The following is a 72,089-nucleotide window of genomic DNA, read 5'->3' as shown; positions in this document are numbered from 1 at the left end:
CTACCATATAAAGAGTTTGCACTGTTATGATAGAACTGTTCGCACCTGTTTGTACCTCATTGTGATAAATTCTGCCATTTGTGATTTGTTAAATTTGCATTTAGCCCCATAACTTGAGGTAATGGCTACGGGTCCAAAAAGCTGTGTGTGTGTGTGTGTGTGTGTGTGTGTGTGTGTGTGTGTGTGTGTGTGTGTGTGTGTGTGTGTGTGTGTGTGTGTGTGTGTGTGTGTGTGTGTGTGTGTGTGTGTGTGTGTGTGTGTGTGTGTGTGTGTGTGTGTGTGTGTGTGTGTGTGTGTGTGTGTGTGTGTGTGTGTGTGTGTGTGTGTGTGTGTGTGTGTGTGTGTGTGTGTGTGTGTGTGTGTGTGTGTGTGTGTGTGTGTGTGTGTGTGTGTGTGTGTGTGTGTGTGTGTGTGTGTGTGTGTGTGTGTGTGTGTGTGTGTGTGTGTGTGTGTGCGCGCGCGCGCGCGCACGTAGCGTATTTATTAACGTTTAAGCATCGTGTAGATGTAAAATTGATAAATGTAATAAATGTATGAATGAAAGATTTGCGCTTATGTGTGTGATAATTTTAAAATAACGATAATATCTGTAATTTATATATATATATATATATATATATATATATATATATATATATATATATATATATATATATATATATATATATATATATATATATATATATATATATAAGGAAGCCAACAGTCACCGAAACCAAGGTGCATAGGGGAATGTTTTTCTTTAATTTTTTTTTTAATTTGTAGTGCCAATCAATCGGTTTAAAGAAAATTACTTATAAAGAAGCAGAAAAAACAACCATGCCGCCGGTGGGATACGAACCCACGACCTCCGAATATCGCGTCCGGTGCTCTTACCAACTGAGCTACGGCGACGGCTGTCCAATCTGCTGGATTCGTGGATATTTATGTTTACTAGGTATAAGCGAACCTTGAGAGTGTTCACCAGCGCCACCCTCGACCATAGCTTTACTTTAGGAGCATTTCCGGATGCTCAACATGTAAAATTTTGTGTTTTAATAATTACCTCTTCAGTTTTCAACAATTATTTCTGCATTTTATTGCTTGCTGGAACGCATGTCAGAATTGGTCGTAAAACCTCGAATAAAATCATTTCCTCCAAAGATTTCGCGTGCCAGAAAGTGAACGCCCCCTCTGCCCTGCTGAAGCATGTGAATCATTTGTCATATATGTTAAGGGACAGACATAAAAAAAAAAGACTGCCTTTAGGGTTGATGCCTTTTTAATGTTTCCCGATCAAGCCTGCTTTTTTTCTGTTTTGCGCAGATATTGAGCACAGATGCTTATATCTGAAAACATGTGAACTTCTGCTAAAATTTATAATGCCAATTCTTGCCTCTTTGGTGCATTAAATATATTTTTAAATGCATATTTTTCACGACTAAAACGCACTCTTTTCCGCGTAACAATCCGGCCTCTAGTGCTAATGCAGCATTCAAAATATATTCGCAGAAAATCCGTGCTGACGAATGCAACAGTATAAATATGAAACACAGTTTAAATAAACCAAGTTAAATGTTCATCGGTTCGATCTGCCAAGTGCAAGGAATTGTAAAACATGGAAATGCGTCAAAGCACACAATACGGAGAATTCCGGTCACATCGAAGAAATATGCCATTAAAAACAGTCTGAATTGATCAAGCCTGGTTAACCTGACCGATTGACCTCCAAAACTGAAGTTCCTGGTGAGTTCTCTTCAAAACCTGGCTACTTTCTTCAGAATTAAAACCCGCCAGTTGAGTGCCCTGCAATCGCTGTCAGCAAAAAGAAAAAGAATAAGCGGGTCAGTGCGAATAAGCACAGTGAGGAAAGTCGCCAATGCCAAGTCTTGATTCACGGCGCCCAAGTGCGTCAGATACTAAGGAACACACAAAAACACAAGAAGGGAAGGACGAAAAGAAGACGTCACATCGCTCACCCTAGTAACGCCCAAGGTAAGTGGCGGATGTCGGTGCCTCTCCAAAAGCAAAAGGGCGAAAAAGAACGAAAAGATTCAAGCTCGCGCCGCGGCGCCAACGACTGGAAGAGTAGCTGCGTTCCGCAGGCAACGAGAGGGAGCCAATTTATTCGAGAAAGCGGAAACGTGTCGTGAAAGGGCAGAGAAAAGTCTCGGATTCGCGCCCAAAGAGTCGCAGTGTATGGAAGCCGTGCGCTCTTGATAGCGCGCGAGCTACAACGGCGGGGCGAATAATAGACATGCGGAGTGACAGCCGTGGAATACCGGAAGACGTGGAGATGCCTGGCACTCGAGAACAGGTTCATGACGAGAGAGAAAGGAAAAACGCAACTTCGCCCGAGAAGAGCATGAGCATGCAGCCTCGCGAGTTACGTGCACCTAAACGTTTGGTGACTAAAACGAAACTTCGCCTGGGTGAGCGCACGCACAGAAGCAAGCATGGAAAGGACCTCTCTCTCCCATTCGTCTTGCGTGATCAGAAGGTTGTATGTTCGAACCACGTCCGGGTCACCAGTGTTAGGGAATAGCGTGGCTGCAGCGGAACGGCAAAACGGGAGGTGCGACAAAGCAGGCTTCTAGGAGCGAACTGCTCTTGCCGGGCGTTTCGCCCCGGGCACGTGCCTCTCTACTTTATTCTCATTTTCTGCTGCATTGCGTAGCTGGCACCAAGGTAGCGCAGCAAGGTAGCTAGTAGCGCAGAACTGAGCGTCACCGCGTTGCGGCGTCGAGGGGCGCCACAGTCTTAATGTTCGGGTTTCCAAAAAAAAAAAATTGCGGTCGTTTAGCTCTGGTTAAACCTGGCGTGACGCGATAGCTACAGCTGGCCGAGTGGAACTTGCTCAGCTGAATTGCAAACTCAGTCTTTCGCCGCTTCGTCTCTGGGCGTTCCTTCTTCATCTTCGTTCCACTTGACATGGCGCATGCGCACAGCTGTTGCAGCTCGGTTTCGCCAGCGCGCAGCTGCTCCGCGCCAAGTGACCAGCCACCTGACCAACCACGTGACCAACACGTGACCAGCCACGGCGCCGGCAGCTGCTCCGCACCATGTGACCAACCACTTGACAGCGTGAAGGCTAGAAATGCTACCATAATGTAGCTATCGCTACAAAAATACTTCACGCACTTCAAATGTCGCGCTGCGCCGATATTATCACCATCATCATCAGCCTAACAACGCCCACTGCAGGGCAAAGGCCTCCCCCGTGTCTCTCCAATTAACCCTGTCCTTTGCCAGTTGCGCCCACCGTATGCCTGCAAACTTCTTAATCTCATCCGCCCACCTAACTTCCTGCCGCCCCTGCTACGCTTGCCTTCTCTTGGAATCCACTCCGTTACCCTTATGGACCAGCGGTTATCTTGCCTTCGCATTGCATTCCCTGCCCAAGCCCACTTCTTCCTCTTGATTTCAGCTAAAGCGTGCCATTAATTGATCTTCCTCTGGTCGACGCAGCTTGGGATGAGGTCACGTGAGTGTGCGGATGAAGAGTGCCTCGTGCTTCCATACCACCAGTGAGTTCAACAGCGATTCCTGAAGACAGTAGAAACTGCCGGCGACTCAACTACAGGTACACAGTTCACGCGTCGTTCTCAGCGCACATCCTCAGAGCAATGAAGCGAACAATTAGAGTCTGTGTAGGCGCGTGAGCACCAACGAGCGCACCTCTCGAACAGGCTGCCTGTGAAGACGGCAACGAGCCTGGATCGCAACTAAGCGTCAATTTCGTGGCTCTCTAAAAACCTGGCGGAGGCTAGCCACCTGATAGTATAGCGGGGAGGCCCAGCCTGGAGCAAGCGCTCCTGCCATCCGCCGCAATTAGCGGTGAAGTTGGCCTTTTTTAAACAAACCGCACACGCAAGCGTGACGGCCAGGGTACACCAGGACAACCCGCAGGAAGGCCTTACTGCGGGTTTCACGCTAACAGGGGGATCGAAGTCAGAGCAGCGGCGTCGCGAGCCGGCACGCCATCGGGTCGTTTGTTATACAGCCGCCTCCCGCCTTCACTCGGGGGAGGGCTGCGCGGGCAGGTACGAACACTTTTTCGCGCCGACTCCGAACTGCGTCGTCCCCGTGAGACAGACGCGGCATTGGCTGCGCGCAGGGGTGGGAGGACGTGCGCGCGAGTTGAATAGACGGGCCGCACGACTCATCATTAATCAGCCAAATCAGCGGCAGAAAGCCAATTTAATTATCAAAATTAATGAAGCTTTAATTGCGACAGCAAACCAAAGAAAGAAGACGGAGAGCGCCCTCCTCCCGCCTGCGCTCGCACTAACCGCGCTTTTTTGCCCACGTTCAAGCGGGAGAGAAGCCATCTGAAGGAATCTGGAAGGCGGACGGGAGAGAGGCCGTTTGCGACGCAAGGCTTCTGGCATGGGTTGAGCCCGATGGCTTTTTGTCCGGTACTTTTCCCTCGCTGGGGGATTGCGAAAGTCGGCCCCTCTCTCCCAGAAGCGGTCGCTTTCTCGGCGAGTGGAGCACGCACCATTCATCAAACGCGGCCGTGAGCGATTCATTTTGGTCGCAGCGACAAGCAGGTTTACAACGGGAACATCTGCGCCCTTCGATCCGCCAGTCGGGGCCCTGCGCCGATAGTGGTGCTGCAGCGTTGCTCTCGCGCCCTCGTCCTCTGGCGCTGTTGCGACAGAAGTGAGAAAAGAAATTGACTCCATTGCTGAAAGCGAAGAGGGACTTCGGGATCATGCGGGATCATCGCAAATCTGCATATGTCTGCGTGACCACGCACCCTCAACGTTTGTATGCGCGGCGTGTACGACATTGGCAGGAAGGTAGTGAACCATTATTGCTCTACTTTGCAAATGAGTACTCGTAGGAAGACGTCGAAGACACGCGAGCCAGTTGACGCTCATTGAGTTTCCTTTTCCCACATGCCGCGCAACTTTCCTGCGCAGAACCATTAATATAATTCGTTTTCTTTAAATGATGCCAATAACCCCTCAAGAGAAAAGAACATGACCGCTGTATCTTACCGGTACTCGCCTATGAGGCAGAAATGTGGAGGAAAACGAAAAAGGTTTTCACTAAAAAACCCGCCGCGGTGGCTCAGTGGTTAGGGCGCTCGACTACTGATCCGGAGTTCCCGGGTTCGAACCCGACGCGGCGGCTGCGTTTTTATGGAGGAAAAATGCTAAGGCGCCCGTGTGCTGTGCGATGTCAGCCCACGTTAAAGATCCCCAGGTGGTCGAAATTATTCCGGAGCCCTCCACTACGGCACATCTTTATTCCTTTCTTCTTTCACTCCCTCTTTATCCCTTCCCTTACGGCGCGGTTCAGGTGTCCAACGATATATGAGACAGATACTGCGCCATTTCCTTTTCCCCAAAACCACTTATTATTATTATTTTTCACTAAAAAACTGAGGCCAATGCAGCCATGTTTATAAAGGAAAATGATAGATGTAACGTTAAGGGACAGGAAGAGGGCAAAATAGGTGACGGAACAAACGCGGGTTAAAGACATCCTAGTGGAAATCAAGAAGAAATGGGCTTGGGGAGAGATTGCAATGCGAACGGAAACGGGGCCCAAAGCGACGGCTACCTTGCGCGCTTTTACACTCCGGTGCGACAAGAAAAAGAGAAGGTGAGCTAGCGGAGGCTGCTTCTCTTACGATGCTGTCTTTTCGGTATTGTCTCCGCAACAGGTTTAACATTCTGTGCAGCCAGTCCTCAGAAAACTGTTTTAATGCCCGATACGTAGTCTGTTATGAAAATTTCTTTACGAGTACCGTCAAGAAAGGATTGTTAGGAAGGCGAATCACGAAAATTATTGTGAGTTAAGAAATTCTTTGACGAAAGTGAACCAAAATATCATTCGCTGTCATAGAAGCGCGCTTAGTGGGACGAAACATTGCATTCGACAGCGACGACTTGGCTTCATCGCCTTGGCATCGAGACGTAGAGCGCCCAAAACTAGCTCTGGATGCCCGCGCAGGAATCCCCATTCTTCCTTGACGGCATGTCAGAGCTGATGCGCTGTGCCAACGCAATGGCGCCGTGAGGAGAGCTCCTTCTTCGAGATTTCCCAGATGTTCTCGATGAGGCTGAGATGAGACCCGTTATGTGGCCACGGCAGCTGCGCGCGGCGTAGCTCTCCAGGAGGTCGCTCACAGCGCGCTCTTTGAGCACGGGGCTGCCGTCGCGCTGGAAGATGTATTCCAATCGAACTTCTTCGATTGGAAGCACAGGTGACATGATTGCCAGGTAGCGAAGCTAGTGCGACCGTTCTCGCTTTCATACGTCCCGTGGTTTCCCACTGTCCAATATCCAGACGGAATTATATCAAGACAGCAGCGTCCACATCCAAGTGCGTGGCCGATACCATTGATAAAAATAGCATACGAAGGTTAAATCCAGGTTCACCATTGGATACTGGGAGACCACGGAAAAAACGAGAACGGTCGCATTGGCAAGCATGCCACCTCTGCTTCTAATCGAGGAAAGAAGGCGTGTCGTATGGCTCCGCATAGAAGGTGCCCCTCAGAATGAAATCTGTCGCCACACCGGAAGGACGAGAACAGTGGTGAGCCGCAATATTAGAGCATATAGGGACAAAAGGGGCCGAATTTCCGATGCTGAGTGCAGTGGGCGGCCAAGAGGCACAACGCTTGAAGACAATGAATTAATTGGTGCTGCCGTGGTTGTACACCGCTTTCTGAATGCCAGGGAGGTTCGCGGCGCACTTGGTCTCAGTTGCTCCTGCGCAATCAGGGGCAAGTTGCAAGATGCAGGTGTAATGGACTGCGTTGCCGCTGAAAAGCCGCACCTACCAGCAAACCAGAGCGAAGAGCGACTCAAATTCGCCCGACCGTCCGAGAAGTGGTCTGCAGTGGGGTGGCGGGTGTTGATTTTCACGGATGAGTCCACATTCTACACACGCTGTGACCAACAGCAGCGTGTGCGGCATCCGCTGAAAAGCACGTATCCCTTGTGATTCTGACAGCTAACGAAAAACGCGGGTAAATTTCAGCTAATTTGTCAGTGCTAAAAACGAAGTATAGCTTGCAACACATTGTCATCTTAAGAATGTAGTGCAGCCTCGCTTCTCCCCTTGCTGTTTGACTTGAAATAGAGTATCGATTACAAAGTGGATTATTACCTTTTGCCGCACACAAACATGAGCGCAATGTTGGATTTGTTATGTTTTCAGCCTTCAGATTTTTTTTTCTGGAGCGGGACGAGCAAGTTCTACTGTGGTTAAGTTTGGGTGCCGACATACGTTAATGTTTTATAAAACATACCTGCTCTCTCTTATGGCCAGGTATCGCCCCGAGTACACGCACAGAGTGTTCAGCAGTGGCCGCTGCTCGGTCCGTGTCTGCGGCGCCATCAATAGGCACGGCCTCGACCCACTGGTGCGGATCCAGGGCTCGTTCACAGGGCTGAGGTACTGCAAAATCCTCACTAGACAGTTGATTCCCTACGAAATAGACGGGCAGTGCCCGGCTGGCTGCTACATCTTCCAGCGCGACGGCAGCTACGTGCTCAAAGAGCGCGCCGTGAGCGACCTCCTGGAGAGCTACGCATTGCGTCAGCTGCCGTGGCCACATAACGGGTCTGATCTGAACCTCATCGAGAACGTTTGGGAAGTCTTGAAGAAGAAGCTCTCCTCACGGCGCCATCGCGTTGGCACAGCGGATCAGCTCTGACATGCCGCCAAGGAAGAAAATTCTGGGAGCACTTTGTCGCCCTAAAGTGCGGTGAGGCGGAAGCCTTTAGCGCGGTGTTGCTGCTTGTGTCACTGATGTGTGGCTAAGATGTTAATTAAGGGCACAATTGTTTGTGAATCTTAAATGCTGGAGACACTGGAGGGCGTTCTCGAGGCATCTCTTTGATTCGACGCCTTTTCGTAAGCACTCTCCAGCGTCTTAGACAAGGAGAACTCAATATGCGTGGGCAGGAAGTCGCGTAGTCGTTAGCACGCTCGGCTCCGGAACGGAAGGATGGTGGTTGGAATCCAATCGTGCACAAAGATCTTTTTATTATCGAGTTGAAGAGCGTAACAGACGGCCATAAGGCGGCTGACGAGCATAAGCAGCGAAAAGCGGCCGCTCGCGGCCAAGGTTAGAAAAAATTGGCAGTGGCTTAGCCCGGCTATGCAAGGATATACGTAGCGAAAGCTAAGGCATAGCATGGTTAGGCTTGGTTAATCTTGATTGCAAGTCCAGGTTACTCTGGTTGTCTAGCTATGTTGCTGTCGCGTTAAAGACAACCAAAATGTGGTTGCGGCACACACGAGCTATCGTTTTCAATCCTCCGACGTGTTATCAGGCATGCGACGTAGCTGGGGACGCGAGCGGGGGCGAGCGCAACGACGAGGAACGCGGCGTGACGTCTTACCAAACGGAGGCGGCGGCGAGTCGCACGGTGTGACGTCATGCCAGATGACGCGGCGAGCGAGCAAAGCACAGTAACCGTCTCTCATGTCTCCATGGGCACTCGAACCGCGCCGTAAAGGAAGGGATAAAGGAGGGACTGAAAGAAGGAAGAGAAAACTGAACATTGAAAGTTGAAAATTGCGTTTTGAGGAAAAACGCGGCGCTGCGCAGCGGCGGAACACCTGCGGCTCGGTGCTACTTGTGGCGCATGCGCAGTTGTGACTAGGGAGCGAGAGGGAGAGAAATAACCTCGGCGAGGAGCGCGTTGTGACGTCATGTGCCTCCTCGGAGTGTGGCCACGGCGAAATCGCAAGTTCGCGGCCAGTAAAGCTTTCGCTTTGAAAGCAGTTTTTTTTTATTCGAGAAGTGTGTCATGATGCATAAGTTGAAAAAAGGAAGCGGGGGAAGGAATGCACGGGATTGAAAGTTAAAAGAAGGAGTGAAGAACTGTTGCACTGAGGTAGTCGCACAGGTTGCTAATGAAACGGTTGTCCATTGTCCACTTCACGAAGTCACTTTCGCGGTTCCACCGCAGGCCCACCTCTCTGAGGAGCCGTTTTCTGATAGCAGCCGTCGCTGGGCACGTCCACAACAAGTGCCGCACATCTGTTGCTCACGGAAACGTGCTATAAGACAGGCAAGCGGACAGATATAGGACGCGCACGCGCCTAGTCATCGGCCAGTGCAGACTCCACGCGGCCACTGTGCCGCCCAGTGGTGCAAAGGCACCTTCAAAACGCCGCTCCGGCATCTCGCAAAATTTTTGTCCACGACTGTACGCCTGCAGATTTCCCTCTGGCTTACACCTTCGATGTAAAGTCGCACGATGAATCTCCGTTCCTCAAGAGGCACTCAAGCCGGCATATCAGGTCAAGTCTAAATTCTTAGTTCTCATTTTCCTTTCTCGCAGGCCAACAGGCGGCTTGGAATGTAGTGCTCGCTGTATGTGAAAAGTATGTTATCATTCCTGCACGAAGTGCGGCCCAAAACTATGGTGGTTCCGACTACCGGCGAAAGACAAGTGATCGTTATGTACCGATGCCGTCACGCTCAGTTCCTATTAAGGATGCGACAAGTTTTCGCCGGCTCCGCTGCCGTCTGCTCTTCGCTGTGGACAGCAAGCCATCGCTCACTACGAAGCGTCCGGATTCAAGCACCTGGCCCCTGGCGTGCGGCACTGTCGGTTTTCTTCTTTTCTGTTTACTGCTGTAATCATTTCTTTCACCTCATTTATCCGCGAGCTGGCAGTGCTGCTGCTGACGCAACTTAGGCAGCAATCCTCAGCGCGAGAGCAGAGGGCGGAGAACGATCTGGGTGGCAAGCCAATCCGACAGCGCATCAGCAGCACCATCTCGTGCTAGTCGCTACGATGAAAGAGCGCACAAAGCGGAAGTGAGCGATTTGGATGGGCTGCGAGCTAAGAAGGCGCACACGGTTACGCAGACGTCTTGACACCACGCAGCGCTTCCACCAGATGGCGCCGACCCACTTTTTTTGAAGAAAATGAAGAATTTTTATTAACAACTTACCGCAGAGTTAAACAAAAATAAAGGAACAAAACTGAGCATGGTGGAAACTACCACTGCCCCGTTTCAAAGGGGACGCTCTTACCTTCCATCCATCCATCCGTAGAGAGTGACACTGGCCGACGTTCAGCAGTTTCTCGTGGCTCCTGGAGAGCCGTGCTGCGCACGCGCAAGGATAAGTGATGGCACACGGCGCGCAGTTGGCGCGCCTCGCCGGTATGCGTATTCCGGAGGAGTGACGTCATAGCCGCGGCAGACGAACTGGCGCCGGCGCGTGCCCAGCTGTGCGCCTCCGTTGCTCAGTAACCAAGTTTGACGCTGCGCCGGAGCCGCTTGATAGCGCCTCTCATTTTGTGCGCATGCGCAGAGATATCAGCGAGGGGGGGGGGGGGGTGTATACATATAGCGGGGCGTTTGCCAGCGTGGTATAGCCATGGAGAAGGAGAGCAAAATTGCTGCTCCGCGGCAATTGATGCTCAGCGGCTCAGCGTAGCTCACGCTAAGTATATCCTGGCATAGCCTAGCTAAGCCACTGCTCGGTTTTAAAGCCACAGCTTTACTGGCCGCGAACTTGCGATTTCGACGTGGCGGTACTGCGAGGAGGCACATGACGTCACAACGCGCGCCTCGCCGCGGAGCCGAACCGGTCTGGCCGGGCCGGCGGCGGCTGGCGCACTCGGCGCGAAATAGAGAATTGCTCTAAGTCTCCGCCAGCGCAGGCAGAGTGGGCCGAAGCCGCCGAACGCGTCGGCGGTCAAGCGCAGTTGGAGTATAGAGGGTCTCGCTTTGGCCGACGCGACGTCGCCGTGCAGCGCACGCGCGCGTTACGCCGGAGTATAAACGCACCTTAACAGAGCCCGCGCTTAACCGCTAACCAACGTATTCGGTTGCGGCATCTTTGAGAGCCACTGAAACCCCCCGCACACTCACTGAATAAAAAAGAAAAAAACCTGTGCCGAGGCTCGGAATCAAACCAGGGCTTTCGGCGTTTTATGCGGAGACGCTACTACTCCGCCACGACGTCTTGAGCTTGGACCATGAATAAAGGCGCATCTAGTGAATGCACTCTTCCGATGCAGAAGTCGCCATGCTTTGGCTACGTATATCCTGGCCTAACAGAGCTAGTCCATCAGCAAGTTATTAACCGGCGCCGTGGTCCATTTTATTCTGTCCACGACTGTACACAAGTTGCCTCATCGCGTCAGGAAATCTGCAGGACGGGTTGGTATTTGCGTTTTTTCTGAACCAAATAGGCTCAGCCCTCTGCGCCGGCGAGTGGATAGAGACGGTTCACGGCCTCCGCCTTGTGACATTGATCATGAACAACGCTTCACAGAGTTCCAATGCGACCAGTCGTGTGGACGAAATGTCGTTGTGCTGCGGAATAATATATGTTCGACGGCTGGTCAGTGTTTGAATACAAGAATGAGTGAACACTTTGGATCACTACAGTCCGGAACGGGCAGCAATTCAGCCCTTCATGGCAAGAATTGCGAATCGAAAAAATGTGCACCTTTGTTGAGCAGCACACCTTTCTTCTTTCACTCCCTCCTTTATCCCTTCCCTTACGGCGCGGTTCAGGTGTCCAACGATATATGAGACAGATACTGCGCCATTTCCTTTCCCCCAGAACCAATTATTATTATTATTATTATTATTATTATTATTATTATTATTATTATTATTATTATTATTATTATTATTATTATTATTATTATTATTATCATTATTATTATTATGTTGAGCAGCACACGCGTAATAAAAAAATAGAAGACTCAGAAAGCAAGGGAGGTGTTTGAGGCGATGGCTATCAGGCATAGGGGTATGAGCTGCGTCAGGAACCCATCTGTTAGATTGCTTGAAAAGGAAATTGATTATCTCCGTAACGGCGTGGAAGTGGTCGTTCACGGTTTCATTTACTTTCCGGGTCTCATTTTATCTTGTCTTTCATCTTCTACCGCTTCCTTCCTTATATATTCCGTGTAAAGCGGAAGACAACTGAGTTCAGATCAGCGCTCGTGGTGACAGTTCTATCTTCTCTTGTGTGTTGCGCTGTTAAATTTATATTGGTTGTCGGGGAAAGGAAATGGCGCGGTATCTGTCTCACATATCGCGACACGTGAACCGCGCCGTAAGGGAAGGGATGAAGGAGGGACTGACAGAAGAAAGGAAGAAAGAGGTGCCACAGTGGAGGGCTCCGCAATAATTTCGACCACCTGGTGATCTTTGACGCTCACTGACATTGTAAAGCACACGGGCGCCTTAGCGTTTCGCCTCCATCGAAATGCGGCTGCCGCGGTCGGGTTCGAACCTGGGTACCCCGGATCAGTAGCCGAGCGCTCTAATCACTGAGCCACCGCGGCGGGTTATTGCGCAGTGTAAAACCGCTTCTAATTATGTACCAACTTGCCCAGATCTCCGCCTTAACACCTTTAATTTGTCAACGCTAATGCATGCAGCCCACATCCTTCACTCACCAACGCCACGTACATCAAAGCGCGATTGAGGAGTCCACTGACCGGGTTCGAACCCGACCGCGGCGGCTGCGTTTTTATGGAGGCAAAACGCTAAGGCATCCGTGTACTGTTCGATGTCAGTGCACGCTAAAGACCCCCAGGTGGTGGAAATTATTCCGGAACCCTCCACTACGGCACATCTTTCTTCCTTTCTTCTTTCACTCCTTCCATTATCCTTTCTCTTACGGCGCAGTTCAGGTGTCTAACGATATATAAGGCAGATACTGCGCCATTTCCTTTCCCCCAAAATAAATTATTATTATTATTATTATTATTATTATTATTATTATTATTATTATTATTATTATTATTATTATTATTATTATTATATTATATTATTATTATTATTATTATTATTATTATTATTATTATTATTATTATTATTATTATTATTATTATTATTATTATTATTATTATCCACAGACCCATGAAGCCAGTTTTCTTTCTTCAAAATCGTCGGCGTCTAGAACGTTGTCAAGGCCAACGCCAATGAACACAATGAACGCCGACAGCTTTCGCTTTGTGTATTCTGAAGGAGGAGGAGGAGGAGGAGGAGGAGGAGGAGGAGGAGGAGGAGGAGGAGGAAACATTTATGGCTGCACGGTACTAAATAGGGAATGGGAGGTGGGGATAGTTGGTGCGCTGGGTGGCAGTCTCTTATCCAGGATGCCATTGGCCGCCGCTGCTGCCCGTGCTCTCTGGACCAGGGCCCGCTGTGTCTCCAGGTCAGAGCTGGACAGGGCCGCCTCCAAGCCCTCCTTACTTGGCTGACTTATAACGGCTATATGTGTATTGTACTGGCAGGCCCACATCACGTTGCATAGGTCAGTACACTGCCCGCAGAATTTTCCCCTGCCCGCGAATGTAGGGTCCGCATGCTTTAGTATGACGCGATTTAAGAAAGACCCGGTTTGGAAACCCGCCGCGGTGGCATCACTGGTTCGGGCGCTCGACTACTGATCCGGATTACCCGGGTCCTAACCCGACCGTAACTGCCGTGTTTCGATGGAGGCGAAACACAAAGGCGCTCGTCTGCTGTGCGATGTCAGTGCGCGTTAAAGATCCCCAGGTGGTCGAAATTATTCCGGAGCCCTCCATTACGGCACCTCTTTCTTCATTTCTTCTTTCACTCCCTCTTACACTTTCCCTTACGGCGCGTTCAAGCGTCCACCGATATTTGAGACAGATACTGCACCATTTCCTTTCCCCAAAAACAAAATTTCATTTCTTTTCCAATTTTCAAGCATGAGATTTTAGGCCACCGAACAGGTTTTGTAGATTTATTGGCGGTCTCAGTGCAGGACTGATAATAAGAAACATTCGAAGTTAGCAAGCTATTCAAGTGATACTTCGTCCTGCAACGCTTTCATTAGCGGAAATAATTTCATCGATAAAACTTGCGAGGAAACGTTGTGGCATTACGCGTGTCACATAGCACAACGTGAAGGTGAAGCACGTCGTTTCAGTTGTCTGTGTTACCTGTCTGAGGTTCTTTTCCTGTTCTTCATAACAGACTACATATTGTAGCAGCGAATAGAAACAGTTTTCAGAGGACTGGCTGAACAGAATGTTAAACCCATTGCGGAGACAACGCCGAAAAGACAGCATCGCTAGAGAATGCCTGGATCGACATCCGAATGGATATAACATTTCAGTATGAGATGCACAATAGTTTCTGCATATTTACCACACACCTCACATGTGTCATCTTCTTCGTTTAATTTTTTTTTTGTAGATGCGCGTTCTAAACACCCTGACCAAGCTTCAAAGAGTAGGGCACTGCCTCTTGAGTCACAAAACGGTTCCTTCCTGATCTGTCTTTTCCAGTATCGCAATAGTTCTACACTATGATTGTTTTCCATTGAATCTATCCAATTTTTACCTTCCGCGTTTTGAACTGTCGTTCAATGCATTTTCGTTCTCCGTGCTCGTCTCTGGTTGGTATACTTGCTGGTTAGCTTCCTAGTTCTTTTCCGCGATTGTGAGTCAACGCTCTTTCTGTATAGGTATTTAAATACCTTAGCCGCCCACCTGTAATCGTCGAATTTCCTCTGGCGTTGTTGATATAGAATTTTACTCTGAGCTTCCCGTGCTTCGAACGATGTCCAGCCCATATCCCACTGTCCTGTCTCGTTTGTGGCTTTCCTATGGGAATCTAGTGCTAATTTTCCAACAGCTCTCTGATTTACTCCTAATATAGACTGAACTTCCGCCCTTAAGCCCTGAACCGCATTCCCGATATATGAACCGCATTTCTGATATATGAGACAGATACTGCGCCATTTCCTTTCCCCCCAAAACCAATTATTATTAATATTATTCCCGAAAGTAAGCCGCTGCACCATTATTCTTTTCCAAATACCTGCCAGTGCTTCATATTGGTTGTACCCCTATAATGCCGTATGTTTCATTATGCCGGCATCTCTTTGCCGTTTTGCTAAAAGAGAGTGTTCGTGCGTTTCCGTGCACATCTGCCCTTCGTTTACCCATACTGCGAGTTATTTGTAATGGGTCGCAGTCATGTAGCGCCATCTGGCGAAGCGCCGAGAACTGCGAGGGGCTCTCTACTGTGTGTGGGGCGCTCGTTCACGCACCCCTCATATTCCACCGCGGCGCACATTAAAGAACCAAGGTGTTCAAAACCAATCGGGGCCAAAAAGGCAAAGAGGGGAGCTAGAATCAAAATATCGCTAAATATCACAACCATGTAATGTTTCTTTCCTATCTCCGTTGTTGCTTTATAAAATTTAGCATCAGTTCGATTCTGAAAAAATTGGCAGTGGCTTAGCTCGGATATGCCAGGGTATACGTAGCGAGAGGTACGTTGCCCTGGCTGAGCTTGTCTTTCGGAAACTCGAATGGTGTGATCAGTCGCACCATGGGCCTTAACATCCTCTTCTGCTGGTTCCCATTGACTGACGGCTTCCATAGGCTCCATGTCGGCGGCTATGCGCCGTCTATTACGCTCGGCAGTCTGGCATCTCCGTTTGTCAAGACGCTCCTCTCTCTGTTCGGGCGTCTCCGTTGCTCTCTTCGCCTTCTCACGCTAATTCTCTCTTTGTTGAGTAGCCAACTGCCAGGCGACAACCTCAGGATTGGAAGAGTTAATCTTCTCTTGTCGATACCGCCGTTTAGGAGTGGCTGGACTCTTCTTGTATGCATACATGTCAAACGTTGTGATGCTGACGCCCATTACATCTCCGCCTTTTATACGCAAAGCTGCACATGCGACGTGTGGTTCGGGTGATAGAGCGGAGTGCCGCGAGGCGGCGATGAAGAACGCGGCGCAGCTGTCGGGTCTGTCTGGTTACCATTGTATCTGCGCATGCGCACAACTGCTCATCCGTGTGACGTCACGCTCGGCTTCGAGGGGGGTGCGGCGCGGCCGCGGCGACGGCGAAGCGCACGCCGCACCTTGCTCCTCTCCGGTTGCCATGGTAACGGCGCATGCGCGCAACTGGCCTCTCTCATGTACCGCGAAATGCTCGACTGACGATTAACGTTCGCAGAACTCCTTTGGTAGCGGCCGGGGTAGAAAAGAACAGGCTGAGGGCTTTCTTCCAACCGCATTTTTTTTTCTTTTGTTTATAAAAGGGGGTCCCCTAGCTCATTAACAATATTTCTTGTTTTACAACAGCCTGCTTCCACTGAGCTAGTGAAGCTTAATTTATTTTTAATCCATTCGAGATTCATAGAATTTTTCAGTTTGCACGTTGTTTGTATGGAAAAAAGTTTGCTCGGGCTGAGGTGTAAAGCTTGGCCAGTTGAATTGTATTCATGACTGAAGTAGCCTGGTCCGGTTCTCGTCGCCCTTCGCGCCATTTCCATCGTGAAAGGGCTGATGTTTCCGCAGCCGTAGTTGTTCTTTCTCGATGGAAATGCAAGATACCGGCGCCAAGTCAACCTGCTTTGGACATCTGTTAGCCTTCATTGGTAGTCATTGCAATTTCGCGTCAGAGTCAGTGTAGCAGTGTACTGACCTGGCTCTCAGAACGCGCGAGGCGCAGAAATTTTCTGCACTTGTGCGGTTTCGCGTATTTTTTTTGTCTGTCTGTCTGTCTGTTGTTGCCAGGAAGAAAGAAAAGGAAAGTGCATAGGCCTGCCCACTGGCTCAAGCCGAGCCACAATCGCTACCACGTGCAGATAGTAGGAGAGTTGAAAGATGGGATAGAAAGACAGGAGAGTAAAGACGCGCTAAAGGCAAGGCCGATCCCGGAGGCAGTGCAATACCGGGCCAACCGGTGGCGGAAGTGAAGCGACCTTCAAACTCTCCGCCACATTTCCAAAAATAAGTCCAATTGGGACCTGTATCAGATATTCTACGGGGTCCAGACCATTTTTTTTTTTTTGAGAGCGCGGAACAAGCGTTCAGTGTGAAGGCATCATATGAGCAGGGGCGTTGTGAGGCACTTCTTGCACGAGCTGTAACAATCCAATTGAAACTTGAAAGGAAGACGCATACGGGCCGGACACCATCTTTCTGCGCCCGTAAATTTATTTACGCAGAGTTCATTACATTTAGAGCACAACTGGGTTTCCTTTTGTTTTACAGGGGGAAAATCAGAAAAACGAATGCCTTGACAGCACCTGGTGCGCACAGCAAGATTAAATATCCACTTGATTGACAAAGGTTAACAACACAAACCAGAAGTTTTACGTAGCGAAATCATTTCACTCGAATAAAACATCGAAAATTCCTTTGCATAGCATCCTTCAGCGATGTTTTATTCCGTAATTTACTTTTCTCAGCAGGTGGCGTAAGGCGCTCGTTTAGATGTTTTCAGGAGGTGTATACTGAAGCAGTTTTTTCGGAAAAGCGTCAGCGACATTGCTGAGAGCCCACTTGTGGTTACCTTGATTACCTACGACCACAGTTACCTATAAGCAGAGGGTACACTCTGACCATGTAGGCAGTTTTCAAAGTAGTATTTTAGGTGTGACTGTTTGTTGGGCTTCCAGAGACCGATTACCCGAAACGTTTCCCATTTTAGAACGGTTCACAGATGGTTAGTTAAGCGGGTGTGGTTAATTGCAGGCGCTGTTCCCTTCAGCACTCGACCTCTGATCTGCTCCCGCTACATGTGCGTTCAGCTTCTGCGCAGAGATGGAGCTAAGGAGATCTATTTCAGAGTTTCACTGCTTTCCAACATGAAGGGACAATAACCGGACCATTGCACATGATCTTAACGCATTATAACATTCGTTTTTACACGGCACAGAACCTTCTAAGGGAATGGTCGCAGTGTATGCTGCGCTAACAGCGCGTGAGGAGCACTCGGCCGTGCACACTGTCTCGCCCCACTTTGACGTGGATCAGTGGAGCGTGCGTGGTTAAGTCCCATTCATGTATTGGTCGAGCTGTGAGTATAATTGCTACCAACTTTCCCGCTTATTATTCCGGGAGCCGAAACGCCTCCGTGCCTTGCCCGTGATTATGCAAAAGCTATTCCCTCGGACCTGCAGTGACGATCCGTTCATGTAATCGCAGACGGCGGGAGATATGCAGGGCGTTTCATTGAAGATTTTACATATTTTTTAGAAACATGCTTTTTGAGTTAGAAGAGCGGGTTTTTTTTTCGCAATAGCATTGCCAGCGCTGATGTACACCAGAATGCATCTAATACGTGCTAACTACCAGGCTATTTATCTCATATTGAATAGTTAGCATTTTTAAAGATTACTGGTAGGCTCCTTGATTATTCAAAGGCGTGTAGCCCACCGTCAGTAATATCTCTATCAGTTTTAAAATTTCGAAAACGCGATTACCTTCGGCGCTGTGGCCCAACAAATTTTGGCTATTTCGACGAACTACGATCAGTTAGGAGCACTGGAGAGGTTGCTTTGCCTGCAAGCTTCTCGAAAGCGCATGTATTTTGGCGCGATGTAGGCAAAATTTGTTGGGCCACAGCGCCGAGGGTAACCGCGTTTTCGAAATTCTAAAATCTGATGTGGATATTACTTACGCTGCCCTGCACGTCTTTCAATAATTAAGGAGCCTAATAGTAATAGTTGAAAAGTTAACTATCCAATATTAGTTAACCAGCCTGCTAGTTAGCACGTCTTATCTTTATACTGATGTACTTTACCGCTGACAGTGGTACGCCGAAAAAATGGTCTCTTAACTCGAAAAGACTGTTTTAGAAAATTATGCAAAGTCTGAGGTGAAACAACGTGAAACACCCTGTATTCACCTCACTGCAAGGTAGTGCGTGTGAAATCAATGGAATTGCCCCTGAGTGGGTAAACATTAGATTACAGATTGGAATTTCAAGATTTTATTGACCTTAGTGCTGGCGGCGTGGTTGTCCGCAATTATTGGCGTTGACGCAAGCTTGCAGGCCTGCAAACCTGCCGCCACTGAACGGAAAAAGGTCCAGCGCTATTGTTAAATGCACTTGATTATTTACGCTGTGAAAAAAACAAATGCTACACTTGCAGCACTGGACAAATAGAGCTAAAATTGGTCTCCAGCCCTAAATGGTAAGCTGACATTTACTTATAGTCATTTCATGACAGTAAAATTTGATTACTGTCATGTCTGACGTCCCCCTGCAATATACCTCTCCTGGCCTATACGTCACGGATGACGTCTCAAAGGAGGGGCGAAGGTCGCGGCTTGGAGGGTTTGGCAAAGCATTCTGTTGCCGGCGGCGGGATGCATTAGATCGTGTATTGAAAATTGGCTGTTTTTGTTAATGCCGAACAGTTCATGCGTCACAGAATGCGCTAATCGATCGAGCAAGACCAGTCACAAATATTGTTTTCGCCTTCGGAACAGCGACAACGTGAGTTTTGCAACCGTGCTAAGAGCAAAGTTACCAACTTCAGTCAGGACCTGCTGCATGCACTTGGTTGTAAGCAGATTTACTAGGTTACCCGTGCCCCCATGTATTTTTCGATGAACAAGCAAGCACACAGTTTGCTTTATTATCCTCCCGAATGAATCTATACTTTCATAAATTCATGACCGATCGAGACCTCAAAGGCCCGGATAGCATGCGACGGCTGGAAGTTTAGTAACTTCTAGATAGGCATTCATAGTTTATTCGACTGGGGCAGATCGCGTTCAAAAACCTGGCTTCTTTCATAATCCAACCCGCCGGGGCATGACCTCGGCCGCTCAAGTAGAGCCGCATTCCAAAAAGGAATCGCAACATATCGCGCTCGATCAAGCGCTGTCGTGTCCGGGACTAAACCCGGTTTTGCTTTAGTCATTTTGGTGCGCTTCTAATTATCAGTGCACTCTGCATGATCATTATGGAATGTTGTACAAAACGCGCTTAATTACGCCGCTATATTGCGTACACTTGCTTCGACCAATGCACATCGCACTGAGTGCACTTACTCGTCTTAGCAATGATATCCTGTCAGGCAGAACGTAATCTAACCGAGACGAACTAGAAATGTCCATGGTTTAGAGAAAAATAGACGAGCCAAACGCGGTGCTCGTCCGTACGCTGCTGTCTTCGCACATGTGCACTTCGTATGGCACTCCAGTCGGAGCAGTAACTGGTGCCGGCGTCCGAAATAACCCCCTTGCCAACATGCCCTCCTAATGTGTCCTACACTTTTCCCTTGGCAGATACTATTTCTGTGCCTGCGCACTGCACGGGTCACGTTTGTTCTAACTACACGAAAATATTTCCGAAGTAGACGTTTTTGCCGGACACTTGAAAGCATTGTTGCAGTTGCCAGGCGCTAATGGGTACGGGCACTGGAGTGCCGCGTTCTGGGGCTATTCTAAAAATAGTGAATGCACAATTTCAGGCAAAAAGTACACTTCTTTCTAGGGCACAGCATAAAGACCGCACAACGGGAAGGCCGCTTTTGCCATGCAACTCTGTTTTCTTTCGGCGCTCCCCCTTTGCCTACGTGCTCCACTGACGTCACATTGTTCGCAAACAGGAGAAGGTCCATTATTGTGAAGGCCTACCTTACGCACTGTTCTCTTTGTTTTGACGGAACAGTTTGTGTTTCTATGATATTGCCAAAGCAGCAGAAATATTGCACCTTTAGCCGTACCGTCGGCCTCCTCCTGCCGGGTTTTGGCACAGTTTTAGACTTGCGCGCCACTCCGCGACGATGGGAAGAATGTCTGAAGCGCAGTTGCCCCGCTGGAGGACCACATAACAGCACGGGCGATATGGCCAAATAATAAGTGAAGCGATCTCTGCGCGCAAACACTGCACTCCTCAGCAATGCGTAGCTTTGAAAACCGACTCCCTCTATCCTTGGGCAATATTAGATACGAGCATTCGCTGCAGCGCCTTTGCGTCTTCCCGTGTGTCGCTGCAGGCTCAAACGACGAGGGCCACACGGCGACAAGCGTCGCTGTTGGATCAGATACGCGCGTGGCTCATTCACGGCGCTCCATATATGACGCGACATCTGTTTTATTTTTATTTTTTGCCACAGACAAAAACAGAAATGTGCTGTGCGTGTCAAAAATTTATCATAGGAATAGCGGTGCTCGAAGACCATTTCCATCGGACCACATTTCGTTATCCCTTGAGGCAGTGGCTCGACAGCCCGGAGCTTCCACCTTGCTCGTCGCAAAGCTGCAAAACATGCAACGTATTCAACCAAAATTGCTTTCATTGCACTCAGCTCATCTCTCCGTTTCAGTGGCTGAGGGAATGGAAAAGGGCGGCAGCGTTTTCTCATACTCTGTGCGCGCCTTTCTCCTTCTGGTTTCTTCGAGCCCCGGAACGCAGATGGGGTTTGTGTATTGCAGAAATGCTGCCCCTTGAGTGGCTCACGCTCTGGTGAGGTCTCGCGACAGGTTTAAGCCGGTTCGTTGCGCTCCGCTTTCCTAGTGCTCGGGAAACCGTAACTGATTGAATTGGTCGCACGATGTCTGTTACCAGGTTGGCAGTTTGTGGCTGGGCGTGTTGCGGATGTCAGCCAACCGCTCTCTCACGAGTTCTGAACATCGTTTCTGCGTTGCCTTCTGTGACGAATGCTTGTGAGACATGATGGCACATGACGACAGAAATGGCGCACAGATTGGACTATGTGGGGCAAGACACACTCGGCGCAAACTCACTACAAATGTTTGTTCATATAACCAGATAAATGCACGTTCTGACAAAAAGACACGAAAAGATGCGTGAAACTAAAAGAAACTTTCTAAATAAACGGAGCGACCACGCAGTCGGTATTAAACTTTTAAATTAAAAGGTCAAGAAAATAAAAACTTCAAAACTGTAGGACGCGCCGCTTCGCCTCCAAGAATCGTAGCTCGCTTTTCCAGCTGGGAAATGAATGCTGTAATCGGCCCACGCAGCTCATATTTTTGCTGCATAACCACGGTGCCGCCGGCCGCCATGCTTGATGTGCACGTAGCAGGCGAACTCCTGCTCCGCAAGTATGTTGAATCTTGGCGTGTCGCTTCCAGACTGCCACTTCCAGTGCGCGTACGTGCATCGATGGTTCGCTCAGCAGTCGGCGTGTGCGACAGCCGTACGAAACTAAAGTATACCGCACACAGCTAAGCCTGGATATAGCAGAACTGAAAACGTCCGCGATTTTTCGTTGCGTTCAGTTTTGGCGAGAAGACTTGAAAGGACAGTGCAGATCGGAAGCCGAAACAAGAGCAAAATGAATGCACGTGAAATCACCTTGAAAATCTTTACAGAAAACTGCGTTACTCAATGTGATGTATGCGGAGAAATGCACCCTGATCGCGCTAATAGCGCGCCTGCGGCAGCAACAGCCACCTCCTCCGCCGCAACTCGCGCAACGCCGGGGTGGGGAGAGTGGGGGACGGCCCAGCAAAGGCTCAGCTAGTGTTCCTGTATATGCTCCCGCAGGGAGCAGAGTTGCGCGACTGTTTTCCTCGCGCCGCTCTTGACGCCATTCGCCGAGCGGCCGTCACGTGATTCCGCAGACGACGTTTGTTCCATCTTAAAGAGGAGGAGCCGACTTTCCAGGCGCAACGCCGGTTCCTCGCCAGCCCCAGTACCCTCTCGGCTGCCATCGTGATCGGACGCGTCCGGTGCAGTCGGCTGCGGCGTGTTCCCGCCTTTTCTGTGCGCTCCAGTTGTATATATTTTGATAGTGTGCAGTGACGGCAGCCTAGTCTGATAAAAATTACAGTTCAATATAAATTATAAATTGTTCAGCCGGCACGCTCAAACTCCATGCGGCGACTCATGTTTGCCATCAACAAATTATCTTCATTTTTCCTGCAACGCTACAAGTTCCAACTGAAAATGTGAACAAAGGTTTCGTTCCTAACCTGGCTGTATGTTACAGAGCATTTCTCATGTGCAGCCGCTGCCAGCCTGTCTGCTTATTCTGCTGCCACCTCTAGCATTTTGCAGAAATGGTTTGTTTTGTGAAATAAAGAATGTTTGACAAACTGTATGTGAAATTTTGTTCTAGTCCTTGTCTACTACACAGAAGGGGAAGGCCAGTCTTTCTGCATGAGAACAAGCCTAGGCTGTTGAACTATTTAATTTGTTAAGAATGCCCTTAAGCTTCCACTGGCAAGGATGTTAACACTGGAGGAGAGAGGAACAAAAATAGAATGAAATACTTGCAAGCAAAATTTGATATTCAGATAATTATTTTTCCTTCAATAAAAGCATGGAGCAGTCCAAAACAAAGATATTTCGGAATGCAGTGAAGGTACATATATTATTTCAAGTAAGTCAAAAGAAAACGCAATAGTGGTTAAAGAAAAACTAGCAAATAACAGCACCAGAAAGAGATGCACATCACTTTTCGAGATTCTTGGAAACTATTAAAGAAGTACGGCGCGTGATGTGTTTGGCTTGAAAAGTTGACCATGCCATAGGAAAAATGCAATGGAGGGCTAGAAGTCAGGGCAACAAATGATACGTATATTTTGTGAAAGATAAGCGCGCGAGTTTGCGATATATGTGCCTTTGGTTGGTTAGATTTACTTGCGTGCAAAATGCATTGCTTTAGACTGCCCGAATTCACATCGTATGCAGCGGGGTTTCACAAGCTTCGTGCAACATCGGCGGTCGCAACCCTATAGAATAATGTATTTCAATGTGGTTCTGCAGGGAGATGCAATACCGCACTTCTCTTCATCGCACAACTCACGCTGGTTTTTGATTTTCAAGCTTTTCTGCGCCATTAATGTCCGTACTGCGAGCTATCGCTGTCATTCCGCGATCTTTCTGTCATGCTGTATGATATTTTCGGCAAATAAGATTATTTTTCGGAGTTTTTTTCAACGAAGTATGATGGGCTTAGCATCGATCCATGAGCACTGAGACAGTAAAAGAAAACAAGGATGCCCGCAATCCAGCGCCGTTTGTAAGCCTTTAAAAAAAAAAGCGAACTGCTCTACAACGCCAGCCCCGTCATGATCCCAGCGCCTGTGCGCTCGAGGAGCTGCTTTCCCGCACAGCTTGGAACAAAATGGCGGACCTTCGCGCAACTCTGCTCCCTGCGGGAGCATATACAGGAACACTAGGCTCAGCTAGAGGAGAGCGCCGCCGCCGGTAGACCGGCCGCAGAGGCCCACGCTTCTTCCGCCAGAGGTGGACATCCTCACGAGGGCGAGCCCTCATGAGAGCGTCCACACACTCAAGAGGATTCCACTCGGTGAGGGTGAGGGAGGATGGGCGGATGAAAATTTCGTGAGGACGAGGGCGAGGGAGGGAAGACACGATGAGGTGAGGGCGAGGGAGGGCAAGATGCACTGTCTGAGGGCAAGGGTGGTGGCCCGAACCGTACTCCGGGCTAACGTTTTTGTCTGTGCAGCCCGTTATGAATTCCCGTTTTAAAGCGCTGCTTCTTAGGGTGAAGATTCCCGGGGAAGACAGTTTCTGCACTCTAGAGGTACGCGAGGCGAGCACAAAACGCGGGTGCAGCACACCTTCTCCGTCGCCGCGATGCACTACACCGCTCACAATGTTATGGCGATCAAAACGCTATTCTTACTCAGAAAGCCTATTTTTAAAGATTGTCTAAAGTGTTAGGTGAAATACCTTGTATAGCGCGCTAACGAGGGGGCACTGGCCGGGCCGTGCGGGTGGCCGCCGGTCCAACGGGAACCGTGGTACCGCAGTCAGCATTTTCATTATGAGCCCCAAGTCTGTCGGATGATCAGAGTGTAAAACACGTACAAATTATAGCTAGTAAGGCTGTTGGATTAAAAAGTTCTAAGCCTTCTTTCCCGGAACGATTTCACCTCAGTGAGGTTTCAAAGAACGGTCTGCAGTACAAGAAATGCTTCTATGAAATGACACTGTAAAATCAAAGCCTGCAGGCTGCGTTGGTGTGGAATTTTTTTTCATTCACATTGTGAGTAGTTCAGTAATGTCGTATCTTCCTTCTAGTTTCATCTTCGATGGAATTGCGGTATAGGAAAGCGATGAAGCATTATGGTGGGCAAAGCCAACCACTGTAGTCTTACCATGTAAATAAAGCAGCAGACTAACCACCTTGGTCTGAATCATCGCTCGCTCCGCCTTGCGCTGTAAGATGTTCTGAAAAAGAAAAGGTTGTACTGCACTCCAGCTAACAGGAACATCTCTTGGTTTATTTCTGTCCCTAGTGAGACGTGTAACCACGTAACCGCGCGCCTGATTTTATGAACCAAATTTCTTGAATGCATGGTAGGGAAATTGACACTCAGCGTTTGGGTAATGCGTAGACGCGCAAGCAAAAAAAAAATCACGGGCGGTTTAGTTTGGAGCTAACCACCAATTATCGTGCGCTAGCACCATTAGCCCTGTTTTTGCATGGTTTATCTTGATTTCCTATGATTTTGCTTGCCCTGAACTGGCTTACTTTGGTTCATTTATCATATGGTATAATTTTGCGTGATATTGCATAATTTTAGAATCGTACTGCGCTAAAATTGGTCATTCTCTACATTCACCTATACATGGCAGTTCGTATACCGATCCTGGTGCTAAGGTGCAGCGCATAAGCTACGCGCCACCGCCTTGCGATGGCCGGTGCTGCCATCGGTAGGGCTTGTAAGACCTATGTCGTTCCTGAGGAATCTCTCGCGACTAATCATTAATTGAACTGCCACGATAGGCAGTTTGCTCAGAACCCAGTAGGCAGCTTGTGACGTCACAAAGCCACGTGACCAAAGTGGCCGACGTGCTCGAAGCAGGCTTCGGACAGACGGACAGCCACTTTTCGGTGGATCGGAAGCGCTAGAGCATTAAAATGGCAACTACATAAATATTTCACTCCAGAATCGCGGAGTCAGTGATCACCATTATTCATCCCAAATGCTGAATTTTAGCCAGCTATGTTATATTCAAGTGATCTGAATAATATTCTGTTTCAAGCAACAGCATAAGAGCCTCACTGCAGCGCAAAGCCGGCATCGCACTGGGGGAATGCACTAAAGAAATGAAAACACCTTATAGCTGGGGAGTGCGATCCGAACACACGGCGGCGCAAACAGATCAGTTCCTCTGGCCGCTGCTTCAGACCACTACGCCATCGCCACAGCTTTTCTTTAAGCATGGTACGTATTACATTGAAAGAATATTCTATTTGCATTAACTAAATTACTCACAAAGCTTTTAGGAAGCGCGACGAAACACTTCGCCAAAAGGGAGAGCTCTAGACGCGGGGTAAGGCTGAGCAGATGACCAAGAGAGAATGCCACTAAGATTTAAAGTCGGTCGGTTCATACACTTCCCTCAGATGAACGATCAGTTTGGAGAAATCTTTACATCCTGCCTGTACGAACTGCCAAGCTCTCGAGCTGTGTTGGCATTGTCTTGGTCACGTAGCCGCTGTAGTCTGAAAGTGCGGTCTTCGTCACCTCCCATCCGTGCACGTGGAAGCGTCGGCAGATGAGCATACTCCAAACCGCACGTATTGGCGGGAGATTAGAAGCAGTGAAACTCAGAAGAGCCAGTGCTATCGCATTGTCATCGGGTAACGGTAATTAGGCGACCTACAAACTTTCCTTGTTCAGAGTCTATTCTGTGCTTAGCACTTATTGTTATTGCCGTGGTAAACGCTACTGAATTGTTTTATAAATGTTGAAGGCGTACATCAGTTTTTGTACACAGACACAACAACGTGATGACTCATTTCAGCACTGGATATAGATGACAATGAAATGTTAGAAGTGGTAGTGATATATTGGGGCTCAACTCGTAACTGTCCCGGTTTTGTCTCATGTATTATCTCCGATAACACACACGCATACACGCACACACACGAGTATAAGCATCTAGCCTCTCGTCCAGCAGTGCCTTGAGGGCTTGTCTTGTGTGTTTACTACTCAGTCATATCGCCAAAAGTTGCCGACTAGAAAATATAGCTCGAGTTTTAGAACGACTTTTAGCGGGGGTGAGCGAGGACCGAATAACTTTTCAAAATGAGGGTGAGGATCTGTCTTCCCCTCGCTGTTGCCCCAGGAAATTCGCCATGCGTCGCCGGTGCTCTCCGCCATCCCCGGCGTGCAATAGCTATCGGCGCCGCAATCACGCGAGCAGCCGCACGGCGGCGACGTGCGCGCTCTGCTCGCACCTTTTCGTTTTTGGTATGCCCTATTATTTTTCTCTGCTTTTGAACATCAGCTGCTGTGCGAAGTGGTACGGCGTTCGAAAAGCGAAAGCCGCCGGGACGCGCCGACAGCGCTGGAGTACGGCGCGTTCCGTCAGCTGCGGTCGTAGCAAGAAACTTTCCTGCCAAATTTCGTAACTCAGCACAAGCTTACAGACAGTCGACGTAGCGAGTTCCTTATAACAAGGTCAACTGCCGCAGCACCTTCGTTACATTCAATTCAATTCATTTATTTCACCACATATATACATGGTTGGAGCTCTTGTGCAAAAAGCTGCTCGGGGCAGGGTCCAAGATACCATAACAAGGTAGAGTTGTGCAGATACATGATTTCAATATGACAAGAAAACAATATTATTTGCAATGCTATATACAAGGAAAACACAGCCAATGTATACAATACAAAAACTGACTCTGTACAGAACATATCACATAGTGAACATATTACATGTTCAAAAACCAACTATCCCAGCCGACGTAATCATGCAATGGACGTCAGGTCAGGACGTCAGGACATGGAGGTCCAAAGTACACACACTTCAATAGGGCGGCGTTAAAAAATTGACAAACTTCTTAATATAGAGGAATTCGCTATACGGAGATGATGCTTATTACGCGCCACACTTAACGGGACGAAGATAGAAGAAAGGAAAGACACTGACAGGACAGAGTGCGCAAAGACAACCATTTACCAAGTTACGAAGATCTCATTTTTATGCGGAGAAAGACACGCGCCACGCGGTTGGAGGCCAAGATAAAGAACATATCAAAAAACATACAACGGGCGAAAGGATTAAGAGGGAATAAAAGTGCAGTGACACAAAGCCCAGTACGCGGGAAATAAGGGAAAACAAGAAAATAAAATGCTAGCATTATGTACATCTTCCACCTCAATCTAGGTGCTTTACTAAATAAAATTCATCGCGAAAGCTTCAGCAGTTCGGTCTCCCTCTCTGACAGTGAGAATGAAACATTGCTAATACACTTATCGGTTCCGGCAGCTACTAATCGTAAAGGCTCCGATTATCTCTCTTTCTGTTTTCTTAGTTGAATGGCCTAACTGAAGTCCTTTCGAATAGAGAGAGGCCTACAATATATATATATATATATATATATATATATATATATATATATATATATATATATATATATATATATATATATATATATATAAATGAATAACCTCTTTAACTCAGTAAACAGTCGTCAGTTCGCGATACCTCTCGTCAGAGGCATTCCTTTCTGTGTTCGTCCCGTTAAGTGCACCGCGTAATAAGCATCACGTACAACCAACTACGGGCCTCGTCCTCGCCCTCTTAGCTGTATGGAGGTTCGTTACATCCAGGTTGCCGTCAGCACGCTGAACACGAACGCTCGAGAGCGTGGCTTGGACCGTCTTGGGCTGACGCCAGCGGCGCGAACCGTTGGCTGCTGTTGCCGAGATCATATCTCGGTATATGTCCGCGGCGGCTGACGACAGCTGGTGCGCAGCTCGCTTGGACTGGTCGACTTGTGTATCGCCTGTTTGACCAGTGGGGCGAGTGCGCTCACTTTACCCGGCCCCTTTCGCCACGTTTCGCTCGTGGCTTCGGCCACGCGCGTGCTCACAAAACACGTTGCGGTTGGCTTATCTCGGCAAAGCGCCATGACATACGACAGCTCGCGCGCCTTCCAATTTGGCTTCAAAGCTGCCGCTTGAAAGAAATGAAGATAGGGAAGAGCAGAGCAAAAGCGGGTTCTTGGCGTTTGTAAAAGATGGAATGAAATAAATCGGCGAATCCACCGGTACAATTGCTCCGGTTCTTCGATCTTAATTCTTGGACAGCGCGCATCGGAGTGTTCTCGCAGGTTAGTTTTCGGCTTTGTGCATGATCCACGCTGCTCTGGAGATACAGAATCGGGTTATTATAGCGCTGCACATGTCCTAAGCCAGAAATAGGAACGAATGCAGTTTAAACTAAGCTTTTAATGTCTAGTTATTAGTCAAAAGCGCTAAATGGCTTCTTGTCGAATACGAAACTGACTCTTTAGGCGAGCTTGGTTTCGTTTCATTGGATTTAACGTGCCAAAGAAACTCAGGCTATGAGTATGCCGTAGGGGAGTGCTCCGGATAACTTTGACCACCTGGCGTTTTTTAACTTCCACTGACATCGCATAGAACACGGTCCTCTAGCATTTCGCCTCTGTCGAGATGCGAGAGGCCGCGGCCGGGATCGAAGCCGCATCTCCCGGGCCAGCAGCTGAGTACTACAACCATTGAGATACCGCGTCGCCATTGTTATGCAAACTAGGACGACTCTGGCCATAGGTGCAACGAGTCCAAGAGTAAAGGCCGATGGAGAATACCGCTTGCACTATACCAGATTGGGATACTCTGCGGATCATATGAGCTGTGGCCACCCGCTCATCTCCGGGTACTCTGGATGGCTTGTTTCCAAAATGACTCTGACATGCTTGACGCATTATTTTGCCCTCAGACTGGCATCACAACGAAATAATATTATGAAGTGGCGTTGCTTAAGTACGAAATTGCTCATGGCCGCAGACCACGGGGGATAGCTCGGGGCTCTTTATGTCAAACAGCCTAGCCATTGATCATACGAAAGCAAGCGCATAAGAAAGCACGAAGCAGCGCGTTTTCAGGCAGCTACCAAGGTGGAAACGCACGATCGCCCTAATGCCGATAAAGGTGCGGCGACAGCCAATGATATTTACGATGGTGAGGTACAATGTTAAAGCTGAGGTGGTATAAAGCCATGCATCTAGGAATCTTCTAACGATGGCCTGAAGAGTACCGAGAGAACAGCGCTTCGCCATGGTTCACATGGCTCGCACAATGCCTCATACAGAAACAACTGCAATACAGTAGGGTGGCACGTTTAAACAGTGAACAGAATCATCCAGGCACTCAGGGATGAAAACAGAATAGAAGATGATGCACGTGCCGTTAGGAGCTGGCAACAACGCAAAAGATCTTCTCAGGCCAAACACCAAAGGCACGCGGGATTTCGCACCCCATGTCGCATTGCCGAGATAAGCCAACCGCAACGTGTTTTCTGGGCGCGCGTGGGACCGCAGCCACGAGCGACACGTGTCGAAACGGGCCCGTCAAGGGAGCGCACTCTCCCCGCCGGTCAGACACCGGCGAAACTCAAGTCGAGCAGCGCTCCAGCTATCGTTTGCAGCCGTAAACATAGAGATATTATCTCGGCAGCAGTGGAGAACGCTTCGCGGCGCTGGCGTCAGTCCAAGCCACGCTGTCCAGCGTTCGTGTTAAGCGTGCTGACGGCGGTACGTCGTAAACGAACGGATGACACGGGCAGCTGCGCTGGTTTGCGCTGCTCGCGCCAGTATTGAAATGGCCGCAACGACGAAGATTGGTAGCGTGTTGAGCTCCTCTCGCTTCCGTAATCGATGCTCGATTAGTGATCGGTGACAGCAGTGCTTGCGTGAAACCGGACAGCCACATTGACGGACCGGGAAAAGATCGGTCACTCGATGCGACGTCTGCGCCGCATGAGCACACCTGGTGAATCTTGTAGGCGCCTTGTAGGGAAGTCCTCCACACACAACGCGTTCGCATGAAGCCTTGTTCCCTCACTCATGCAGTTGTTTCTTTTACTCAACGACTATTAATAATAAGCAACAAGCTGGACTAGGTGCTTGTTCATTTTTTCACTGTGCGCCGTGTTGACAAGAGTCGACACGGTAGTAGATGGTCCGCGTTTTTACCGTGTGCCTTCTCTCTTTCCTGTCGGCTTTTGTCAATACAGCGCAGGGTGCATAAATTAGTGAGCTCTTTAGGCAGGGAGGTAGCCACGCCAGCTCGCGAGCATGAGGTATCGCCCGGACAGAAGCATCGATCTCGCACAGTCCACGACAAAAAAAAAAACGGCCCTGGGTGGCTACGACTCTACCGAAAAACGAAGCGCATGCCTCGGCAAGAAGTCGTTCCAAGATAGGACCAGGTCACATCCTTTAACTTCTAAGCAAGCTTTGGTGACCGTCCTGCGCATATTTCTCGTCCAAAAATGTTCATATAGGTCGCCCTAAGATCAAAATCTGAAGGACCGTATCTACGTCACATATCAAGGGTACACCGTAGGCCCATAGGAGCACCGCAAAGGAGCCGCAGTGATCGAGTGGCCGGTTCACCGATCTCTTCCCCGTGTGCCTGAAGCTCCCGCGTTACCCGGCTGTCACTGTCCGAGCTTCGCTTCCGGAATCCAGGGAACCCAACCCGCGACCCACCCTGCAGTCGTTGCGCCCGTCTCTCGAGCAGCGCTAACCCGCGCAGCTGCCCGTCCGGAGGGGCTTTCGTTTACGACGTGCTCTCTGGCGGCTATCGTGCCCGGCGACTGACGGCCGAATCTTCAATGCATGCGAACTCACAGAAGCGATCTGAAAACGAAGCGCGAAGATGTTACGTGTCCGTTATGGGCTCGACAAGCATAAGGCATCGTTACGGAGCGGCTGTGCGCCACTGCATGCCACCTACATGAGCTGGCCGCACTGCGACATTCCCACTTAATAGAAGGCATCCCCAACCGTGACAGGGAAAAAAAATACTGCCGCTCATTTCCTCGCAATGTTCTTTCTGACTATTGTTAAGACACCTTGCTGTTTGTTCCACATACTTGTTTTCAGCTAACACTCCTTAAGTACACGACCCATACAATTAGACCGTGCAAAGCTCCCGCTGCTGCACAACCCGGGAAACTTTAAAGCCAAAGCTTTATTACTCCCTTCCGTAGCTTGGAAGAGGAGGGCGAGGGAAGGACGTGACTGCTAGACGTCACTACGCTCCAGCTTCGCCGTGCTGCCATCGTAGCCGCGCTCGAGTCATAGCCTTGCAATCGCTACAGACTCTTCAGTTAATATAAAAGGAGCGTTGCTGCCCTGAGAGCAGCAGCAGTCGGCAGCAGTTATAGTTGACTAGGCCACCTGAAAGTCATTCAAGCAAGACCGAGCTCAGCCAGTTATGCATAACCTTCTGCTTTCGCTTCCTCTACTTAGGCTTAGCCGTGTTAAACCTTTGCTCAATTTTTTGGGCGCCCCATTCGAAATCATTTGCGTTGTCTGGTCCATTCTGTGAATTTAAAGCACTACTGCGATTATTATTCTTTCTGCTTCAGCTGAATAAGTGCCGAGTTCGTATTTGCATCTTTCATATGTACATATTTTTGCAGTAGCACAACAGCCAATTAGTCGAATCGCTTTCAGTATGACTAGCACTCCGCGCGCCTTGTAAAACGGATATGATGCAATGTTCCTCCGCCGATTCTCCAACTGTCACCGCCAAAGCAGACTTGCCCGGTTGCCCATCGGAACGGATACCAGAATTGGCGCTGCAGACGAAAGAGCTTTTTGAGAAAGGCAGCGCTGGCCTACGACGCAGACAAAATTGGATACAACGGCGCTTAGCTAACAACTTCATTTCCGGATACAACTGAACAGCACCTTTTATACCGTGAGAGAAAGTTGACAAGCAACAGAAGGCAGATATACGCACGCGCAAAGATATCCAAAGCTAGATGAAACGAGGCATGACCATATGAGTCGCTACCTTTATAATCACTACCCATAGTGTAGGTATGACATATTATACATACATAATGAACGATATCATCCCCGAGAACTCTGGCCAAAAGCTTTTTTGAGCGGGAAACTTTTTCCACTAATGCAAGATTTCACTTCAGCAATCAGTATATCCGCAGATCACCCGACAGCAGTGCTCCTCTTTTTTTTTTTTACATTGTTATCATCGACAAAAGCGTTCCACACTGGTTTTCTATGGCAGTCTTACTTGTTCGATGCGATCGATGGAAACACTTTAAAATAAAGATTTTGCTTCACATCAGAAGCGTTAACTGGTCGGCACCAAAGAAGATGGCTGCAGTATAGCCACAAGTGGGCAGAAAATTGCGCGGCCGGAAGCAACAAGAACCGGAGAGCTTGCACAACTAAACTCGTATTGCCTTTCGTCATTCGTAGGTAGGGTGCTGTGTACCGACTGCCGTTGCGATAAGGTGTATATCGGCCAAACAGGGCGATGTGTAAGTGTGAGGCTCTACGAGCACCGCAATTCACTTGGCAGTGACTCGAGGGATAACTTACCTTCACATCGCCGTGTGTGTAAAAGAACGCCCTGCTTTTCGAGAGCCACTGTTTTTTTCCTTCATCAAGAGCAGGTGACCTGCGAGGTCATTGAAGCCTTCTCCATCAGGAAAAATGCTAGCCGGTTCGTCAGCGAGCCTTCCGTGGCCTTTTCAAATCGGAAATTCTGCTTCTTGACCAGTCGGCTGCACTGTGCTCGTGTTTAGCCACCTTTTTATTTCCACGAGCGTTGACTTCTTTCCACGTGATTTTGATGTCTGCAGTTTCAGGTGGGTATTGTATATACCTGTCCGTGTTTCCCAGTAAACTTCAGTTGAGGGTCAACGCTGGCGGTGTCTTCATTTTTGTTCTCTGTCTTTTCGTCAAAGTGGCCGCTTTTTTGTCGCGATGAATCAATACCAAATATCTCAAACGTCTGCTCTACTTCCGAAGAATGGACCATTACCTTCGGCATTTCCATAAGAGTATCTAACAATTTTCAAAATTTTTGTCCGGAAATGTTGGCCATCGTGATAGAGTTCCCAACGCCGTGACTAATCATGACTCATTAGATAATGGGTGATGGTATAAATGGGTGCCGTGGAGCCGTGTGTGCCAACTGTGCTTGAGTCATATGACCAGTCATGACTAATGACTCACATATGTCATTCGTATAGTCATGATTATGACTAATCCTTAATTAACGAATTGATGAATCACGTGTCCTGGGGATGTCATGACAGGTGATGACATTGCGTGTCGCGCACTGACTGGTTGGCACGTGTGACGTCACATGTGGCGCGATGTGTGGCGCTCAAAAGGAGGTTGTAACTCTATCGCAATGCCACAGATAATGGTAATAAGCTGTCCCCCGAGTTTTTCGCTCGTCGAAGGTCGGCCTTAAGAGTTCTTTCCCTAGCGTCCGGTGAAACTCAAACAAGTTTTGGTTGGAGGTGTTTCGTTGTATACTTATTTTTATATCGGTGACATGAAGGTTTCAGCGGGCGGCTCGTATGCGAGAGTGGCAGTGTCTCATCCCCTGCGCAGCTACTTTGTTTCTAATGAGTGCAAGCTTTCAGTAGGCAGATATGCTTGGTAGACCCTGAGTAGACATGTACAGCTTGCGCCAATGCGGTATTTGGCCAAAACTGCTCTTGCGCCATTCACAAGAACATTTCCAAATCGGTGGCCCAAATTTCGATCGAGAACCTGCAGCGACCGCAGCGTTAAAAGGCCTGAAACTGCTACTGGCCTAAGCATACACTGCCCACAGTTTCACTACGGATTGTTTCCTTCGGTAAAGTCATTTTGATTCCTGCCGGCAAACTTGAATAGAATAGTTCACAGCATCCATCAAGTCCACCTTCGATGTGATTACCGAAATTAAAAGCGAGCCATCTTACCAACATAGAGAACAAAACATGGTATGAACTACCCCCGTACGAATTCTTTGACATATTACCCACTGCGCACATGAAATTACCCTCTCCGCACAATATACACAAAACGCAGCGCATGGTTTGCCAGCTATAATGCTCCAGTACCTACAACGTGCACCATTTCCACTGTATCGCCAAAACTTTCCAAGGTCTCCCTGCTATGAGGCTGTCAGGCGGGGAAAATATATTGACTAATACATGACTTTAGTATCTGCAATGGACAATACAACGTCTACATAAAAGTATCGGTGAGTGAGATCTAAGTAGGAATATCGGTGAATTAAGCATTTTACTGCGTGAACACGCATACCTCCGATATTGTTAATTCGCACGAAATTCAACTATCATATGTGGTTACTACGTGTGGTTCCGATAATAAATGTACCTGCAGCGCTAAACAATCCCTAATAATCTTCTCGTTATATCCCATACAGGGCGCCCTCTTTATTGTAACAGCTCATTGTTTTAGCCTAACTCAGAGGGGGCCAGTTCTGACAGAAGCGCACACTGATACGACATCATTCGATCTCCCTAAAGCACCAAACTAAAGTGTTGGCATGCGCCTAGCCAACGCACCGAAATAGGATACCACGTGTTTCGTTTTGATGGACGGATGCATGGTCAATCGAAAAACACCGCAGGAAAAATTGTTCTTGAGTGAATATAAATTATTTTAAATTCATTGAAAGATAGCACATTGCACTACCTAAATCTGCTAGAGCACGACGATATATGGCAAATTAACGTAGCAGTCGATGATCAAATAAAGCCAATTGCTGTATTTTTCAGGACCTCGTCGTATGTTCCATCCTATCATATCCGAGTGATCCTGGTAAGCACAATACACATACTAGCGCAAGACAACAAATACAACAGGCTAGAAGACGGGACGAGCGCAAACTTTTAACTGCAGGTCTATTCACGCAAAACGGAAATACATAAACTTGATATGAAGAACAGCCAGGCCATAGCAACAATATGCTGTCCAATATCGGAATCTCGTGCTCGTGTTGCGATAGAAGGTGTGCTATCGCTCGTGGCGCCAGCCTTGCGAATGAAAAAGCTTCTACCATCTCCCTGACAGTTTGACTCTTGTGTAGGAAGGAAGCTTCACTGCCTTCTATTATCGTTCTACAATCGTGCTCCCTGCAATGCAAGCTCAGGGTAGAAGACTGCCTTGAGTGCTTCAGACGAAGTTCGTGCTCCACGAGGCGCTCGTTTAAGCATTCTGTGGTCTTTATTGTCTTGCGCTACGATCCATATCCATAACCAACTAGCCCAATTTTCCGTTATATCTAACCACAATATTTTAGCTGTATAAATTAAACTGTGCTAAAACTTCTGAAAGTATTGAACGTGCAGCCGAGAAAGCACATCTGTAACGGTTAGACACGACGGGGTATCGATCTTTGTTTTTCACCCCTATTCCGTTACGCGTGGCAGCGCCGTCAGCTGTCGCGAGATGGCGCTTCCAGTCTTCCGATGCATACGGTCCGGAATCCTGGGGATGTACTGCGGTGTAACGCAGTACATCCGCATGAACGTTTTCCGCGTATTCCGCAGAGAATGCCATGACCACCCGGGAAAGCAGCGAATTGCTTAAAGGGATACTGAGGCAGTTTACGAATCAGCTGAGCATCTAGGGTTCTGAAGTAGACTCGTCGCTGATCATATCTGTGAAGTTATTTTTCCCATTTTGGCTAAGACACTGGTGCAGTCACCAATTGAAAGCGCGACATTCAAATCACCCGCGTCCCGCGAGAGCGCAGGGTAGAACAGCGGAGAGGGAAACCTCGTCCATATCGGCGAACATGACGTCACGTTAAGGAGGCGGGGATACTTCCGAGCCACCCGAGCGAGCTTTCGGCGAGCTTATTTCTTAAGCTGTGTGCGTTGTTGCTCGTGCTGCGTGCGTTGCGGACGCACAAAACGTTTCATCTGAGTTCAAACTCAAAGTTAAACACGAGGTATTGCTCTGCGCTCGGGTACAGGAACAACTACTGCCACGACTGTGCCGTCTTCTACTGTTCCTCGCAAGGTCAAAAGCTCACAGCGCAGTGGATCGCTGCTCTAAAGAGGGAGAATTTCAAGACGGCCAAAGCAAGTGTACTCTCATAGAAGCACTTTCGTCAGAGCGGCTGCATTGCAGAGCTTGTCCCCAATGCGATCTATGGGGCTTTCTGTCAAGGAGGGACGGCTGAACCACGACACCGTTCCTTGGATTTTCTCGCGTATGGTATGCCTCTCACTACCGCCAAGAAGTGCCTCTGCTGAGAGAGGGAAAGGGAGGTAACGGCTGCTACTTCCGATTCTAATTTCATTGTTTATGAGAGTTCAGCTCTCTTTGTGTGTGCAGCTTTGCGTCAAGTGATGACAGCGATCAGTCCTCAAAAAGTAACCCCGCGATGGAACGGACAGGCAGCTTCATCGCGTGGGCGCATTTGCGAGTCTGCTTTCTTTTACGCATGGGGACACACTACCTGCCTTTGTGCTGATTGTTTCGTAACCCATTAGCGGCACGATTATTCCCGTGCGGACCGGCTATTAAAAGAGCCCACTGATGTGTCGGAGACTCGATATCGTGTTGGTTCTGCGAGATGCTTTCCCGCATGGCACGTGCGTGACACGCTCTTGGAGCCCCTGCAGAAGTTTTATAGAGGCTCAGGCATGTGTCGCTCTCCTCAGCACAGGCGCGGCCAGAGCTCATCGCTCGTGCTGATCAATGTTCCATTCGAAGCGTCCAGGAAGCAAGCATCGAAGTTGTTGATATGCAGCATCTTTTCCACCCGTTGCTGCTTCGTCACTAATAACAGCTACGCGATTAAAATGAAAACGTTGGACAGAGGTCTGTCTGGTTTCAGATTCCAATTAAAAAGATAAATGAACGCCAAACAAGTGCTTGTAAGGAGACACGACGTTTCGAATCCTTACTCGGTTTATTCGTCAAGGTGTTATTGCAGGCGAATTGCAGATTTACTTTTAAACACGCACATAGTTCACCTCCAGGTCACTGAACTGAAACTGCGCCTCTAGGAAGAGGCATTGGTTCCGAGGGAGCGATTAATATTTCCCGGCGTCTGCTGAACATGCCTTGACTGAAGCAGCAGCCTTGTGCGTGAATTTGGCTTAGTCCTCCGGCACAATAGTTCCGTGTAAGTCTATGCTGGGGTCACATGCCTCGCAGTGCTTGGCCACTGCGCTTCGCTCACTCTGACGTCACCTTTTTTCTGCTTCCATCTTTCCATGAAATAACAACGCTGGCCACGCAGAACAGAGTAATTTGTACACAACGCCTTGGGCCTTTTCTTTAGAAGACGCTCATTCGGGAGAGGCAAGGGACATCCGACTGTGGTAACCAGCTTGAGTATTGTTCGCACCGCTTCTTTTCCGAGAGTAAGAGCCGAGGTTCCCCTGACGCCTTTTACGCGTGGAATGCATACGCGTCGTTCCCGCTGTCATACGCTTTGGCTAGACGTGGAATTTTTTTGGTTGAGTCTGTTTTTGGTGTGGAGGTCAGCGAAAAAACAGTCGCCATAATTGCTTTTACAGCACCGCGGAAAGCTGCTACCTGCCTGCTCAGAACGAAGCGCCGGATCCATGTCAGTAGCTTCTCCTTTCCTCGACGTGACGTCATGAACTCTTGACCAATCATAGACGGCGGCGCGACCCGCGGTGTCCCCACCCCCCCACCCCCCCCCCCCCCCCCCGGGGCCGGCCGCATATTTCTGCTAAAAAAAGTCTATTCGCTCTTGCTTTTGCTAATTTTGGGTTCGATATTCGAGTACGCAGCATTAAAAACGATAGGACGCCCCTGCAAGCCCGATTTTCACAAAAAGTGCTTCAGTGTCCCTTTAACGCTAATAAATCCTACAGCTTTCTGTAAACATAACCGGAATCAAGCGGCGGCGGCGCACGCTTTGTTGAACTGCCTGCGCACTGGCTGCCTACACAATGGGGGCTTCTCTAACAACCCCCTCGCGGGGACAATCTCAATGCCCGTTGAATAAATGGCCATCAAAATTTGCGAGGGTCATCCCTGTGCACCGCTCTGCCACACGTCGAATTTCAATGATACAATCCGCTGGGCGAGTTGGTTTATCACTTCCATAACTTCAGCGCATTTGACGGCACAGAAGAAGGCCCAGAGAAGAACAGGACACAGAACACACAGAGCGCTGACTGACAACTAAATTTATTGGATGGCCAGCAGGTTTTTTATACCCACTGGTGACCAGGAAGGAAAATATCACAAAAAACATGCAAGAAGGAATCAGTGTGGGCGGATAACTGGCGCGCGTTAAATTTCACATTCCATATATTTGATTTCTATTTGGGACAATGCTACTGAGGGTGCACTAATACAGTAGTCCTGCAATCGTACAATAGCATCTGCCTCCAGTGTCTCTCTTGTTAGTGCGTCACGGTTTTTTATCCTATGACGCTGCATTCTGTGTGCATATGTACACAAAGTGCACAGTCACCTGCTTTCCAGTCCTTGCAATGTTTGGCTACATGGCCTGAACTGGCCACACGTGCGACATTATCACAATGCTCTTTTAATCATTGATTAAGACAGCCTGGTCAAGTACTTCTTTCCACCAGACAAGGGCTGAGAATAAATGACACCTTCTTGACAAGGAAAAGAATGATCACGGTGCTTAATCGAACACCTGCGCGGTTCACCATTCCTGCCGTTCACATTTTTGCTCAAGAAGTACTTTGGTTTCGGCTAGTTGGTGCATAGCATAGACATAATCAAATTTTTGCGCATGCTGGACAATTTTTTAAGCGCTGAGAAACCACGAACACCAGCACGTCTTTGTCGTGATCACACCTAGCATCGTTATTGCACTTTGGGGCACTTCTTGGTCTCAGCTGTTGCAACTTGCGCTGAGACGAAATCGGGAGAAACGCAGCGGAACGCCGCGACGGCCGCACGTCTGTCCACCAGTCCTTGAGAATTAAGAATTGCTTTTTGAGGAAATGAAGTGGCGCAGTATCTGTCTCATATATCTGCCGACACCTGAACCGCGCCGAAAGGGGAGGTATAAGGGAGTGACTAAGCGAAGGATAATTTCCGGAATAATTTCGCAGTTCAGGTGTCCAACGATATATGAGACAGATACTGCGCCATTTCCTTTCCCCAAAAACAATTATTACCATTATTAGGACTTAACCCGCTGCGGTGGCTCAGTGGTTAGGGCGCTCGGCTACTGATCCGGAGTTCCCGCGTTCGAACCCGATCGCGACGGCAGCGATTCGATGGAGGCGAAACGCAAAAGGCGCCCGTGTGCTGTGCGATGTCAGTGCACGTTAAAGATCCCCAGGTGGTCGAAATGATTCTGGAGCCCTCCACTACGGCACCTCTATCTTGCTTTCCTCTTTCACTCTCTCCTTTATCCCTTCCTTACGGCGTGGTTCAGGAGTCGGCCGATATGTGAGGCAGATACTGCGCCATTTCCTGTCCCCAAAAACCAATTTTCATTTGTTTTATTTTTGTTTCGGACTAGTAGCGGCGAAATCGTTACTCTAAATAAAAGAAAGAACAAGTTTATCGCACATGCGTTTTGTTATAGGCGAGATGAGACGAAGCAAAAGCCCGGTGCCCCATTTATGGCCAGTGAACGTACTGAAAACGGCAGTGACAACGACGAATTCCGTCCGAGGTGAGGGGTCCTGCTCCGAAGGGCGCTGTCATTTTGGAAACGTTGTGGTAGAGTACGCAAGAATTGCGTGGGCTAAACACGAGAAATAGCGTATGTAACGCGATCCTACGTTAAGGCTCGACATGAAAGAGCCTACCTGATTTAATATCTGCTGCTGGTCCTTGGATTTAAGATATTAAACTTATTTTTGGAATATGGCGGCGTGCTCGGCTTGAAGCACTCTAGCACGGGTCGGCCCGGTATTGCACTGCCTCCGGGATCGGCTCGGGGCATATTTTCGCGCGCTTTTTCTTTCTTTGCTCTCCTATCCTATAACTCCCCTACTTTCAGCACGCGGCAGCGAGCGTGGCTCGGCTTGAGCCAGTAGGCAGGTCCGTGCACTTTCTTTTCTTTCTTCCTGTCAGCAACAGCCGCAAAAGCAGCGGTTGGCGCATGCGCACTTTGAAGCACTGAATCTCACGTGCCCGTATGCACTATTTTATACCGGCGCTACATTCCGCAGCGTCAAAACGTTGCCTGTGCACTCATGGCAGCTTTGGCAGGGCTGCGAGAAACTACTGGGATTGAGTATAGACCAACAGCGATATATGACGTAAGCAAGATGGGGTAGCGCGGCTGTCGCCGGCTGGGGCGACTGGGGGAAAACATGGGTGAAAAAGTACGCTTAGTGCGAACAGGAATACTTGCAAGCAAATGTTTTCAAAGCAGTTTTCGGATTTCACGGTGCACCTCTGATGTCCTTTCGTGAAGAACAACCAAGGAGGGACGCACGGACTACGTCCGCCGCATATGGACGAGGGTGGCGCTGGTGAGCACTGCCAAGGTTAGGTTGTGACGTCAGCCTGCAGGTAAAACACGAGCACACTTCTTTGGCTGTCATCCCGCACTTATCACAAAAGTCATGTGACTAGCGCTTCTGTGTATATTGCACTTCATCGGAATAAACGGGGAGTTCCCTTTATCACCGCCCTACGATGCGTGTCTGACATGGTGTCAGAAGTGGGATGGCCGCTCCCGGAATAGACCGTCAGGGGCGTATGCAGTCCGACAGAGCGGACTTGCAAGTGGTGCAAGTCTTCACGGAAGGCACGGCAGCAACGAGCGTCCAGCAACGAGCAACAATGGCTGGGATAAAGCCTCCGCAGCCATTTGATTTCCACAACGCAGCAGACTGGCCCTCTTAGATTGAGGAATTCGAAGACTACAGCTTCGCATCCGGTCTGAGCGAGAAAACGGAAGAAATTCAAGTAAGAACCCTTCTTTACACAATGGGCCGGAAGGCAAGAGAGATTCTTCGCTCGTTAGCGGTAAAAGACGAAGACCTGAAGACTTTCAAGGTCGTAAAGGCAAAATTTGAAGCCTATTTTGTTCACACGAAAAACAGTGTATGAGAGCGCCCGTTTTAACAGACGTCGTCAACAGCCAGGGGAAACTGTAGACGAATTTGCAACCGACCTCCACAAGTTAGCAGAGCGATGCGACTTCGATAACATGAAGGACCGTTTAATAAGTGATCGCTTTGTAGTTGGCATTCTAGACGAAGCGCTGTCGGAAGAGCTTCAAATGGACCCTAAGCTAACATTGGCCACCGCACTAGCAAGGGCCCGAACAAGCGAAACGATAAAGCAGCAGCAAGCAGACTTGAAACAGCGGGAAGGTACGAGCGCCGAAACATATGTTGCAGCGGTAAAGAACAAGAAAACAGAACAGAAGAGAGAATGGAATGCTACACTTGCGCGTCGCAAGATGACCGCTTCTGAAAAAAACTGCACTTATTGCGCAGGTTCGATGCACCCGCGAACTAGTTGCCCAGCGAAGCAGCAAAAATGCTTTTACTGCCAGAAGCTAGGGCATTTCGAAAAGGCTTGTCGAATTAAAAACAGAGAAAGTAAACTTGACGGGGTAACGGCACCTGGCTGCCCAGATAACGACTGCCCAGATAACGAGCACCAATTCCTAGGCACAATTACACCGCGACAAAGCAAGTTGTCTGCGCACTTCGTGACGGTACAGATAAACGGCCATAAAGTAAAAATGAAAGTCGATACTGGAGCAGAAGTCACAATCGTGGGGGAAAATTTCCCAGGAATGCCAAGCTATCTTGAGAAAGCAGCAAATCTAAGGGGACCAAGTGACGCAGGCATTGACACGTGCGGAAAGTTTCAAGCCGAAATCTCATGGAAGGACAATCGCTGCGAGCAGACAGTGTATGTCGTAAAAAACTTGCACATGCCTTTACTATGGCTACCTGCAATAAATGTCCTTGGGGTAGTTCAATTTTTAGACGAACTAGAAACGTCCGACGAGGTCGCGAAACAGTACCCAGGGCTATTTCAAGGAATAGGATCTATACCAGGAGAGCACACGATACGGTTGGCAGAAAATGCAATCCCCTACGCAGTGTCAACCCCGCGCAGGATTCCTATCCCGATGAAGCAAGCGGTTAAGGAGGAACTTGACAGGCTTGAGCGGGAAGGCCTGATTAGGAGGGTCGAGGATCCGACGGAATCGTGTGCGCCAATTGTGCCGGTTTTGAAGCCATCCGGCTCAGTCAGGATTTGCGTCGACCTCACTCAACTAAATAACTTCGTAAGAAGAGAGCGCCTCCAATTGCCAACCGTAGAGCAGATCATGGGAAGCTTTCAGGAAGCCTCTGTGTTCTCGAAACTAGACGCAAGCTCAGGATTTTACCAAATCCAACTTGCGGAGTCGTGCCGTGCCAAACACTCACCACTTTCATAACACCATATGGCAGGTACAGCTATCGCAGACTACCGTTTGGTATAACCTCGGCACCAGAAGTTTTTAAGAGGAAGTTCACGCAAGTCTTGGAAGGATTAATAATAATAATAATAATTGGTTTTTGGCGGAAAGGAAATGGCGCAGTATCTGTCTCATATATCGTTGGACACCTGAACCGCGCGGTAAGGGAAGGGATAAAGGAGGGAGTGAAAGAAGAGAGGAACAAATAGGTCCGTAGTGGAGGGCTCCGGAATAATTTCGACCACCTGGGGATCTTTAACGTGCACTGACATCACACAGCACACGGGCGCCTTAGCGTTCTTCCTCCATAAAAACGCAGCCGCCGCGGTCGGGTTCGAACCCGGGAACTCCGGATCAGTAGTCGAGCGCCCTAACCACTGAGCCACCGCGGCGGGGCTGTTTTGAACTACATGGACGATATTCTTGTGTTCGGCGCAAATAAGTCAGAACACGACTCTCGCTTACACAAGGGGCTCGGAAGACTACAACGGGAAGGAGTGACGCTGAACAAAGAAAAATGCTGTTTTTCAGTGCAAGAAGTATCCTTCCTTGGCATAATTTTGGCCCTGGTGGCGTGCGGCCGCATCCTGAAAAAGTGCGGGCCATCGCAGAATTTCCTAGGCCGCAGAACGTAACGGAAGTTCGCTCTCTTCTGGGAATGAACCATCTTGCTAGGTTTCTTCCAGATGCAGCGTCGATGAGCGCGCCTCTACGCAGCCTTCTGTGCAAGGACAATGAGTGGTCGTGGGGACCGCTACAGGAGCAAGCGTTTTGCAAAGTCAAGGAAACCATCAGCTCGGACAGGTGCCTCGCCATGTACCACCCTCTCTACGAGACAATAGTCTCGGCTGATGCTTCATCATGTGGTCTTGGCGCTGTATTATTTCAGATCCAACCATCCGGGGTACGACGACCGGTTGCTTATGCCTCTAGATCGCAGACAAAGACGGAACAAAAATATTCTCAAATAGAGGGAGGCGTTAGCTCTGACGTGGGCAGCTGAACGATTCGACGAATTTTTAAGAGGTATGAAATTTTTGTTCGAAACAGATCACAAGCCTCTACTTCCGTTGGTCGGTCGTGATCCTCTGGACGCTATGCCGCCTCGCATCCAATGATTCAGAATGCGCTTGATGAGGTACTGCTTCACACTAACGCACGTTCCCGGCAAAAGCATTGCGACAGCCGACACCTTATCAAGAGTACGAGCGAACGCTACTAACCATACTCTAGGCGCCTTGACAGACTCAGACGTATCTGCTTTCGTCGATGGAATCGTTCAGGGCCTACCGGCTACAGAAAGCATGCTTAATCTCATACGAGCTGAGCAACAAAAAGACCAGGAATGCTTGTCATTGCTGAAAGCCTGCCACCACGGGTGGCCAAGAAAAGAAAGGCTCCCAGACGTTTTGAGGCAATTTTGGCCCGTCCGTGCTAACATTTCAGTTTGCAAGAACCTGTTGCTGAAAGATGCTCGCATTATTGTTCCGCGAAGTCTGCGGAAGGAAATGATCGAACGAATACACGAAGGGCACCAAGGTATCGTTCGCTGCAGAGCAAAAGCAAAGGAATCTGTTTGGTGGCCGGGGCTCAGCAAAGAGATAGCAAAAGCTGTAGCTGATTGCCATGTGTGTGCAAGTGAACGTGTTCAGTTCGCGGAACCAGTGATTCCCTCGGAAACGACAGAGCTACCATGGCAGAAAGTCGGCGTGGACTTATTTGAAATAAAACGCGCCGTGTATCTTGTTGTTGTGGATTATCCTTCCAGATATCCAGAGCTGGCCTTGCTGAAAGGCGATACGTCATCAGAAGCGGTTATCAACCATCTGAAGAGTATCTTCGCCAGGCACGGCATCCCAAACACCGTGGTATCCGATAACGGACCACAATTTGTCTCGTTTGCTTTCAAGCATTTTTCAAGCGTGTACAGGTTCAAGCACGTCACAACTAGCCCGCTCTTCCCGCAAGCCAACGGCGAAGCTGAGCGCACGGTAAGAACGATAAAGCTACTTTTGAAGAAAGCAGAGGACCCCTACATTTCTTTGCTGAACTACCGGAACTCGCCGGGTCCCACAGGTTACAGTCCAGCACAACTTTTGATGAGCCGTCGATTGCGCTCAAGAATACCTTGCGTTCAATCTCTGCTGAAACCCTGTGTTGTTAGCTCTTCGTGGCAGAAAATGGATGAGGAATACAGAAACAGGCAGAAAAGGTACTTTTACAAGCGTCATGCTGCCAGGTCTTTGCCCAGACTTTCTGCAAGAAATCGAGTGTGGCTAAAAGACAAGGGTGCTCTCTGAACTATCCTGCGGCCGTCCCAAACGCCACGGTCCTACTGGGTGGGGACCGACAAAGGCGCCGTTCGCCGGAACAGACGCCATCTCCTCCTACTGCCAGAGACGGGAGACGATGACAGTGTTCCATCGGCGGTTCAACGGGATCACCATCAAGAAGAGATCGACGTAACACCGAAGCCACAAGTTCCCGAACTGCCCGCCAACTTACCGGCTACAACGCCAGTGAAGTATGCCGGTCACGCCAGCGAAACCACCGGACATCGGAGAACCACCCGCTGCGGTCGCATAATCAAGACGCCGAAACGACTTGGAGTTAATGATTAACTATGAACTCTGTTGAGTTATTGTGAATGTACTTAGCTTGCAAAAAGGGAAAGATGTGACTTCAGCCTGCAGGTAAAACACGAGCACACTTCTTTGGCTGTCATCCCGCACTTATCACAAAAGTCATGTGACTAGCGCTTCTGTATATATTGCACTTCATCGGAATAAACGGGGAGTTCCCTTTATCACCGCCCTACGATGCGTGTCTGACATAGGTCACATCTAAAACTTAAATACCCTTGAAAGCAAACGACTTGACAGCCGTCGCCGTAGCTGAGTTGGTAGAGCACCGGACGCAATATTCGGAGGTCGTGGGTTCGGTTCCCACCAGCGGCATGTGGTTGTTTCTTCTGCTTTTCTAATAAATTATGATTAAGTGATAGAATATTCTCTAATAATCTCCATTGATCCACATCAGAAGTAAAAAAAAATTCTGTGTGCTTCTTGGTTTTGTGGCTGTCATAGAAGGGCAGTGGTGCAGTGCTTGACCGCTACACCGCTGCGCCAGGAATGGTAGGAAGACTGCCAGTGATCTATGAACGGAGAGAATGACCAATTCCGCATATACGGACATTAAGCCATTATCGCTATCCGAACAACTGCCGTCCGTGAACACTGAATCTGGACACCGGAACCGAAGAGAACACCGCACTGCTAGCGCAGCTAATTCGCATTTGGCCTCACTGCACAAATCGACCATCATTTTTTCATTCCTTCACCAGAAAATCAGCTGTGGGCGGTGCCGGTGGGGTCGGCGTCGGTGTGTTCGTTGTGAGCGAAAAACGACCAGCACGGATCTGGCAGCTGATGACCAGAGAGCAACCTAGGAGGCAGGTGGGCCACCTTGGCCACGTGACCTTGCGACGTCATTGCAACCTGCCCACCGAAAAGCGAGCAAACTGCACACCTTGGCAGGTGCCAGTTAAATTGCTAATTGATTCCTCAGGAAGAGCAACCTGGGCCCCATAAACCACACCACCTGGAGCACTTGCCACCGCCGGGCAGCGGCGCATCGCTTAACCGCTGCACCACTGCGCCAGGAGAGGTACGAGGACTCCCAGAGATCTATGAATAGAAAATGACACTGCATATATAGGAATTAGTTCATTACGCTATCGCGTCATACCCTTAATGAGGATGTTCACTTTCCCCTCTAATTTCCCCTCTAACCATCATTCTACGTCAACATGCGTGCTTAGGACGGATGGATGGATGGATGGAGCATTCCCTTTAAAACGGGGCAGTGGTTGTTGCCACTACGCTCAGTTTTTTTTTCCTTTATTTTTGTTTACTCTGCTGTATGTTGTTAATACAATTCGCCATTTCCTTTAAAAAAACGTCTTCCTACACTTTAAAATTTGTCACCTCTCTGCTTTTGTACCACCAATCCTCCAATCGCTTTTGCTAATTTCCACCGCAGATTTATTTCCATGATGTAAGGTTTCTGGCGACAGCCGGTGGTCTGATTCAGCTGCGTATTCGGCCCGAACACCTGCAACCGCGGTCACTGCACGGCGATAGGCATCTTGGTTCCCACGGCCGGTCCTCGCGTGGTTTATTGGATTCGAGGCGGAGGATTCCACTGCCGTTTGTAAACCTTGTTCCCGGAAGATCGCCCGTGCGGCACGGAGGCAGTTAGCGACCGCCAGAACCGAGCAGGGGTGACTCACCCCTTCAACTGTGCCTGCTCGCCGGCGCCTCGCCCATTCGGACTTCCCGGAAGACGTGTCCGACTTGACAGCGTGAGAACTGTCGTTCGGACGCGAAGACAACGCTCTCTCTGGTGGGGGTGATTGTCCAGCGGCACCCTCTCTCTCCGGCGAGGCATGTGACGGGGGCGTGTCCCTATGTGAAGTGGTGTGTGTGTGTTTGTGTGTGTGTACGACAAGGCAAGTTAGGCCACGCCCAACCTGGCGAAGACCTCCTCGAACCTGGGGAATCCTAGGGACCGGACCCTTTTTAAACCGGACGACGAGTGCCGTGAGGAAGGAATCCTCGATCATCCTCAGATCTTCTCAGATCCTCCGACCTTCCCCCATCACCCTCCAATGGGTTCCTAAATCTTGTAAATAATGTAAAATAAACCCCCTGTACACTTTCCTTCATAACCAAGTCCGACAACGTCATTCGGAGAAGGGACCTGCGGCGCTGAAAGAGTCAGCTCACTCAAGGATCCCTCGTCCCCAACTGGTTGGCAGCAGCTGGGATGGACCGTGCGACATCGTGGTTTCTAAACCGGTAAGCGTTTCGGCATTTTGCTATTAACCTCCTTCACCCCGCGACGTCACGAAGATGCGGTGGCGCTGATGTTAGCAGCGACTTTCACATGGTAGGCAAAACAGGTTCCGCTTGCCCGTGCCTACCGCAGCTGCCGCAGCTACCGGCGGCTGCTTCAAGCCTGTGCACTGCAGAAGCAGCGTGTATTGACCAGCTGCGTCACTGCTGGATCCGCGTAGTAGCATAAAAAATATTAAATTAGCCTCGATAGGTTTCTCGCGCATAAATTCCGCATTCGGAAACTGGCTAACAGGCATTGGGCCACGGTAGTAAAGCGCGAAGTCTGGGAGTCGATAGGCACTGCCACTCAATGCACTTAATAGCATGCAAGTTACTGCGTTCATTCACCTGAACTTCAGGATAGTAGGCTGATAATTGCGCAAGGAAAAAAAAGACATATGCAGCTGCACACGTACTTATCACCTTGAGCCGGAGTGCACGGGGCGCCGACAGCTAGGTTCACTCGCCCCCAAGGAATGCGTTTTTTTGTTAATTGCACACCATGTTTTAATGGCGCGTTTTATGACATTTAATATTTACTTGAAACTGTTTCTTGATATGACGACGTAATTATTTCATTCGAGTAGAAAGAAGTTTGGTAAGTTGTGTCAATCTTGCGCGGTCGCGTTGGTGTGCTTAGAATAGCGTACCTTAAGTGTGCTAAACGCCATATGCTTTTTCATTGCATCCTGCATGTGTCATGTTTCATGAGGTAGTACATGATCACGAAGCTTGTTTGGAAAGAAGCAGCCGCATGCGTGCTACTAACAGACACGTGGCGAGATTGAGACGGGACGCGGCAATGAAAAGTGTTTTCGTTATTCATGCATGCGATATGTAACTAAACTTGGTGCAAATATGAAATTCCTACGCTAGTTTCAGTAATTACTTTTATTTATAGCTATACCTGGTGCAGTTCTGGGTAATTATAATTAACACCGTCGTCAAGTCCCCCGAAGGTCTCATATAATTGAGTAGATAGTGCGCAGTTTTTTTTATGCCAGCATGTACATAAAGCCCTGTTCTGTACGATGACGCGATTAGTTCTTTTTCTATATGATCAGTACTTATGCATGCATAGTTACATGAAAACGTTTCTTACAAGAAATAATTAACACAGTACTGCACGTGTAGGAAAAAAAATCGAGAGATTTATTACGCTCCTCAACGTCTCAGGAATAGTTTGCGACAAATAGAATCATTTGATTTTAATGCGAATTACGAAGGTGAGTGATCCAGTCGCAGAAAATGTGAGAGGTCACAAAACGAACCTTAAAGTTTATTTCCTCGTTTATGGCATCTTCGCTTTCGCTTTGGTAAAAGAAATGCGGCACTGAAATCAAAGAAATTACCTCACAATTTTTGACGACCACACTTCTAAAAAGCGTAATTGATAAATTTGTGCTCAATATTTTGCTATAATTTTTCGTCACGAAACTAGACTTCAGGGCTAGGAAAGAAAATAAATCTAGAAATCAAAAAATTTCACCAAATCGACCAGCTTAACAAGAGGACAAGTCGGTTTGGCTGGTGCGTGGTCATGCGGCTAAAAACAGCGCTAAGCGAGACCGGAGATCAGGGACACGACGCTGTCTCCACTTTTCGCACAGCGCGACACGTACGTATGTCAGCAGACGATGAGCGCACGTCTGCTCCGACGAAAAAAGGCCAGCACTTCCCCTCACTATTGTCCCGACGTAAGATCATTCCGGCTAGTGCAGAATGTCAAAAATTGTTTTATTCAATGCCTAGCGCGTAAATAAACGGCAGGAACACTTTCTACATGTTTACTACTAACCATACAATACAGTGGCAAACTATTTCTCTTTATAGGCCGCACGTGGCCAACGCGAGCTCGTGTACTTCAACAAATTACTAAGTTGGAAGCATCGACCATTGCTATGATTCGCAGAAACTGGAAACGCGCCTACAAGCCTTGAAAACCCGCTCTCAACACCTATCCGCGACGCCACTTCCCGACCTTTTGCCTACCACGAGCTCGCTAGCGACTGCAGCGTGTTGCAAATGGGTCGCAAGCCCCAAGGGTAGCGTTGGCCTGGCGGCCTGGGGCACAGCTGGAAACATCCGAAGGTCCTGGCAAAGGATGAGTCGACTGCCAACAGAACAACTTGTTTATTCTAGCATCGCAAAAGAGCAGCCGGTCAGGGCGACCACGTTACTCGACGGAAGAAATCGAAGTCTCTCTTTGGCGTCCGGGGCAGCTGCCTTTATACCCTCGGAGTCGAGGGCAAGAAGGAACGGCTCGGGATGAAGCGCACGAGACGGCGACGCACGGACATGTTGAGACGTGACGTGTCGCGTCCGCCGGGCCGGCGCCGGTCAGACCTCCTCGCCTCCCAGTTGGGGAGCTCCTCTCCCCGGCTGCTGCGCTTTGACAAGCGTGGGCACCAACATGCACACACACACACGCACACACGAAGACACGTGGCATTGAAACCTGCCTGGACGCGCTTGGCGGGAGGCGTTGCGGCAGTGCTGAACGGGCCAAAATGACCGCCACTTTGAACGAAGCCCCGGCGTCCGTTGCATCCGCGCCGGCTGTACCGCGCGTCGTAGGCGAAACGTAACAAGCGCCACCTCGTTTGTTTACAAACATGCAGGAGGTCTATAGGATTCGCCAGGCTTCAGATTTTGAGAGAATAATTTAGAACCACTGGGAAGTGTATGTCAATTGAGAAAGAGTAATCTCACGACATTTTGCAGATAGCATTGCCAAAGCGGAGAAACCGTTGTCATGGACCTTATGAAATTGTCAAAGTCGGACTTGCTGTTGTTATGCGAGGAACTGTCAATAGAAGTACAGGGCAAAATTACAAAACTTGAAATATGCAAGACAATTCAAAAACACGTAGAGGACGATCAGCTGGTAGATACGTGGAATTTGGTCCAGGAAGAAAAAAGTAAAAGGGAAGCGGAATGGGAAAAAGAGAAAGAACGGCAAAAGTGGGTAGCTGAAAAAGAAGAAAGAAATCTAAAGCGATTGCAGCTTGAAAGCGAAAATCGAAAGAAAGGCGACAGTACGAGAGCCGGGTCTCCTGAAAGAGCAAGCGATGTACAATCATATAGAATGAACAGAATCATGCAGCCCTATGAAAGTGGAAGGGACATAGGATTGTACCTGGGAAACTTTGAGAGAACTTGCGAAAGGGAGAACTTTGCTCGCAGTACATGGCCGCAACGGCTTCTGACACTCTTCCCATGTGGAGTAGCTGAAGTCATAGCGAGACTTAGCACACAAGACGCAGCTGACTACAAAAAAGTCAAAGCCAGCCTGCTAAAAAGGTACCGGTTGTCAGCCGAAGCTTTCCGACAGCGCTTCAGGAACGCAATGAAAAACGATATCGAGGGCTATCCGGATTTCGCGTATGGCCTAAAGACGAATCTGCTAGAATGGCTAAAAGGAGCCGAGGTTTATGAAAGCCGGGACAAAATCATTGAGTGTTTTTGCCTTGAGCAATTTTACCGAAGCATTCCCCAAGTGGTGAAACTGTGGGTTCAAGACAGGGAAAAAGTCCACACAGTTGAAAGGGCCGCTGAGCTAGCAGAGGAGTACGTTTCACCAAGAAAGTTGAGCACTGAAGAGGGTGCGTCACACGCTCGAAACGCGATGCGAGATAAAGGGCCTAGCAGAAAGACGCGAAGTGCTAGAAGTTCGGAGCAATCGGAGGCAACGAAGGTAGCGCCAGAAAAGCGTGAAGAACAGGCGAAGAGACAGGGAGCAGACAAAGCCGCGAAAAAAGAGTTTGAGGCTAGTAGGCCATTTCGTTGCTACAACTGCAATGGTGTCGGGCACTTTGCAGCCAAGTGTACAAAGCAACGTTTGGTGTTCTCGTGCGTCGAGGATAACGCCGAGAATCTAGAGCTCCTTAAGCCGTACCTGCACGAGCTGCACGTTAACGGGAAACCGTGCAGGGTGCTTCGTGATAGCGCCGCGACGATGGACGTTGTCCACCCGTCTTACGTGTCAGTGGACGATTTTACAGGAGAAGTCTCGTGGATAAAACAGGCCGTAGAAGAACACAGTGTATGCTTTCCCATAGCTAGAGTGATAATTTGTGGACCGCTTGGAGAGTTAATCACTGAGTCCGCAGTTTCGAAGGCCGTGTCACTTCAATATCCTTACCTCTTCTCGAATCGATCAGACCAATTGCTACGCGAGAGAGGCCAGAAGCTCGGAAGTGGGGTGATACAAGCTTTGACAAGGTTGAAAACTCGTCAGCTCGCATCTCAGCTAAGTCAGATTCCCGAACCTCAGGTAGCCAGAGACGCACCAGCCAGCATATCGTTGCAAACAAATGAGGAGGGAAGGGAACCAACGAGGAATGAAAGCCAGACAGCTGACCGAGCAGATGAGCGACCAGGGACTTCAACCACAAAGTCGGTAGAGGAGGCAGAAAACGCTGAAGGATCCGTTTTATCTCTAACATCGCGTAGTTTTGATCGCCTTCTGCAGGTGAACAAGGAGTTCCTAATAAAAGAGCAGAAACAGGATCCCACTTTGGAAAGTCTGCACCTTAGAGCTAAAGAGGGCATCGCGAGACGCAACATAACGGTGCATGAGAAGGGATGCTTACTATACCGACACTACCAGGACAGAAAAGGCAAAACATTTGATCAGCTGGTCGTGCCCGAAAAATACAGAGCGGACATTCTGAGTCTCTGCCACGGAAATGGCTGGGCAGGACATCTGGGAATCAATAAAACAAAGGAGCGGCTATTAATGGAATATTATTGGCCGGGTTGTTTCAAAGATGCAGAACGCTACGTAAAATCATGCGATGCGTGCCACCGTGTGGGCAAGCCGGGAGAGACATGGAAGGCTCCACTGAAAATTGTTCCATTGATCTCGGAATCCTTCCGCCGGCTTGTAATAGGCACAGTAGGCCCTTTGCCTAAAACGAAATCAGGCTATAAGTACTTGCTTACTATGCTATGTCCCGCCACAAAATTTCCCGAAGCAGTTCCGTTGAAGGACTTGAGCTCCACAGAAATAGTTGACGCCCTTTTGTCATTGTTCGCAAGAATAGGATTTCCGGCCGAAATCCAAGCCGATCAGGCGACCGTCTTTACAAGCGCCTTGACGACCACATTCCTAGAAAGATGCGGAATAAAACTGTTGCACAGCTTGGTGTATCATCCGCAGTCCAACAGTGTAGAGAAATGGCATTCGGTGCTGAAGCGGGTGCTACGCGCTCTTTGTTATGAGCATAAAGCAGACTGGGAGGATTGTCTGCCGGCCACACTTTTCGCTTTACGAACAGTCCCCCACGAAGCTACGGGGTTTACGCCAGCAGAACTCGTGTACGGAAGAGCCCTCCGCTCTCCCCTCCGAATGCTGAGAGAAATGTGGGAAGGGACAGGAGAGAACCAGACAGTGGTTGAGTACGTGCTTCAGCTACTTGACCGCCTTAACTCCGCGAGGGAATTAGTAAATCGAAATACGAAAGCTGCCCAGGAGGCCGCCAAGGTCTATTATGACAAAACCGCGCTCCGTTTCACCGCGGGCGATCGCGTGATGATCCGCCGGCCATCGAGAAAAAACAAGCTGGAAGTTCACGGAGATGGTCCAGTAGAAGTGTTGCAAAAACATTCGGAGACGAATTACGCGCTAAGGGTTCCAGGCAGGGGAAAGCAGGTGAGAATCTATCACTGCAATCTGATAAAGCCGTTCGTGGAACGCAGCGGGATCGTCAATCTGACTCTAAATGAACCAGAAGAGCTGGACAGCGAGAGTCAGGGTTGTAAGGGAGGTGCGGACGCTAGTGACAACGTGGAGAACATTCTGGCTCACTCCGTGAATGCAGATTTCCTAAGCGGGACCCAGGTCGACACGCTAAAGCAGTTGTTGAGCGAATTCGCTGACCTATTTAGCAGTCGCCCGGGAAAGACACACCTCCTGACACACGAAATCGAGCTCACCTCTGATGAGCCGGTACGGTCGAAACCCTACAGGGTATCACCGCGGCAAAAAGAAATAATGGACGCGGAAATTCAGCGCATGTTGGAGTTAGGGGTTGTAGAGCCATGCAGCGGAAAGTGACTATACCTCACCGCTAATTCTTGTTAAGGCCCCAGGGAAAGATCCTCGTCCCTGCGTGGATTATAGAAAACTGAATGCAATTACCAGGGATCAGCTATACCCGATTCCCAACATAGAGGAAAGGATAGAAAGGGTGAGCGGCGCGAAATTCATTTCCACCCTCGATCTCGTACGGGGATATTGGCAAGTTCCCCTCTCAGAAAGCGCGAGCAGGTATGCCGCTTTCATCTCCCCAGCGGGCACCTTTCAACCCTTAATGCTTAGTTTTGGGTTGAAGAATGCCCCCTACAGCTTCTCGAAACTCATGGACATCGTACTGAAGGACATGCAGTTCTTTGCACTCCCTTATTAAGGCGATGTGGCAATTTTTTCGGAAACCTGGCAAGAGCATCTAGAACACCTAAGGACCGTGTTTTCCAGTTTACGACAGGCTGGACTGACACTGAAGGCCGAAAAGTGTAGATTTGGTTGCGCTCAGGTGACGTACTTGGGCCACGTTGTAGGCCAGGGAACTAGGAGTCCATCCGAGTTAGATTGCCCCGATCGCAGCATTTCCGCAACCACGGACGAAAACGGACATTCGCTCATTTTTGGGATTAGTTGGGTACTACCAGCGATATATTCCTAACTACTCACAGCGGGCTAGTCCCTTAACTGACGCCTTGCGAAAGGGAGCACCTACTAACGTAAGTTGAGATAACCAAAAAGAAAACGCCTTCAAAAGCCTGAAGGAAGCACTCGTGTCCCGACCCTTGCTCAGGACCCCTGACTATGGGAAAAAGTTTATAGTCCAGTGTGATGCCAGCGATAGAGGGCTGGGTGCTGTCTTAAGCCAAGTTGGCTACGACCATGAAGAACACCCAGTTCTGTACATCAGCCGCAAACTGACCAGTAGAGAGAAAGCGTACAGCGCTTCCGAAAAGAGTGCGCGTGTTTAGTTTGGGCAGCGCAGAAGTTGTCGTGTTACCTGTACGGAGCACAGTTTGTATTTGAGAGTGAGTATTGTCCTTTAACGTGGCTGCGACAGATGTCCCCCAAAAATGGTCGCTTGCTCAGATGGAGTCTCGCTCTCCAACAGTACAATTTCTCGGTGCGTTATAAGAAGGGGAAACTGCACGGAAATGCTGATGGCTTGAGCAGACTGATGTAAGCGGGAGAACTAAGAGGAATCTCCTCCTGTGTGAGTTTTTTTTTTTACTTTGTTCCGAGTAATCCGGCTGTGGCAGTTTCAAAAGGGGATGTTTCGCGCTCAGTCGGCACAAAATTAACCCAAATTTGAACACATTTTTTTTTAAAGTGTATTGTTGTCAATGGAGAAGCCTGGTGATTCTTTGGCGAACTCCGAGCGCGTGCGGGCGGGGCAGTGCTTTGCTGTTTGGAACGTCCCACCTGCGCTTTCCTTTGTTGGTGGTGCTTTGGGTTCTGCCTTGGGGGCGATGATATTGCAATCCAGGGGACCAACACGGACGCCATCTCATCTCTTCCTGCCCAGCGGTCGTCAACGCTGGACATTCGAGATTTTTCGGGCCGCGGAGGAGCTGTAAGGTTTCTGGCGACAGCCGGTGGTCTGATTCAGCTGCGTATTCGGCCCGAACACCTGCAACCGGGGTCACTGCACGGCGATAGGCATCTTGGTTCCCACGGCCGGTCCTCGCGTGGTTTATTGGATTCGAGACGGAGGATTCCACTGCCGTTTGTAAACCTTGTTCCCGGAAGATCGACCGTACGGCACGGAGGCAGTTAGCGATCGCCAGAACCGAGCAGGGGTGACTCACCCCTGCAACTGTGCCTGCTCGCTGGCGCCTCGCCCATTCGGACTTCCCGGAAGACGTGTCCGACTTGACAGCGTGAGAACTGTCGTTCGGACGCGAAGACAACGCTCTCTCTGGTGGGGGCGATTGTCCAGCGGCACCCTCTCTCTCCGGCGAGGCATGTGACGGGGGCGTGTCCCTATGTGAAGTGGTGTGTGTGTGTGTGTGTGTGTGTGTGTGTGTGTGTGTGTGTACGACAACGCAAGTTAGGCCACGCCCAACCTGGCGAAGACCTCCTCGAACCTGGGGAATCCTAGGGACCGGACCCTTTTTAAACCGGACGGCGAGTGCCGTGAGGAAGGAATCCTCGATCATCCTCAGATCTTCTCAGATCCTCCGACCTTCCCCCATCACCCTCCAATGGGTTCCTAAATCTTGTAAATAATGTATAATAAACACCCTGTACAGTTTTCTTCATAACCAAGTCCGACAACGTCATTCGGAGAAGGGACCTGCGGCGCTGAAAGAGTCAGCTCACTCAAGGACCCCTCGTCCCCAACAATGACTATTGTTATCTCTAAACCCTAAAGCCTCAGGAAGAGTGACTGTGCCTGCATCGACATCGGGATGGATATCATCGCATTTTAGGATGAGGTGTTCTATTGTTTCTACAGATTTACCACACACAGCACATGTGTCATCTTCTTCGTTAAATTTTTTTCTGTACCTGCGCGTTCTAAGACACCCTGACCTAGCTTCAAAGAGTAGGGCACTGCCTCTTGAGTTATCATAAAACGTTTCCTTCCTGATCTGCCTTTTCCAGCATCGATATAGTTCTACACTATGCTCCTTTTCCATTGAATCTATCCAATTTTTACCTTCGACGTTTTTAACCTGTCCTTTAATGCTCTTTCTTTCTCCTTCCTCGTCTCTGGCAAACTCGTGCTTCGAACATTGCCCAGCCCATATCCCCCTGTACTGCCTCGTTTGTGGTTTTCCCGTGGGCACCTAGTGCTAATCTTCCAAACAGTTCTCTGATTTACTTCTAATCGCGACTGAACTTCAGCCCTTAAGCATAGAACGGCATTCCCGAAAGTAAGCCACGGTACCATTATTCCTTTCCAAATACCTCTGAGGACTTCATACCTGTTGTACCCCCACAATGCCCTATGTTTCATTATCCCGGTATCTCTCCGCCCTTTTGCTATGAGAGACTGTTCGTGCTTTTACCCATACCCAAGATATTTGTATTCGGCCACTCGGGGTATTTTATGGCCTTGTATTGTAAGCTCCTGATCAGTAGTGCCGTCAGTCGTCCGCCAGCGCCACCTATGTGTGTAATCATGTTGCTAGTCCTCTGCTAGAGTGCGCTGTTCGTTTATCGTTGAGAGCCGTCTGCAATGTAAACCATACTGCCGTTTGAACAACAGTATTTCCGAGGGAATGTAGCATGAGCGACAGGAATGTTACAATGCACGAGAAGCTTGCGCGATTTGGGGAAACACCCAGCGTATAGAGCGCCTTTTGCGCTTTTGCGGGTATGTCTCTCTTCGCAATGCACATTTATTGTGGTATTTTACAAAGATAGCTTCGAAAGCACGTTAACATTCTTTTTCACACTCTTCTTCAAACCGCTCGCCAAATGTTAATGAATGGCTGCTCCCATCGGTACTCCGTGAAACAAGAAATAGGTTCTATGGGTCGCGCTCCCGTTCCATACAGTGATGTGGGAGTCACTGCCGTGCGTTGGTGTTTTAAAAATACGTCGCCTCCGAAATGACACTTCATACTTTCAGAATCTGCTGAACCGGAGTACCCGGGTTCGAACCCGACTGCGGCGGCTACGTTTCGATGGAGGCGAAACGCTAAGGTGTCCGTGTGCTGTGTGATGTCAGTGCACATTAAAGCCTGGACTCCATGTACGCGAAAACTCACGCGAACGCGAAGGCGACGGCGGCGGCGACGGCTGGCGTTCGCTCCGTCGCCCACCGGCCAAGCTCCATGCGCAAAACAGACGCGAACGCGAAATGGCGACGACAATCAGTGTTGCTGGCATAATACACCACAACGCTGTTTGCGCCTATAACAAGAGTCACATTATGTGCAAGGTTTAAAATATTGCGCATGAAATTCAAAATAAAATGTGTTTACAGCTTTGTGCATTGAGTGTAGACTGTTTAACTGAACACTCACGTAACTTTTTGGCACTTGGTTGTGGAGTTTGTTTTCGGCTGTTTTCCCCGCGCGCTTTTCCCCGCGCGCTTTTCCGCGCGCTTTTCCCCTATCGAAATGGAGTGGCAGCAGAAAGTAGCAGCTCTACGTTTGCGCCTAATTTTGAAAAGAAAGAAGGCCCTTACACGCAAGTACTGGGTTCGACCAGTCTGGGAGCGGCGCGCTGAGGAAAGCGAATTCTTTACAGCGGTAAGTTGTTCCTGGCGAAGAAATCAAAGCAGCGCAACTGCATATGGTTCAATGCATTCTTGCAGATGAAGGTGATGCAAGACGGGGACGCATCGCTGTTCCACAAGTTTTATCGCATGTCCCCGGAGACATTTAACCTCCTCCACTCAATGGTTGCAAGTCGTCTAACAAAAGAGTGGCTGTGCAGAGAGCCCATATCGTCTGGCGAGCGCCTCGCCCTGACGCTGCGGTAAGGACGTACTGTTTCTGAAGGGACGCTGTGCGACGAGCGCCTCTGAGCAGACGACGCTTGTTTGGGGACATTGTACAGGAGATTGCTTGCCTGTAATAATTCACAGAGTAGCACAGCGCGCGCGCGTGTGCGTACGTTTTGGAACTTGATGGAATTCTTGTTATTGTCTATATTTTCAGGTACCTGTCATCAGGAATGTTGATTAAAGATGCCGCAATGGCGTTCAGGGTGGGGATCGAAACAGCCAGACGGGCAATCCATCTGACATGCACAGTGCTCTGGGAGGTGCTTGCTCCAATTTACATGAAGGTGTGTCAATTAATTTTGCCCTCTAGTACAGTACAGCTACGATATAGGCATTTCAGTTTTCATTAACCACTAGTCCTCCGTATTGCAGGCTCCAACAGAGAACGAGTGGAGGGAAATTGCTGCAGACTTCTGGAGTCTGTGGCAATTTCCAAACTGCCTGGGAGCCGTTGATGGGAAGCACATTGAAATCAAGTGCCCCAAGAATGCTGGAAGCCTTTATTTCAACTACAAGGTATGAAAGCAAAGTATTTGTATGTTGTGATGTAAAAAAGGGAGTAATCCACTTGTTGCACTGCTGTCAAGGCCCAAAGAGCATTGTGGAAAGGGTCACATCTGACTGTGAAACAGTCACACTGAGCTGGTGTTTTGTGTAGCGTGATTGCAAGTGTGTATTCTGAGGAGGCAAAGTCTTTTTTTTTTTGCGAAAACTACTGCATTGCAATAATAATTGTAACGCACTGCAAGAAACAAAGTTCATGACATTCCAGCAGTAAACTCAGTACGAGGGGAGGGTCAACTGCTGTGGGTGCAGAGCGAGCATCAGGACGTGGTAGAGGGTGGGATGACATGCCAGGTCACCGCACTTGCTACTGCTCACTCTGGTGAAACCTGTGGACCCCCTTTAGTGTTTGTATTCGCACTTATTCGCAGGGTACCCATTCCATTGTTCTGCTGGCCGTGGTGGACAGCAAGTATCTTTTTCGGCTGGTGGACGTGGGCGCACCTGGAAGACTCAGTGATGGGGGCATCTTTAAAGATTCCCTCATTGGGCAACATCTGCATGAGGGCAACCTCAATCTGCCTCGTGCAGCTCGACTGCCAAAGTCGGAGAAGGTGTGCCCTCATGTTTTCGTTGGCGATGAGGCCTTCCAGTTGCGCCCAGATTTCATGCGGCCACTGCCAGGGAGCCGCACAGACGCCAAAGAGGTGGTGTTCAACTACCGCCTCAGCCGAGCACGGTATGTATCACTCAAGTGAGAACCTAACAGTAAATTTAACTGTGTTTCTGGCCTCACTCAGTCACCAGTTAGCATCGTAGACTTGCAGGCATGCGATATTTTATAAGTGCTAAAACCAGCCTATTGAGTCACAAAAAGGGCTTTGCTTGGTGTGAGAAAAGTGAGACGCATATTAGTTTTGCAAGCAAAATTGTGATTGTTTCTTTTACAGAAGATGTGTTGAAAATGCATTCGGCATCTTGGTGTCTCGGTGGCGCATCTTCGAAAGAAAAATCAACCTCGAGCCCAAAAATGTGGACAGTGTGGTAAAAGCAACATGTGTGCTCCATAATTTTATTTGTATGGAGAGCAGTTCCGCTAGCTATTACTGCCCTCCTGGCTACGCTGACTGCACCGACACATTCGGAAATGTTTACGAGGGCTCCTGGCGGGAGGCTGCGTCTACCTCTGCAATGTTCCAGTTGCAGAGGACGAGGGCACGCAACTGTGCACAGAGTGCCACTGTTGTGCGCAACACATTTTTGGAGTTCTTTGGTACTGAAGGCCAAGTGCCCTGGCAGTGGAGCCTGCCTGGTGTCAGCAAGCCGTAAGTAAGGCTTGGGCAGTGGCTCAGCCATGTGTGTGTCGAGTGCAGACTACTAATTGTAGTTGCATGTTTCCTTCTCATCCATTCTCTTAGATGACAGTCTATCATCATCTTGCATTAGCTTTATGCTTTTATGAGGGTTTAATGTCCCAAAGCGACTAGGGCTATGAGGGACGCCGTAGTGAAGGCCTCCGGAATAATTTCGACCACCTGGGGTTCTTTAACGTGCACTGACATCACACAGCACACGGGCGCCTTGTGCATTTGCCTCCATTGAAATGCGGCCGCTGCGGTCGGGTTCGAACCCGGATACTCCGGCTTAGTAGATGAGTGCCTTAACCACTAAGCCACTGCGAATGGTACCATTAATGATTTCATTGTTTGATCTGCCAAAATCTGGCATTTTTCTAGAAGGTGGTCTGCTTTTCATTGATAATGAAAAAGTGGTGTGATAGAAAAGGAATAGTGATAGAAAAAAAAGTGATACGTTGCTTAAACAATGTATCATATTTACATCCCTCAGCCGAGCTATTTAGTCAGCATCATATAATCAATATTCACTCCTTTTATAATTACCGTCTCCTCCACCAGTTTCATTTTGGTAATGCAAAGTATAAAGAATTCTTATTGACACTTTCAGGTGCAATGTTAGGCTGCAATATTTTTAAAACGCGTGCCTGAAAAATGGGAAATTGCACACCGCCGAACAAATTACCTTCTACAGTCATTAAGCTATACATGCCAGTGTTACTCAATAAGCTCAATGTACCCAGTTCTTTTAATCCTTTAATAACCCGAAAAGTTTTGCGTTCAATATTTCTAGAATGACTTGCACTTTCGTGCTATAAACATAATAATCTTAGCTTTATGTCTAACTTGAATGCAGTGATCGGGTTTGTTGCAAGCTTGTGTGCATGCATACGCTAGTCTTTGTATAATGGCTTCATGTCTTTTTTTACTCTTACTTCTGCTCTTATTTTTGTACATTTATGATAAAATGTGTCTTTTTCGAAGCAGCAGAACATGTAGAACTTTTCTTTTGTATGGCTGTCACTGTTGCCTGCCATATCAAAGGAGTAAAAGTAATATCCGATCTGCTGGGAGAGTTTTTTTTATGCTTGTTGATACGATAGGAAAGTTGCTGCTTTCAATGTTTTCTTTTATTTATGTTTTGACATGTGACCCTTACATATGTGTGCAAACCGCAATTAACTTCAGTTGACTGTTTGCGCACCAGTGCTTGTGTCGCCCCTGTTGTCCCCAGTCAGTTCAAAAGCGTAATTATGTTTGACCATCTGCATTCTCTGTATTACATCGTCTTTTTTCTTTTTCCCCAGCGAACTTTGTTGGATATCGATAATTTACAGCCTCAAGTGTGTGTGTGTGTGTAAATATTGGGAAATTATTTTGTTGCATTTGAAGACTTTCTTTTATTTTGCATGTGAGCCTCTGCATTCAGATTATGTACCTTTACATCTTATGAATATGTCCTTGTGTATTAAATTTTTGTACCATAAAAGCTCTGCACACTTCATTCTTTACATTGCCATGCAAAGAATCCATTATGCCATTATGTTTTCCAACCTCTTCAGTAATCATGGAGTTCGAAAGCAGTAACTTGCTAGATGCCACGACTAGTCAAGCTGCTGCTGCAGCTTTTTGCTTCGCCCCGTATTTCTGATGGAAAGAAATGAATTTGTAAACACACTGTTCTCTTTGTGATTGTAATAGATCACTGTATCCACACAGTAAATTTAGAAACTTTAAAGACGCCTTTTATTTCACAAAAATGCGGACATGTAAGCATTGAAAATGACCACTGCAACTGCAATGTCTACAGTGGCAAAGCTGACTATAAATAAAAAATGCATAACGGAATGTAACCTTGATTGCACAAAAGTGTAAAAGCTGCTGCACTCACAGTTATTGCAGCATCACTGCAGTCAGATATCACTAAGCGCACAATAAAATGAGAAACTTTAAAGACTCCTTTTACTTCACAGCAATGCAGACATGTAAGCATTCAAAATGACCACTGCAATGTCTACAGTGGCAAAGCTGACTGTGAATAAAAATGCATACAGGAACACAACCTTGATTATTGCACAAAAGTGTAAAAGCTGCAGTATTCAGTTATCACATCACTATAGTCGGGTATGACTAATCATACACTAAAATGAGAAAACTTGAACTTCACAAAAATGGAGACTCCTAAGTAATCAAACCAATCATTGCAACTGCAATTACAGAGTTGACTTTAAAATAAGAAATAAGTACAGAAACATAACTGATTACTGCGCAAAAGTGTAAAAGCTGCAGTAATCAGAGTTGTCACAGCATCACTATAGTTGGGTATTACTAATCATACACTAAAATGAGAAAACTTGAACTTCACAAAAATGCAGACTCCTAAGTAATCAAACCAATCATTGCAACTGCAATTACAGAGTTGACTTTAAAATAACAAATAAGTACAGAAACGTAACTGATTACTGTGCAAAAGCTGCAGTAATCAGAGTTATCACAGCATCACTATAGTCGGGTATTACTAATCATACACTAAAATGAGAAAACTCGCACTTCACAAAAATGGAGACTCCTAAGTAATCAAACCAATCATTGCAACTGCAATTACAGAGTTGACTTTAAAATAAGAAATAAGTACAGAAACATAACTGATTACTGTGCAAAAGTGTAAAAGCTGCAGTAATCAGAGTTGTCACAGCATCACTATAGTTGGGTATTACTAATCATACACTAAAATGAGAAAACTTGAACTTCACAAAAATGGAGACTCCTAAGTAATCAAACCAATCATTGCAACTGCAATTACAGAGTTGACTTTAAAATAACAAATAAGTACAGAAACGTAACTGATTACTGTGCAAAAGCTGCAGTAATCAGAGCTGTCACAGCATCACTATAGTCGGGTATTACTAATCATACACTAAAATGAGAAAACTTGAACTTCACAAAAATGCAGACTCCTAAGTAATCAAACCAATCATTGCTACTGCAATTTAAGAGTTGACTTTAAAATAAAATAAAGAAACCATAAAGGAATATAATTTCGATTATTGCACAAACGTGTAAAAGCTACAGTCTTCAGAGTTATCACAGCATCACTATAGTACAGTTCAAAACGAGTGACACCAACAGTCACCGAAAGCAAGGAAAGCATAGTGAGTTTGTATACATATACTGTTCTCCATTTCTTCGTATTGTGGTACTGCTCGCTTGGAAATAAGTACTGTAATCTCGTTATGCCTGAAAGGTAACTGATTACAAGTCGGATCAAAAACATGAATATGCCAGCAATGGGAACCAAACTCGCGACCGTACACGACATGGAGGTCGTGGGTTCGGATCGCAATGGTGGCAATTGCTTGCCTTTGTTCCAATTTGTAATCCAGCCGCCACGGTGGCTGAGTGGTTATGACGCTCGGCTGCCGGCCCGAAAGATGCGGGTTCGATCCCGGACGCGGCGGTCGAATTTCAATGAAGGCGAAATTCTAGAGGCCCATGTACTGTGCAATGTCAATGCACTGCGCAGTGTCAATGCATGTTAAAGAACCCCTGGTGGTCCTTTTAGGGAGCCCTTCACTGTGGCGTCTCTCATAGTCTGAATTGCTTTGGGACGTTAAACCCCCATAAACCAAACCAAACCAATTTGTAATCTGTTATCTTTCAGGCATAACCATATTACAGTAATAATTTCTCAATGAGCAATACCACAATATGAAGAAATGTATATGCATCTAATTCCCTATGCTTTCCTTGCTTTCAGTGACTCTTAGCTTCCTTCATATGATCTCCCATGCATGATGTATAGCTAGAAGCAATATAAGAGGGAACATGGGAGCGTGTGGCCTTCTTGCTTTGCAAAGTACTGTCAGGGACAGAAGGCGAGAATTGTCAGTGTAAAAGGCGCACGCAAAGTAAGCATGGCCGCCTATCCTTCCCGAGCATGACCCTGATGCCACCTGTTGTAGTCTGTTGGTGGCTGCACTTTGCAAAGTACGGAGGCCCCATGCTCCTGTGTTCCCCCTCATATTGCTTCCAGCAGTTCACAGGATAAATCAAGTAAATTACTGCTCCGGTATGAATTCAAATGCACACTGCAATAACTTCATCTGCATTTCATTGTGCAGCCTCTTGGGCACTTCCCTCATTTTGTCGACTAAGTATGCTCCGAAATGATCGAGGCTGTCCGGTTTTTTTTTGAGCATTTCTCCAAGCATATCAATCTGACTATCATACTTGTCTATTCTGCTCCTTTTTTTACGTGAGCCTGTGCTGGGCATTTCAGCCACAAGCTCAACACTGGCACTTGGGGAATTTGGTGTTGGTGCTGCGCTTGTCCCAGGACTTGATGGCAAGGAGGCAGACTCGACAAACATTTGCTGAAAAATCGCCTCTGCACTTCCCTGTGGCGTGTCGCTGATGTTTTCTTCGGGCACAATATATACCGCTTCCGCATGCGGCAGCGGTTCCAAGTTGCCCGAGGTCCTACAGTAAGGTAAAAGATAAGTAAGTACCTCCAGTTTCAATCGGGGAAATGAGGCCCTTTAAAGTTTAATGCACTTGAAGACAATGGTCTGCTCGAATTATTTAAGAGGCAGCAAGTACAAATAATTTGCTACAATAATTTTCAACACGGCAGACAGGAAATAATATTGGGCCTTGGTTTTCTTGTTCTGTGCAAAACGGTAAATCAGCGGCGAAACTGCACATAAAACAGCATACATTCAGTGAAATGTAATGATAACCTCCAAATGGACTTACGGTCTGCTGAGCATCGTGTCCCGCAGGAAGAGCAGCCTTTCGAAGAAAGGCCAGGTTGTCTCTTCAACCTCGTCAGCCCCAGTCCCGCTCTTTTGCGATTGGCGGAGCCCTCTAAAAACCCTCCTGAATGTGTCGCGCAGATTTTTCCAACGGTGCTTCACGTCAGGAACTGCGAAGGCATGAAAAGCGCAATAATAATCGGCTATCAGGTGAAAGCCTGTATCGATTTGGCATGCAAATCTGCTGCCCGGCAGAGTGCATTTTCTAGCGAACGATAACGATCGCTCGACGTTACACAACTTGCCACGTCGTAAAACACGGCAATTGCGAAACGCGGCACTCGGCGTACGGTCAGCATTTCGTATAGTCAATGGCACCTACAGAGTGCTTTGTTTACAAAACCTCACCTGTTGCACCGACGGCTTCGGCTACTCGGCGCCACGCCGCTTCCGAAACGTTGCGGGCCTTATAGTTTTTTTGCTGCAGGTCCCAAAGGACCCGCTCGCACTCCACGGCGTCAATGAGTTTTTCATTGAAGGCTTGTGCTTGAGCGTGTGCCATGGTAGCGCAAATGTGACACACCTACGAGCACTCGAAAAACAACAATGCGGCACTTTCGAGAAAGCGCGCAAAATTACCGGCAGTGACGTACGCTGCCTTAGCTGCTATTGGCTAATCGCGTAAGCAACTTCCGGGCGATGAGCGAAATTTTCTGTGGGTGCAGATCCGAGCGACACGGCAAGCGACACATGCATTTGCTTCGCGCGACGGCGTCGCTCGTTCGCTTGCCGCCGTCGCCTTCGCGTTCGCGTGAGTTTTCGCGTACATGGAGTCCAGGCTTAAAGATTCCCAGGTGGTCGAAATTATTCCGGAGCCCTCCACTACGGCACCTTTTCCTTCATTTCTTCCCTGAGTCCCTCCTTTATCCCTTCTCTTACGGTGTGGTTCAGGTGTCCACCGATGCCATTTCCTTTCCTTAACAACCAATTTAATTGAATTACTTTCACAATCAGTTATAAGATAGGCATGGATATTGTTCACGAAGGGACGACATAGTAGATGCACTAGGAAATCAGAAAACTGCTTCTAAAACTTTTGCTTCCATCTAATATTACGGGCGCTAAGCCTACTCCCCCCCCCCCCCCCCCCCCCCCCCCCCCCCGTCGAGTCCGCCTGCGGCGAACTTCCCCTTTTTTGTAAACGCAGTGTTGGTCTCTGCCTTGTCCGCGTCAGTAAGCAAAGAAGTGGATGCGTGACGCCAACGAAAGCAGATTTTTTGCCCAATAGTGGTTTATTTCGCTTCGTTTCGAGTTGGTTTTCGTATTGCAGACTACTAAAGAAAAAAGGCTCCGTTCGTTTGCTTCGTGCACCGACATCAGTGAAATTCGTCCCGCGTGTTACAGGACACGCATATTTTAGAGCTTTCTTTTTTTTTTGCTTCTCTTATGGCTGCAGCGGGGATGAGAGCTTGTCTATCATGTTCACTTGTCCGCGTCTTTCTGCGCGCTTTACGTCAAACATGTTTTTTTTACAAGCCCAGGCCCATACCTTAATGAGAGATCTATTGCCTTGCCCGACAACTATCGAGTGAGGCGGCAAGCCAGCGTCTCCTGGCAACTGGAGCAGACGGTTCCGCGGAAGCAAGGAAGGCGGCCTGCGTTGCTCAGACTCGCCTTTGTTAGATTCGCCAGGCAGGCGTAATGGGATTTATACGAAGTTGCTATTTGTGGCTGACTTTGTGAGGTTCAATCAGCCGCTTTTAATGGTTTCTTCATGTTTTGAAAAGAAAGAATATTTTAGTTAAATTTGTCCACGAATAAAGCTACTTACAAACTACGAATCATCACGACGTCGTCGCGTTGTACCATCACTCTACGTGCGGTGAACACCGTTCAGAGAGAAACTCAACCATCAGCATGATTTTGTTGCCTAACAGGCCATTAAGGCTTGCATTTGAGAAAATATGACCATTTGGTTTCAGACGTACCTTGAGCTGTCCACCTCAGGGCTGTGTAACTACGGACCGTTTGGACGAGAAATTTTCGATCACTGCGTGCACTTCTTCACACACATAGTGCAGTAATAAGACTAAGGGACCCTAGATAATGTTAGAAAAGCAGATGTTAACTACGCTAAAAAAAAGTTGCATTTGGCAGGTCGTCCTTCGCTCTGCTGGCATCCCCGTGAAACTCGGGGCCTTGTGAACAGGCCTTACTTCCGAACAACGAATGAAGCGCAATTCGAAGGGATTCGGCGACCCTAATAATCTATATTACGACTACGATGGAAGACAAAATAACAGCTCTACTTTTTCAGCGGAACCAGTGGCTGGGGAACACAGCAGACCGTTATAACTTTTCCACTGCCGCGGAGTCGGAGCGTCTGCATGACGATAACGCGCTCAAAAGTGGCAGAACATTACAGCCACGAGCGATACAACTATATGCTGCCTAATTCCAATTCATGCGCATTATAGCAGCGGCCACGCAACCGTACAGAAACCACGCCACACGCATAGCCCACAGTATACGCGACCGTTGAGCAGAACCCATCATGCCACCGCGATGGGGAAACGGCGGCGCGGGGTGCCACAAAGGGCGGGCGTCCCCAGCCTGAAAGCGGAGGCGAGGGGACACCCGCTCGCTTGAGTAGCAGCGGGTGCTGCGCCCCTGGTTTCGTGCCTTCGGAAGCATGGTGGCAAGAGCCGGCGTCCCGTAATAAAGAAAGACAAGGGACAGGGGGTAGCTGCACTTCATTATGAGGGAGGAGACGCATATTGTCATTGAAATTTTATGCGTTAAAAAGAACTCAAAAAGAGAAATTGCACTCTAGTTCCATGAAACCAAAAATAGTATAGGACACGTATTTTGGCTGTCAATAGAAGGTACGGACTTGGATCAATTTGTTTGCCATGCTGATCCCCCATAACACGCACTGATTGTAGGCGAACAGCCAGCGATTACTCAGGCCGAAATGGCAAGCTTTGAAGGCGATGGGCACGGAATCCAGATTCAAGAATTTTGGAAGTTTTATACCAGCCCTTCACGTCCTGTATTACGCACATGTCTGAATTCGGATGCGGTATGCCAAACAGGTAGAGCAGAATCTATTAACGGAAAATTTCTAAACAAATTGAGGTTAGGTGTGCAGACATAGATAGCCAGAGATTATTCGAAACATCAAGAACTGCAGTACGCGTCGGGAGCGGTGGGCTAACAATGCTAAAGAAATTTGAGAAGGGTTTTTAGAGCGTTAGCTTCTCTGGTCGCGTTTCAGGTATCCGAGTTATGCTCATTATACGGATAGAATCCAAGATAGCGGCCTCCGTAGGAACTGCATTGTATTACAGCGTTAAGCTAAACTTACCGCGTTTCGGGTCTCAGCGTTATGCGTTATAACGCAAATCGTAACCCAGTGGCTGCCATGGTAACCGAGGTGGTTAAATAATGGAATAAAATCCGGTATATATATCCCTGTCTTGAAGTTATCAAAGTCGGCCCACTTAGTTCAGGCGTTCGTGTATAATTTGTGGGCCAACCGTTTGCCGCAGAATGTTCCGGATGGTGTCATACGATTTATCATTTTGTGCAGCATAAACTTACTAGTTAACCTAGAGCCTACGGCATGGATTTGAACCGGCGACCTATGTACCCAAATTTCACGCCTTTGCGAATCTTCATATGAACATTGCGGCTGAACCGTTTGTCGCAAAGTATTCGCGGTGGTGGCATACGATTTCGCGTTTCCTGTAGCATAAACTTACTAGTTAAGTAAGAGTCCAGCTCACGGCAGGGATTCGAACTGGTGACCTATGGTAGGTGTGCTAACGCTCAATATTCCAGCACTGCCTTAGCGTCAGCTAATTTCTTTACAGCAATTTAAGAACTGCAATCTACATGGTCCCGCTAGCACGAATACCTCGCCGCACCTGCCATCACCTCCAGATCTGCCGTTCTCGACCACTCACCGTCACCTTTGCAGCTTCATTCTTCTGTCAGCATAGGGGTGCGCAAACTATGTTACACAAGGGACGACAAATGCTAAGATGCTATGCTAAGATGCATAAACTAACCCGCTTTAAAGCCTTGCTAACGTGCTTCTCTCGACCCGCTGCGGACTGGAATGATCTTCCCGACGACAGTGTAACAACAACCTGTCCCACTAACCTCGCTCACCAAGCCAACAGCTATTTATTACCATCATAGTATACGTGACCACTAAGCATGACAGGTAAAACATTGTACACAACCCTTATGTAATGCTCCTCAAGAGATGTCTTCGAGGAAATAAAATTGAAATGAGCCGGAAGGTGGCTAAAATGTATGGTTGAAAGCAAAACTTTTGCATGCACTGCCTCCTATGCCGGATAGAGGTTCTAAAGTCAAAACGTACTGATAAAATGTTTGGGCATATCCGTCACATTGGCAAATACATCGATGACGTCCAATTCTGTTATATTCTATGCCTATTCTAAAACCAAAGGAGGGCATCGTGCAAAGCACTCCCCCCCCCCCCTCCCCCCCCCCCCCCCCCCCCCGGCCCTCCAAGTACATTTATCGTCCACGGTGCAGAACGTCAGGCAGGTAGACGCGAAGCAGGTTGACGGATGTTAAAACTGATATATTTTAAAATGTTCACATGAAACCAAACGTAATTACAAAAGCAACCCGCAACGCACTAGCGGCCACCTCAGACGCCGCACCCCGGTGCGCAAACCGTTAGGGCAGTGAGTTAGCTGCATGACTGGCTGAAATACCGTCTGTTACAAAAGTTTACAATCCACCGCGCCGTTCGTCTTAATGGCGTGGTGGAATGTGAACTTTTTGCAACACCGGTACATGCACAGACCTCCAGCAATCGCGGGAGACGATTGTTCTTTCACGTAGAATTCATAAATAAATCCTTCGTGCACTCATGGCAGAATACCGATTTTTCTTCTTGCATATAGTAGATTGGATAGTGCATGTACTGCCGAGTGCAAACGTGGTATGTAACAGTTGAGATTGCGAGGCTCGCTGCATTTGTGGTGCCTTTTGGCGTTTAGGCCAAGGTGAAGCTCCACGCTTCTAAACGAGCGAAGTGGCATGCCTCTGGCTCAAAACGGTCACCTTTGGTCACTGTACACTACATATCTAATAATTATGCACCCTTAAACGCCATAACTAGTCATTGCCAAGGTGCTCTCATCGTTCTAGCTTGTCTCACTCACACAATTCTCGGTGTACATATTTTTAATTACCCACTCACAGTTTTTTCAGTTTCATTTCAGTTTTATTTATTTTTCTCTTTTGAGGTCCAGCATCCGACCTTAACTTCACAACATAATGGTTTAGGTGAGGTTGAGTAAGGTCGCTAGTTCAGGTTGAGGAGACCTCAACCGCAAGTCGTGAGGTTGAGTGCGGTCACCAAATTTTATTTTAGGTTCAGGTGAGGTAGAGGTATTTTAGGTCAAATGCCCACTGCTGCCCGTGACAGATGTGTCCAGTAAACTCCTCGAACAAAACGTCTGCGGTTCGCTTCCAGATGGCTGGCCTGTTTCCCAATCCATGGACATTCGCGTCAATGGGCAATCACCATAGGTAGTGCTAAACGCCGTTGTTTTCTTTATCAGAACGATCCACCTCGATCTGCCAGAGGCCAAGACCACAACCGAGAAGTATTTGGCCGATCCCAGCTGTGACAAGGTCTCTTGGATATCAGGCAGCGGATACGGATCCACTCTGGTGACGCTGTTTAGCTTCCTGTAGTCGACTACAAAACGGAATTACCGTTTTGACTTTTCAATCAATAGTGCGGGCGAACCCCACGGAGACTCCGAATGTTCTATGAGGCTTGCTTTCAGCATCTCCTGTGCCTGTTTGGCCATGTTTTTCCGCTGCGCGTACGGAATGCGGTAGGCTTTCTGGTACACGGTAGAAGAACCCCGACTGTCTATGTGGCGTTTTGTTGCCCGAGGTCAAAGTTGATTCTAGAAAGAACCTCAGTGTACACCCCGATCACCTTCCTAAGTCGGGCTAAGGCCTGCTCAGGCATGTGTGGAACATCAGAAACAGACTTGATCTATTAATGTGTCAATATCTGTGGCTGACCTGTGACCCCAAGCGCTTTTTTTGTGTCTTTTTATGCCTGCACGGCGTACAGATAATTAGCAATATTCGTGTTTCGGGGCAGTATTATTTCGTCTCCCGAGAGGTTTGCGAGGCGAACCGGAACGCGTCAACTTGCGTCCACCTTTACAAGTGTCGCGGCCCCTGTCAGTCCATATGCCAAAACAGCATCAGCCTCAACGACGCTGACCTGGCCTACGTGTACGGGTTTCGCCGGCGTTACCCAGCAAACGATTTGCGACAGAGCGGGTATAGTGCAAGGGAAGTCGGCCTCACAGAGATTCGCTCAGACGCCCCATCCAGAACAGCCATAGGGCCTGCGGGACCTACCTCACGGTTTCCTATCGCCAGTTCTTAATGGGAATTTGGTGCCCTTGCAGCTCTAAGACCCCTTAGCTGTCAAAATATTAATTCTCCGGGGCGGATATGATGTCCTGTCCGACCATCCCATCCACTTAAATTGCAGGGCCATAAGCAACGATGAAACAGTATTGACGAAAGGTTCTATTTCCTGAACAAATTTCTAAACAGAAACGGCTACAGATTTCAATCCTTTTTTTCTTTATTCTTTATTCAGACATTACCCCGCACGGCTCGAAGGCGTTAAAGCAGGGGGGTTACAAGACAGAAGAAAATACATCTTCACACAGCACACTTGTGTTCCCGTTAACCGATTCCACTCAATTGTTTTAACAAAGAGGGAATTTACGTAGGTGCCAGTCCTCGTGTGATATTCGCGAATCTTGAGACAGTAGTCTATCCGCCTGGAAACATGGCGAGACTATTTGAGGTAGGTGTCTTTGTTAATACCGGTTTTATTGTGATTAATTGTATAGAACAGTTTGAGCCTTAACTTTCTTTTGCCGGAGGCAAGTACTTCCCAGCTGAGCTGGTCTTTCATTGCACTTACGCTGTCTTTCCTTCTGAATCGTCCCAAGAGGAATCTGGCTGCACGGTTTTGATTCTTTTTTCTGCTGTACTCGATGAATGTCCTGTTCAAAGGGTCCCAAACCGCACAGCCATATTCAAAAATACGTCTAACGCAGCTCACATAGGCAG

General features: G+C 48.4%; 1 protein-coding gene and 1 pseudogene across 1 annotated transcript; one reads left to right on the top strand and one right to left on the bottom strand.

Annotated features, from left to right (window-relative positions):
* Positions 1 to 41,172: 41,172 nt before the first annotated feature.
* Positions 41,173 to 44,800, top strand: LOC144127513 (uncharacterized; annotated as a pseudogene).
* A 19,017-nt stretch (positions 44,801 to 63,817) lies between these two features.
* On the bottom strand, positions 63,818 to 65,741 carry LOC144116093 (uncharacterized). Its single transcript, XM_077650770.1, has 3 exons — positions 65,331 to 65,741; positions 64,924 to 65,092; positions 63,818 to 64,647 (listed from the first exon to the last, which is right to left on the bottom strand). The coding sequence occupies exons 1-3, from the start codon at positions 65,482 to 65,484 to the stop codon at positions 64,227 to 64,229; spliced, it is 744 nt and encodes a 247-aa protein (XP_077506896.1). The 5' UTR covers positions 65,485 to 65,741; the 3' UTR covers positions 63,818 to 64,226.
* Positions 65,742 to 72,089: the final 6,348 nt, after the last annotated feature.

This window comes from Amblyomma americanum, chromosome 1, assembly GCF_052857255.1.
Source record: "Amblyomma americanum isolate KBUSLIRL-KWMA chromosome 1, ASM5285725v1, whole genome shotgun sequence".
NCBI lineage: Eukaryota > Metazoa > Arthropoda > Arachnida > Ixodida > Ixodidae > Amblyomma > Amblyomma americanum.
This window is presented reverse-complemented; position numbering and strand designations above follow the sequence as displayed.

Excerpts from the sequence above, each read along its gene's own strand:
- LOC144116093 (XM_077650770.1), bottom strand. The coding sequence starts at position 65,484 with ATGGCACACGCTCAAGCACAAGCCTTCAATGAAAAACTCATTGACGCC. Across the intron at positions 65,093-65,330 it reads CGAAGCCGTCGGTGCAACAG|TTCCTGACGTGAAGCACCGT; the intron begins GTGAGGTTTTGT and ends ATGCCTTCGCAG. Across the intron at positions 64,648-64,923 it reads GACACGATGCTCAGCAGACC|GACCTCGGGCAACTTGGAAC; the intron begins GTAAGTCCATTT and ends ACCTTACTGTAG.